This window comes from Lacerta agilis, chromosome 7 (assembly GCF_009819535.1).
Source record: "Lacerta agilis isolate rLacAgi1 chromosome 7, rLacAgi1.pri, whole genome shotgun sequence".
Classification (NCBI taxonomy): domain Eukaryota; kingdom Metazoa; phylum Chordata; class Lepidosauria; order Squamata; family Lacertidae; genus Lacerta; species Lacerta agilis.
In genome coordinates this window covers 85,093,847-85,164,984 of record NC_046318.1, presented here as the reverse complement: position 1 = coordinate 85,164,984, position 71,138 = coordinate 85,093,847, and the positions used below count along the sequence as shown (strand labels likewise).

Sequence of the window (71,138 nt, the reverse complement as noted above, 5' to 3'; positions counted from 1 at the left end):
GTTTTCCCCTCTGATATCGGAGTACCATGGTCAGCATTTGTAATATACCTCTTAATTCCCATTTTTTATGTTTATTTTGTTTTGACTATGGCAGACCAACACGGCTACCTACCTGTAATCCAACTGGAGTTTAATTCGTCCCTCAAAGGCTGCAGAACAGGCTGCCTTAACACAACTCTTTCCAAGTCATTCAGGATGGCGGGATTTATTTGAGATTCTGGCATCCCCTGGACCACAAAGGCTTGGGCAGAGATGGGCTCCCTTGCCTTGCAACCGTCCCTGCTTTCCTGGGTCTCTGGCAGGACACTAAAAGAAAGGCAGATTTTTTGTACATTGTATGTGTTACGGGGAGTGCCTGGCCCTCGTCCAGGGCTTCTCATTCTGGTCCAAGTAATCAGGATTGCTCTCTATTTGCCCATCAGAGATTGCCTTACCCCCATATGCACCCATTCAACCACTTCAATCCAAAATAACAGCCTTCCCACATTTGTAGAAATTCAATCTTTTAGTGTGGTGTACTTTACTGTACTTTGGAACTCCCTGCCTATTGATATCAGGCAGGGGATTTCACTGATGGGAATTTTGTTTAGACCAGCCTAGCTAGATGTTGAGAATTGTAGAGTTGGAAGGAACCCTGGGATCATCTAGTCCAACCCCCTGCAATGAGAGATTTAATCCTGTTTTTAATCTAATGTTTTAACTTTTCAGAAGTTTAAAATTGTTGTCTAATTTCTTTACTGGTGCTTTGAGGGTTGTTGGTTGTTGTTGTGTTTTTGTTGTTGTTGTTGTTGTTGTTGTTGTTTTTACAATCAAGCGGTGTATACATTTTAGGAAATAATATATTCTAGATCATCCTGGGGTCACACTAGGGCTAGGATTTCAAAGACCAGGGCTTCTCTTCCCCTCTTATCTGCCTAAGGACTGCTCCTTCCCAAACCAGTTAGCGAAATGCCTTGCTCCAAGCCTTTATTATCTCTGAAATGGAGGGAATATTTACTTCCAGATACCCATTTCTCCCCCCCAGCTGTGCTAAGCTGCTTCAGCAAGATAAAAAAAAAAGCCCTCTGGGATATCTTAAGAATCTCCTCTCCCCCCCCCCCCTTCCAACACCTCTGCACTGAGAAGCCACCCTCACCCAACCCCCTGGATAGTATTTTTAGGGGGGAGAGAGAGAGAGAGAGAGGTTTGGTTTTTGTGCAATTCAGGTTGGAGGAAACTAAAGAGGGAGAAAAATAATTCAATAAAAAAAATCAATAAATTCACTTTATTCACAATAAATTCAATAAATAAATAAACTTTATTTATTTATTTATACATCACCATCCAAGGATCACAGGGTGCTTTACAGTATATATAAAAAAAACACCTAACATGGTAACAAACAAGAACAATCCCCCCTCCGCCAGTTTAAAAGACCATAGTATAGTTAGCCAGTGTAGTTTTTATTCATCCATTCATGGTAATTCTAATTTAGATTATATGGAGAATTTGGGGGTCGGGGGGGGGGAAGTGTTATATCTATTATTAGTCATCCTCAGGCTAGACCCATTGCAATTAATGACCCTGAGTGATTTAACTTCATTAATTTGAGTGGGTCTACTCTTGAGAAGAATTTCTCCCTCTCCCAGAAGCCTACAATTTGTGGTTCTTCCTGCAGCAGATTTTGGACGAAGGGGTGTGCTTTCCTCACTCAGTGCGGGATTAATTTATGGAACTCCCTGCCACTAGATGTCGATGATGCTGGCTGAGAGTCCTTTGAAGGCGATGAGGGTGTAATTCTGGGGAAACACTAGTTTAGAGGAGTGAAGGCCATCCTTGGGGGTTGGAGGGGGCAGCAAGGGGTTCATTCATGCAGTATAGGACCATAATATATAGTGACTGAAGAACAGGGCAGCATACAAGCTGGAGGCTGAAATTTAGAAATTGGAAAGACAGTGGTTGTGCAATGGTTAGAGTGCTGGACTCAGAAGTGGAAGACCAGGGTCAGTGGCAGAGATTCAAGTTCTGGCAGGTGGGGGGCGGGCGGCAGAGAGCAGGCAAGGGCAGGGCGCCCAGCACAGGGGGGGATGACCCATGATGGCACCCCACCGGGATCATGCCACCAGGGGCAGTACGCTCCCCCCCCGTTCCTCCGCCAGTGACCAGGGTTCGAATTGTGAAGGTCAATGGGTGTGGCCTCAAAGGCCAGTTAATTCTTCTCAGCCGAGCCAACCTCACAGGGCTGTCGTGGGGATTAAACGAGGGGGGAGAACCACGTGGCCACCTTGAGGCCCTTGGAGGAAAGGTGGGCTCAAACACAATCAATAAATACGTTTGAGAGGCACTCTGCACATCCTCAGAGGCCCTCAACCCATAGCTGTCAACTTTTCCCTTTTCTTGCAAGGAATCCTATTCGGAATAAGGAAATTTCCCCTCTAAAAAGGGAAAAGTTGACAGCTATGCCTCAACCCAACCCTCCCATTGCTATTGGGAGTCCAGGATTGCCTCTTGGCAACTCTTTGTGGAAGGTCCTTCTGATAATTTCTCCTGCCTCTTGCTTAGTCTTTAGAGTTCGGAGAAGGGGGGCTGGGGGCTGGGGGGGGGGCTAATTGAGTGGGGAAGCTGAGGTAGGGCCTGGATGGCAGAAAGATAAAGGCAATCCTTGCCACTGACCCAAGAAGCGTTATTATCTCCCCAGGCATCTGTGAGCTGACCAGGCTCATTCCTCCTACTGTATGTAGTGTAAATATCTCCTTCCCCACTCCATCCATGGGTCAGAGATCAGTCAAGCCAGATGGGGATTAGCAGCAGCAGGGTGCAAATTGCCTTTGGTGGAGGCGAGAGGAATGTTGCACCCGGCACAGGAGTGGGGGGGGGAGGAGGTTGGAATACTGCAGCATCACACGGAACTCGAACTCGCCTCCCTCCCTGCTGGTGCCCTCTCCAGCCCCTCTCAATTGCCAGGGAGCCACTCCCAAGGCATTTGCCCAGGAGATCGAAAGGGGCATCAAATCAAGCCGATCTGGGTCAGGCTGCACACTTACCGGAGAGTAAGTCCCACTCCTCAACTTAGTGCAGACATCACAAGAGTAAAATCCAAACTTCTGGAGGAAAGAAACTTAATCAATACAGTGGTACCTTGGTTCCCAAATGCCGAAAACCCGGAAGTAAATGTTCCAGTTTTCAAACTTTTTTTGGAAGCTGAACTTCCGACACGGTTGTCGGCTATTGTTTCCGGGGCGCCTGCACCAATCAGAAACTGCACCTTGGTTTCCGAACATTTCAAAAGTCAAACGGACTCCCGGAACGGATTAAGTTTAGCGCTTTTGTTTTTGCTATTTATTTTGCGTTTTTATTTTTGGGGCTTTTTTCGGTTGATTTGTTTTTGTGACTGTGTGGCTGATCATTTTTATCATCTACAGTTCTGTCTTGTTTATTTTATAGTCCAGTACATTGATTATTGCTTTCGTTTTATGGGTCGGTGGTCTTGTTAGGGAGTAAAAATCATGTTAAATTGCTGTTTTAGGGGTTGTTTTGAAAAGTCTGGAATGGATTAATCTGTTTTGCATTATTTTCATGGGAAAGCGCGCCTTGGTTTTGGAACGCTTTGGTTTTGGAACGGACTTCTGGAACGGATTAATTTTGACAACCAAGGTGCCACTGTAAATAGAATCATGGAGTTGGAATGGAGCCCTGAGACCAGCATCTTCAAGGCACCGGATGATGCCCTGTGCATTATAAACTCTTTCCATTTCATTTTTTTTAAAGAAAAAAACCCACATATTTTTATACCAAAGTCAGAAATCCTGCCAGGTTTTCCATTTGGGGGCAACTGAGGTTGTGGCAGCCCCCAACATCCAGGCCAAGCCTTCCTGAGAGCTGAAACCTTTCAGCTGATCGCCCCCTAGTGAGTTGGGCGAAGTTGGAATGGGATGTGTGAGGATTTGGGTCGCTTCTGGACAAAACCCTTGTCCAGAATTTGACTCCCTGTGGGCAGTCCCACCATAGCTGGAAAAAGGGGTGCCTCTTTTTTCCACAGCCCCTCCAACAGTTTGAGAAGACTGTGAGGTCAGGTGGGCTATTGGCGTTGATGTGCGGTGCCATGGGACACACTCGCATAAGCTTTTAAAACTTAAAACGCATCGCAGTGTCCAGTCTTTCCTACAAAGAACTCGGGGGTGACACACAGGATACAGGTGTGTGTGTGTCCGTCCCCCCCGCCCTCCCTCTCGTATCCTCACAACATTTGGAAATCTGGGTTGTTCCATCTTAGCGTGTTACTCGGTGGAGCAGAAGGAGGAGAAAGAGGATATTGTTCAGTCGTTCAGTCGTGTCCGACTCTTTGTGACCCCATGGACCAGAGTACGCCAGGCACGCCTATCCTCCACTGCCTCCCGCAGTTTGGCCAAACTCATGCCAGTCGCTTCGAGAACCCTGTCCAACCATCTCATCCTCTGTCGTCCCCTTCTCCTTGTGCCCTCCATCTTTCCCAACATCAAGGTCTTTTCTAGGGAGTCTTCTCTTCTCATGAGGTGGCCAAAGTACTGGATCTGCCCTTCCAGTGAGCACTCAGGGATGATTTCTTTAAGGATGGATAAGTTTGATTTTTTTTTTTTTTTGCAGTCCATGGGACCATCAAGAGTCTCCTCCAGCACCAAAATTCAAAAGCATCAATTCTTCAGCGATTAGTCTTCTTTATGGTCCAGCTCTCACTTCCATACATTACTACTGGGAAAACCATAGCTTTAACTATACGGACCTTTGTCGGCAAGGTGATGTCTTTGCTTTTTAAGATGCTGTCTAGGTTTGTTGTTGCTTTCCTCCCAAGAAGCGTCTCTTAATTTCGTGGCTGCTGTCACCATCTGCAGTGATCATGGAGCCCAAGAAAGTGAAATCTCTCACTGCCTCCATTTCTTCCCCTTCTTTTTGCCAGGAGGTGATGGGACCAGTGGCCATGATCTTAGTTTTTTTGATGTTGAGCTTCAGACCATATTTTGCGCTCTCCTCTTTCACCCTCAATAAAAGGTTCTTTAATTCCTCCTCACTCTTTTAAATAGACATTTCCTGCTCGGAGGTTAACACAGGATTTGAATTTCCTGCCTTTCCTTTGTTCAAAGCAACCTTTTGAATACAACAGGTGAGCTCCCACCTGAGGGCAGGATGCTGAAGGCTGGGCAGAGTTGAGTGTGCTTTAGTGCTGTCAGTTTCAAACTCTGGGATAGCTCCGATGCTAGAGCCTGAGACTCTTAATATCATGGCTGTGGGTTCAAGACCCATGCTGGGCAAAAGATTCCTGCATTGCAGGGGGTTGGACTAGATTGAGATAGGCAACCTAAGGCCCGGGGGCCAGATCTGGCCCAATCGGCTTCTCAATCTGGCCTGCGAACAGTCCAAGAATCAGTATGTTTTTACTTGAGTAGAATGTGTGCTTTTATTTAAAAACAAAATCGAAAATTCTTTCTAGTAGCACCTTAGAGACCAACTGAGTTTGTTCCTGGTATGAGCTTTCGTGTGCATGCACACTTCTTCGAAGTGTGCATGCACACGAAAGCTCATACCAGGAACAAACTCAGTTGGTCTCTAAGGTGCTACTAGAAAGAATTTTCGATTTTGTTTTGACTATGGCAGACCAACACGGCTACCCACCTGTAACTGGAACTTTTATTTAAAATGCACCTCTGGGTTATTTGTGGGACATAGGAATTTGTTCATTTTTTTCCCTTTCAAAATATAGTCCGGCTCCTCACAAGGTCTGAGGGACAGTGGACCGGCCCCCTGCTGAAAAAGTTTGCTGACCCCTGGACTAAATTGATCCTTGTGGTCCTTTCTGACTCTGCAATTCTATGATAACCTAAGTCAGAGGTTTTCAAGCAGTGTGCTGTGGCACCCTGGGTGCCTTGAATGATGGTCTGGGGTGTCCTCTGCCCCTCTTTTCTTTCTTCCCCCCCATTTCAAATGTCCCCCAAAGACTTGCACCACTGTTTGTTGCACGGCCCTGATCCTGCCATTGCTGCCACCCAAGGTAAGGTGCTAGCCTCACATTCACCTTTCGTTTCTGTTGGGCTACTAAGGCTGGGGGGCATCCTCTGCCCGTGGGGCAGCGTGAGGAATCACCTCTCTTTTGGGGGGAGGAGCAGCTCAGAGACCAGGGGTAGCAGCAGCGGCTGCCCAAAGGACTCCCAAGGAGGGGGGGGGAGGAGAAAGGCTGAGGGACCACAATCATTATAAATAAGAATAAAAATGTGCACCAAGACCATTCCATTGTAACCATCCAACCTCCCAAAATCTCAATGCCTCTTGCGATGGTTTGACCCCTTTCCATTTTAACAGTACAAATTCTACAGACACCCTCCCTATCTCCTCAAAATCATTTCTCCTGCATATTCCCCTTCTTACCTGAATGGCACATGTTAGCTTATCATTAGCTATATCCTCTATATCATAAAGAAGGCTGATCGCCGAAGAATTGATGCTTTTGAATTCTGGTGCTGGAGGAGACTCTTGAGAGTCCCATGGACTGCAAGAAGATCAAACCTATCCATTCTCAAAGAAATCGGCCCTGAGTGCTCACTAGAAGGACAGATCCTGAAGCTGAGGCCCCAGTACTTTGGCCACCTCATGAGAAGAGAAGACTCCCTAGAAAAGACCCTGATGTTGGGAAAGATGGAGGGCACAAGGAGAAGGGGACGACAGAGGATGAGATGGTTGGACAGGGTTCTCGAAGCGACTGGCATGAGTTTGGCCAAACTGCAGGAGGCAGTGAAGGATAGGCGTGCAACAAAAAGAGCTATCTATGGTGGGGTGGGGGAGAATTCTCCAGGTCATCCCTTTTAGAAAGCCTTTATCGATTCATCTTCCTATTTCCTGATAACTTCTAGGCTGATTCATATTGAAAGTCCTATCTAGAAACCAAATGCAATAAAGTACACTACAAGGATAACGTAAATATGAATAAAATGCAATGTAAGTATATTATAAATACAATCATTGCAGCTGATTAATACTACATTAATTTGAATGAATTATAGCAGTAAATATGTGATACATAGTTTTTTCTTCATGAAGTTGATAAATAAGGTCGTATTGCTTTTCCCAGCCATCCCATAACTGAATGTACTCTGTAACCTTTGACATTTCTGCAATATTCCAACCATGTTTCCACTGTTAATGTCATGCTAACATCCCCCTTTGTGGCAATTGAAACTTCTGTAGATGCTGAGAGCTTCATACTAGCTCATAAATATTGTTTTTTCTCACTTCATCATTCAGATAACTTGATAAAGTCACATGAGAGTGCCGTGGTTTTGTAACCTGACATTAGACAGAATGCATAGTCATAATGCATAGTTAACCTTTTTTCCAAAACAAGTTGAGAAAATCCATGCTGCGTTCTAGATCGCCTGTCTGGAGTGAAATACCACATACTTAATATGTAACATTTAATAATATTTAATAACAGTTTCCTTATCTTTTGATGGTTTTGAGCCAGACGTTTTGCAAATATAAAATGCTGTACCTGATCCAATATATACTTGGGCCAGCCATTCCCCCCAGCAGGAATCTATCTATCTATCTATCTATCTATCTATCTATCTATCTATCTATCTATCTATTTGGTTTATTTCCCACCTTTGCTCCAAGGAGCTCAAAGCAGTCTATCTTACCCTCTTATCACAACAACCCTGCAAGGCAGGTAAGGCTTGGAGATGGTGGCTGTGCACCGTGGCAGAGCTCTGGTCAGTCCACCAGGTGGCGCTGTCTGTCAACTTCTGGCTGCCTCCCCTCCAGAAGGATATTGCAGAATCCTAGAATCCAGAGCCGGCCGTTCTTAATCCGTTCTCCCCAAGAGTCGTATTGCCTGCGTTTCTAGGGGACACACTGTCAGGGATCGGTGCCCGCTGACCCCCAAAAGGTCCTTTCACGTTTGCTTCCTGGTCTTTCAGATCATCCACGAGATCAGCACCCTCTTCCCCTTCTTCAAGGAAGGCTACCAGGGATGGAAGGACTCGATCCGCCACAACCTGTCCTCCAACGACTGCTTCTACAAGGTGAGGCGGGGGCTCAAGGGAGGGAGGGAGGGGGGTTTGGGCCTGAAGGGGAGCCTGCGCTTCAAGAAGAGGGGCCAGCATCTGGCAGCTTAATCACATAGCATAAGCTAATTGTATATTATTATAGAATCATAGAATGGTTGAGTTAGAAGGGGCCCCCCAGGGTCATCTAGTCCAACCCCCTGCAGTGCAGGAATCTATCACACACAACCCCAAGATTAAGAGTCTCCTGCTCTACCGACGGAGCTTCCTTATTATTGCTTTAATCCTATCGGGGTTTCACTACTTTTTAGCAATTATGTTTTTAGCTGTTAGCGCCTGGCTAGCCCACTTGGTTAGAGTGTGGTGCTGATAATGCCAAGGTTGCAGGTTCGATTCCCTGTGTGGGACAGCTGCATATTCATGCGTTGCAGTGGGTTGGACTGGAAGACCTTCAGGGTTCCTGGAAACACTGGGTGGTTGGGTCTTGGTGTGGAGGTCTTTCTGCCACCCAGGCGTTAGGTGGGAGGTCCGTGTTCCTTTGAGATGCACACTCCTTTTAAAAAATATAAATTTACTTATTTGGTTTTTCAGATTAAAATCTTAGTCACATATCCAGCATACAACATAGAAACAAGATTCCAAAGAATCTCTTGGACTTCTCCCCCCCCCCTTTGTGGGCCCTACTGTTCCCATAATGGTTTCTTCTGCATTTTTTTATAATCATCCAAATCTTCTACCTCTCCACTGTGTCCAGAATTCACCATTAAACCACAAGTGTTATTCCGATCCTACTATTTTTTAAAACTGTTTGCAATGGTTTTTAAGATAAATTATAAATTTGCCCCATTCCTTATTAAGATTTCGGTCGTCTTGATTTCTGATTCTTCCGGTTATTATATGCCATTTCGGCATGATCCATCCACTCCGTCTGCCATTCCAGAGACTCACGCCCTCATCCCTCCCTCCCTCCCTCCCTCCCGTCTCCCGCAGGTGCTGAAGGACCCCTCCAAACCCAAGTCCAAGGGGAATTTCTGGACTGTTGATGTGAGCCGCATCCCCCCTGAGGCCCTCAAACTGCAGAATACGGCCATCTCCCGGCAGGAAGAGCGGGCGTTTGTGGCCGACCTGTCCCCCTATGTGTACCACGGCTGGCCGCTCAACGGTGGACCCCAGCCCCCCCAGAACACGCCCGCCCCTGCGGACATGAGGACATTCCTGGCCAGCCAAGGGCCCCCCCAGAACAGCCCCATCAGCATCGACTCCCTGCTCAGCGACTTCCAGGACGTGGGCCTGAGCGGGAAGCCCAGGGCAGCCCCCGAGCTGCCCCACAGCCCCTCCGCCGCCCTTGACGCTCGGGGCTCCGTCCCCATCTACCAGGTCTGTGCAGGGCCCCCGGTCCTGCCCTGGCGGCCCCCGAGCTGCCTGCCGGCCCTCCGCCCCTTCTCCTCCTCCAGCAGCCTATCCTCCCTGGGGTCCCTGTCCCCGGACGGAAGGCAGGCCGGGCGGCCGAGGCTCAAGAAGGGGCACGCCCCACACAGCTTGGCCAAGCGCCCCCGGGTCCTCCAGGACCCCGAGAGCAGCAGCTCCGACTCCGAGGGTGCCCCGCGGGCAGGCGGGCCACACTGGCAGCAGCTGCCCACCTCGTACACCAAGTGCGTGGCCCCCAACGTGGTGGCTCCCCCCAGCCACCCGCCACCCTTCTCCGCCTTTGCCGCTGTCCCAGGCCTGCCGATTTACAGCCCCCTGCCCTTCGCAAGCCCCCCGGGGTACTGGGAGCTGCTCCCCCCGAGGCCCCCCCTGACCCTGGCCCATCCCTCGGGGCTCTCGCTGGACCTGGACCAAGCCATGCCTCCCAACAAGACCGTGTTTGACGCCTGGATGACTCAGCCGGGGGACATCGTGTTCCCAGTTGCGGGCGTGGCGGGGCCTTTCCTGCGGAGCACGGTGGTGGCCCCCTACGGACCCTGCCAGCAGCCGGGAGAAGCACTGCTATCCCCAGGCCACTTGCCTCTCTGAAAAGAAAGCTGGACTTCTTCTTGGCTAATCTCTCCAACACCCGGCATTCGCAACTGCAGATGTTCCAGATCTCACCGGAGAAATCGAAACCAGGGCCAGAAATCCCAGCCTGCGTCCATTAGGAGACATCTTGCCCAGATGTCTTTGGTTCGTCAGCTACGGCCGTTCCTGGACAGCCATAGTCCATGCACTGGCTGCTCGTTTGTCTAAATTTACAAAGCCCCCAACAACTTTGATCCCGGGGGTTGGGCTAGATGACCCTCGGGGGTCCCTTACAATTCTACCTCAGGGATCGCTGGAACCCTTCTGTGGAACTCCCTGCCACTAGAGACTCAGCAGGCTCCTTCTGTTTCAACCTGAACATTTTCTGTGCCGTCAAGCTCACAACAGGCCTTTAAGAAAACATATTTGCATAATACTAAGGTGATGGTCTCTGTTTTAATTTTTGTAAGTTTCAATTTTTTAAAAAATATGTCTATTGTTGTAAACTGCTCTTTTTTAAAAAATGATATAGCAGGATATAAATATTTTTTTATAAATAAATACAGCTTCACTCCACAACAGGCTATGGTGTTTTGGTGGAATCTATAGGGTAGGAGAAGGCGCAGATGAGGCCATAGGGCTGCCGTTATGGGCCTCACCTTGCAATGATGAGCTTCAGGGAAATGGGTGCATTTATGTCCAAAGCTTTGCTACCGGGTTGTGGGAGTGGGAATGGGGAGCTGCAGAGTTTGCTTCACTTTGACAGGAGGGAAAGGGATATTTTGAAAGTTGCGAGAGCCGTGGGCAGGGGAGAGAAAGAGAAGGATGGGCAAATAGAGTGTTGGGCTCACAGCCCTAATCTCTCACTGCATCCTTTAATTGACCTCACCTGCTCAGTTGACACACCCAATTGAGTCAATTTTCTTGTGGTGGCTACTGATTTGATCACCTTGCAAAGCATCTACTTACAACTGGTGGCCCATTCGGAGGGTAAGGGGCTGCCCCCTCCACCTGCCTCTGTGGGTCATATTCCAAATGCAGTCACACCATAGATCTGCATAACAGCAGCATTGTGATATCAGCAATTTTATTTCTGATCCCTTTCCTGTGTTCTTTTTTCACGGCCAACACACCTTGGGGAGACATCTTCATGGAGCTATGACCCAAGGTCTTGTTCCCGGTCCGTCACATTGCTAGTTCAGACTCCATGAGCACATATGTGAAATTAAGATGGTCCCTCGAGACACAGGCATGCCAAGAAATAAAGAAACATTAGAACCAGCTTCTCCCCAAAGGATGCTGCTCCTTGCGGCATAAATATCCCTTTCCCCAGGGTTTTGCTCTTTTGTGGTCCTGTAAAGACCAACCTCCTTATCAGCAATAAACCTGCGCTTAAAGGTCTGTAGGGAGGGGCCTGGTTTTAAGCAGAGGCTGTTCCTCACTTATCAGCTTAAATGAACCACATCTTGCTCTCTCTGATAGCTCAGATATCTGATAACTCAGCTCCTTAACAGAAATCTGCGCTGGGAACACAGGGAGCTGCCCTACGCAGAGCCCAGATCCAGATTTACGTATAAGCTAAACAAGCTCTAGCTTAGGGCCCCACTCTCTTGGGGGGGGGGGCCATAAAATTTAAAGGGGGAAAAAAACCTGGAGGTACATTTTCAAAATATAAGATAAAAAACAAATAAAATTAAACCGTCATACAGCAACCGTGTTTTGTGTTGTGTAGGCTCCTGTGATGTAAGTCATGGGCCCTGCCTGTTCCCTAAAATATCACTGGTTTGCTCCTTTTTATATATAGGGTACCTGTATTCTGCATTTGCAAATGGCTTTAGATATCTATTAAGTCCATCAATTATAGCATATATTCAACACAAAAACAGCGATAATTTGTTGTTGACAAAGGACAGCTGGACATAGAAAGGGCCCCATTTACCTTCCTTTATAATTCTGGTGCTGGGGGAGACTTTTGAGAGTCCCATGGACTGCAAAAAGATCAAACTTATCCATCCTTAAAGAAATCAGCCCTGAGTGCTTACTGGAAGGACAGATCCTGAAGCTGAGGCTCCAGTACTTTGGCCACCTCATGAGAAGAGAAGACTCCCTGGAAAAGACCCTGATGTTGGGAAAGATGGAGGGCACAAGGAGAAGGGGACGGCAGAGGATGAGGTGGTTGGACAGTGTTCTCGAAGCGACTGGCATGAGTTTGGCCAAACTGCGGGAGGCAGTGGGAGACAGGAGTGCCTGGCGTGCTCTGGTTCAGGGGGTCACAAAGAGGCGGACATGACTAAAGGACTAAACAAAAAAAATAAAAAAAAATCCTTCCAGTAGCACCTTAGAGACCAACTAATTTTGTTCTTGGTATGAGCTTTCATATGCATCTGAAGAAGTGTGCATGCACATGAAAGCTCATACCAACAACAAACTTAGTTGGTCTCTAAGGTGCTACTGGAAGGAATTTATTTTATTTTTTATTTTGTTTTGACTATGGCAGACCTACATGGCTACCTACCTGTAACTAAACGACTAAACAACACCTTCCGGAGCTTAGGGCCTCATCAAACCTCAATCCGGCCCTGTCCATGGTCCACAAAGCTCAGCCTCTCCAGGGTTCAGAAAGCGATCTCTGCAGCCCAGCCTGGAGACACTTCTAGGGACTGATCCTGCAACCTTGTGCCACTGTGGCCTTTCCCAAGCAGAATAAAAACATGCAGCACCGGCAAAAATGGAACAGGGTTTCCAACAAAAGCTCTCGCAATCTAATTCACTTCTTTGGAAAGGAGATCTTATTCATCCACTCCTTCCAACAGCCCATCTCTTAGAATCATACAACTGCTGGAAGGCACCCAAGTGGTCATCTAGTCCAACCCCCTGCAATGCACTTATTTTATTTATACCAGCCTTCTCCAACCTGGCGCCCTCCAGCTGTTTTGGACTCCTGTGCCCATCAGCTCCCTGCAGCACACTCCCAGGACCGCGTGGTAGTCCAGAACAGATGGAGGGCGCCAGGTTGGAGGAAGCTGTGTCAGATGATGAGACCCCTCCCCCCCCCCCCAGAGGAAGCCTGTAACCTGTATCGGCTTTTTGCCAGCAACCTGGTGACTCTCCTTGCATCCTTTTCTTCCTGCCCTTTTGGTCCCCGGAGATCTTTCTGCATTCATTTCACACACACACACCCCAGGGGGCGGGGGGGGGGGATCAAGCCCAGGACAAATCTCAAGCACCTGAGGGCATGCCTGCAAATGGAGCAGAGGTTTCCTTTTGAATTTTAATCTCTTGCAAACAACAGAAAGGACCAAATATTCCGTAAAGAAAGAAATAAGGGAGAATGAGGCAGTGTGGGAAGGTTTCCTTAAGGTCACCTTCCACCCTCTTCTCCCACGCGGGTGCCCCAATCTGCAGAATTGTCACTGTCACACTTAGTGCAAGATGCTGCAGCATAATTGCTGACAGGGTCTCCCTCCCACCATAGGTAGGTGATCTTGTGCCCCTGGCAGAACCGTCCAGATTGCGCCCCCCAGACACAAACAAATTAGCTCTTCTTTCCGCTCTCCTTCAACCCCCCACCACCACCCCCATTCAATTCACCCTCTATTAAAAACCTTTTCCTATGAGGCAGTAATCAATATTTTTATTTATTTCAGCCAATTTGGGGGTGGGGTGGGCTTGCCTGCGCCCCTGGCAGGGGCCCACTTCACCACCCCCTACCTACAGCCCTGCTCCTATAACACCTGTACTGCCGCTTCTATTGCTCTTATTATTATCATTAATTATCATTATCATTATCCTCTGTCCCCCTTCTTTTCTTTTTCTTCTCTCTTCTTTTTTTGGCTTCTTCCCGATCTTTCTCTCCTAGTTCCAGTTACAGGTAGGTAGCTATGTTGGTCTGCCATAGTCAAAACAAAATATAAAATCAAAAATTCCTTCCAGTAGCACCTTAGAGACCAACTAAATTTGTTCTTGGTATGAGCTTTCGTGTGCATGCACATTTCTCCTAGATTAGTCTGGCTTTTATTGCCTTTTATGTTGAAAACTTCCAATAGAAAGTGACCACCAGCATAATAACTCTTGTGCCCAGAGACCTACGCTGGCTGCTGGTTTGTCATAGACTCAGAGCTGGAAGGGTCCCTGAGGATCATTTAGTCCAGGGGTCAGCAAACCTTTTCAGCAGGGGGCCGGTCCACCGTCCCTCAGACCATGTGGTGGTCCAGACAATATTTTGGGGGGATTTTGGGGGGGGGGAAATATGAACGAATTCCTATGCCCCACAAATAACCCAGAGATGCATTTTAAATAAAAGGACACATTCTACTCATGTAAAAACATGCTGATTCCCGGACCGTCCATGGGCGGATTTAGAAGGCGATTGGGCTGCATCCGGCCCACGGGCCTTAGGTTGCCTACCCCTGATTTAGTCCAAGTACCTCAATGCAGGAATATGCAGCTGTCCCACACAGGGATGGAACCTGCAAACTTGGCATTTTCAGTGCCACAGTCTAGCCAACCGAGCTATCCAGACAGACAGGCCAAGCCCGAGGTGTTATACGATAATGATGATGATATTTATTTATACCAAGGGTAGGCAACCTAAGGCCCAGGGGCTGGATGCGGCCCATTCGCCTTCTAAATGCGGCCCGCGGACGGTCTGGGAATCAGCGTGTTTTTACATGAGTAGAATGTGTCCTTTTATTTAAAATGCATCTCTGGGTTATTTGTGGGGCATAGGAGATCATTCATTATTATTTTTTTCAAAATATAGTCCGGCCCTCCACATGGTTTGAGGGACGGTGGACCGGCCCACTGCTGAAAAAGGTTGCGGACCCCTGATTTATACCCTGCACATTTCACTGGGTTTCCTTAAAAACTGGGGACCAGTTTACCTGCAATCTCACTTTGCCCCATAGCTGCCCTCTCCACCCCTCTGAGCTGCAGAACTGTTACCACAGCCACCTAACACCCCTTCCTCAATTGCAAGAAATCAGTATTTTAGAAGAAGAGAAGAAGAGTTTGGATTTGATATCCCGCTTTTCACTACCCGAAGGAGTCTCAAAGCGGCTAACATTCTCCTTTCCCTCTGTGAGGTGAGTGGGGCTGAGAGACTTCAGAGAAGTGTGACTAGCCCGAGGTCACCCAGCAGCTGCATGTGGAGGAGCGGAGACAGGAACCCGGTTCACCAGATTATGAGTCTATCACTCTTAACCACTACACCACACTGGCTCTCAGTGTGGAGACTCCAACTCTCTGGAACTCCCTGGCGATTGACACCTGGCAGGCGCCTTCATAGCACTCTTTGAGAGCCTGCTAAAAACATTTTTGTTTAGGTAATCCAATCAGACACGGAGAAATTACATGTCTTTTGACCCTTTTTTAGCCTATTGTTCTTTCTTATCCATTCCCCAGTGTTTTTAAATACCTTTGTTTAATTGTCTCTTAGTGGTAATCTTACTGGCATTCTTTATTTTAAAAAACAACTCTTTGAGGTTCTACTACAATAAAATGGTGAATGAATTTAGTTAAATACATTTTCACTTGGAAAAGTTTGCATTTCTTTCGCGGTGGGTGAGAGGGATGGTTCCACATCGGGCTGCACAAAGGAGGAGGTTTGGAAAGGTCCCTGTTGGGGCTTTTGGTTTTAACTGGAAAAGCCTCAAAACCTGTAACTAGCACTGTGTTTAATTGAGGTTTACCTCCTGGGTAAGTCAATACAGGATTGGAACTGGAAACTTAATCTTGGAAAGAAGTTGTCCCCCCAAAAGAAGACTTGCAAAATGAGTTAATGGAATATGCTGAAATGGCTAAATTAACTGGGAGAATAAGAAACCATGAAGACAATAAATTTCAGAAGGAATGCGAAATGTTCATTGCATATATAAAAAAGCAATGTATTCAAGTTAATACGTTAGCAGGATTTTAAAAATGCTTGTAATATAGATAGACAAGGTAGAAGAATGGGAAAGAAAAAACCATTAAAGTTTTTATGTAAGTTTGTAACATACAACAAAGGAACCAGGGAAGTCAAGGGATTTTGATAATCCCAAATTGTGGATCTAAAATGGAATGTAAATATAGTTGATATATGATTTTTGTTTTTTCCATAAGTGGTGTTTTGTTATTGTAAAAACCAATAAAAATATTATTATTATTATTATTATTAAGGAACTGGAAACTTTAAAAATCCACGCCTATGGGAGATGAATGGTTAGTCCATTTTTGGCCACTTTCACCGGTGTAATATACCATCTATACATCATTTTCATATAATTTCTTGATCTTCAAGTACCACTAGACATGATCAGCGCCAGAATTAGAGCAGTTTGGGTGGTTCCCCTGCACGAGGCGCCAAGCCGAGGGGGCACAAAACTGAGAAAACCCGTAACTGCGAAGATCATAAATTTTGGCCACGCACAGGGCACCATATCACGAAAGATTACCCAGAATGGCTGAGGCAACACAGTCAGATGGGCAGGGTACAAATAATAAAATTTATTTTGCTGTTCTTAAACCCCACTCACCCCTACCTGCTGTTGGTTTAACAAACTGACATAGATTTGAACCTGGGTCTGCGTTGGAGTCGAAACAAAATAAAAATAATTTCCTTCCGGTAGCACCTTAGAGACCAACTGAGTTTGTTCTTGGTATGAGCTTTCGTGTGCATGCACACTTCTTCAGATACGAAGATACGTATGCAATTTTTTAAATTTTTATTTTGTTTTGACTAGGGCAGACCAGCATGGCTAGCTACCTGTAATTCTTTAGAGTGTTGGGCTCACAGCCCTAATCTCTCACTGCATCCTTTAATTCACCTCACCTGCTCAGTTGACACACCCAATTGAGTCAATTTTCTTGTGGCGGCTACTGATTTGATCACCTTGCAAAGTATCTACTTACAACTGATGGCCCATTCTGAGGGTAGGGGGCTGCTCCCTCCGCCTGCCTCTGTGGGTCATTCAAGGAGAGCTGAGGGGGGGGCAGCCAAAATACAGTTATTGTTGTTTAGTCATTTAGTCATGTCCGACTCTTTGTGACCCAATGGACCAGAGCACGCCAAGCACTCCTGTCTTCCACTGCCTCCCGCAGTTTGGCCAAACTCATGCTAGTCCCTTCGAGAACACTGACCAACCATCTCATCCTCTGTCGTCCCCTTCTCCTTGTGCCCTCCATCTTTACCAACATCAGGGACTTTTCCAGGGAATCTTCTCTTCTCACGAGGTGGCCAAAGTATTGGAGCCTCAGTTTCAGGATCTGTCCTTCCAGTGATCACTCAGGGCTGATTTCTTTGAGAATGGATAGGTTTGATCTTCTTGCAGTCCATGGGACTCTCAAGAGTCTCCTCCAGCACCATAATTCAAAAGCATCGCCTTCTAAATCCGGCCCGCGGATGGTCCGGGAATCAGTGTGTTTTTACATGAGTAGAATGTGTCCTTTTATTTAAAATGCATCTCTGGGTTATTTGTGGGGCCTGCCTGGTGTTTTTACCTGAGTCGAATGTGTCCTTTTATTTAAAATGCATCTCTGGGTTATTTGTGGGGCCTGTCTGGTGTTTTTACATGAGTAGAATGTGTGCTTTTATTTAAAATGCATCTCTGGGTTATCTGTGGGGCATAGGAATTCATTCATATTTTTTTCAAAATATAGTCTGGCCCCCCACAAGGTCTGAGGGACAGTGGACCGACCCCCTGCTTTAAAAGTTTGCTGACCCCTGGCTTTAACTATACGGACCTTTGTCAGCAAGGTGATGTCTCTGCTTTTTAAGCTGCTGTCTAGGTTTGTCATTGCTTTTCTCCCAAGAAACAGGTATCTTTTAATTTTGTGACTGCTGTCACCATCTGCAGTGATCATGGAGCCCAAGAAAGTAAAATCTCTCACTGCCTCCATTTCTTCCCCTTCTATTTGCAAGGAGGTGATGGGACCAATACAGTTATAGTTTGGCATAATTTGGTGTGGCCTTGTATAAACCAGCCTTTCCCTCTGGATTTATTTGGCTCAATTGCTGTTGTTCAGTCGTTCTGTTGTGTCCGACTCTTCGTGACCCCATGGACCAGAGCATGCCAGGCACCCCTATCTTTCACTGCCTCCCGCAGTTTGGTCAGACTCATGCCAGTCCCTTCGAGAACACTGTCCCACCATCTCAACCTCTGTCGTCCCCTTCTCCTTGTGCCCTCCATCTTTCCCAACATCAGGGTCTTTTCTAGGGAGTCTTCTCTTCTCATGAGGTGGCCAAAGTACTGGAGCCTCAACTTCAGGATTTGTCCTTCTAGTGAGCACTCAGGGCTGATTTCTTTGAGAATGGCTAGGTTTGATCTTCTTGCAGTCCATGGGACTCTCAAGAGTCTCCTCCAGCACCAGAATTCAAAAGCATTAATTCTTCGGCGATCAGCCTTCTTGATGGTCCAGCTCTCACTTCCGTACATTACTACTGGGAAAACCATAGCTTTAACTATACGGACCTTTGTCGGCTCAATTACCACACTTGAATTTGGTCCAGGTGACCTACTTTTTCCAAAGATAAGAGGCCCAAACCTAATTCAACCTGAAATTTAATCAAACAAACCTTTCCCCCTTATCTTCTCTCTCTTCCTTCCATTGTCTCCATCCCTTTTGGATTTTAAGTTGCTAGTTTAACGAGGCCCTTTATTATTCTATATAATTTGGTTATTCTGGTTGTTGATGCTACACAAGCAAATGCATGACAATAGCCTTTTCTTCAGGGGACCTATAGAGATGATTTCCTTTCCTCTGGTCAAGCACAGAGTATTTCATTAGACCTTCTCTGACAGGGTGAAAGTCCAGATAGCCAAAGGCTGGCAACCTCCTACTGACCTCCCTGTTGGTGCCTGCTTTGCCCCAGCCATCAGCAGTCATTAGCCAGTCATTAGCAGCCCAGTTAGGAAATCCTCTTGCATAATTGCCATGGGGCATTTGCACAACAAAGGGAGCAACCAGGTTAAACCTCCACTGGTCTTCCTTCCTTTTTTGCTAACAGGGAGGTAGCCATGTTGGTCTGCCATTGTTCTTTAGTCGTGTCCGACTCTTCTTGACCCCATGGACCAGAGAACGCCAGACACTCCTGTCTTCTGGTCTGCCATAGTCAAAACAAAATAAAAAAAAATTCCTTCCAGTAGCACCTTAGAGATCAACTAAGTTTGTTCTTGGTATGAGCTTTCTTGTGCATGCACACTTCTTCAGATACACTGAAACAGAAGTCACCAGGCCCTTATACCGAGATAGTGACTTCTGTTTCAGTGTATCTGAAGAAGTGTGCATGCACACCAAAGCTCATACCAAGAACAAACTTACTTGGTCTCTAAGGTGCTACTGGAAGGATTTTTTTTTTTATTTTGTTCCTTTTTTGGGAAGAGGATAGAGCATGGGTAGGCAAACTAAGGCCTGGGGGCCGGATCCGGGCCAATCGCCTCCTCAATCTGGCCTGCGAACAGTCCAAGAATCAGCATGTTTTTACATGAGTAGAATGTGTCCTTTTATTTAAAATCCATCTCTGGGTTGTTTGTGGGGCATAGGAATTCGTTCATTTCCCCCCAAAAAATATAGTCCGCCCCCCCCCACAAGTTCTGAGGGACAGTGCACCAGCCCCCTGCTGAAAAAACATGGGTCTCCAGCTGTTTTTGCACTACAGTTCCAACTAGTCGAGCATTACACTCAGTACAAACATACAGAGGATGATTTTTCATTTTTGTAAAATCAGAACAATAATAGACTTCTCCTGCAGCAGGAATCCAAGTTTATTTGTCTTTTTAAAACGATACATCGGGGGGGGGGGTTAAATAATAATCTGGACTTTACAGCATTCTTAAGATTGGTTCTATATTGTAGTTCATCTTTAAACTATACCTGGGTACTGTATCTTTAAACTGATACTGCATAATTCAGCATCTATAGATGCAGTACTGCTCTTTGAATCACTAAATGGACCACAACTTGCTTTTCCTTTAAATACTACAAACAGTGTAAGTTAGGCATACAGAGAATTGGTCCACCTTGACCATGAAAATCTAGGTAAGCTGTCTTTGTTAGTTATATACTGTGTAAATTATGGATTTAGTTTGGTATAAACTGCATAACTAATGATCTCACGAAAGGGTATAATGTATACAAGCACTTATAAATATTATAAGATTTATTTCTAACGTAGGATTTCTTAACATTCCAGCTGAGGAAGAATTAGGGAAACAGGGCCTTGTCCTGGAGTTTAAAAACATTGCAACTGGAATTTGTTTCATACTTTAAACAACAAAAATAGAGGAAACAATTGTTTTTTGCCGTCCTGGCCTGAGTCCTTGCAACCTTTCTAATGGGTTTTGGGGTCTTCTGGGGAAGCCCTTCTCTCAGTCCTGCCCCCCCCCCACAGGCCTGCTTGGTGGGGTACTCAGGAGAGGGCCTTCTCAGGAACCCCCTCCCTGGAGAAACCAAACTGGCTCCATTCCTTGCTGTCCTCCTCCTGTTTTTGGTTGCAAAAGGCTATGTGAAACAGACTGCTTTTAATAAAAGGGCTGGTGCTGTGCTGCTTTTAAACAGGTTTTATATATGCACACAGTTTGAATTCAATCAATGTGCAATTGTTTTTTCTACTTTTTTAGCGATTCTCGTATTTATCTGTAAGCCGCCTCGAGTCCCATGGGGGGGGGAGGGGTATGAGTAAACATATAGCAACAACGCGGAGCTTTAAGAGTTGTGCAGAAGTAGGAGTTTTCAACAGGTGCTTCTTCTCACACCACTTAAGTTCCTTCAAAGCCCCTCCATTGCACAATCCTTAGAAACCAATATCACCTGTATCTTGTTATCCCTTATCAGCAATCTGCATCCTTATCCCTAGTGCATCATAACACCCTTATCAGCAGCACCCCCCACCCTTCCTGACTGAATTATTTTATCTTTATTGTGCATACATCAAAGGCATGTTGACCATGTCTTGATTATTGATCCCTCCTGATGAACCCATTATTATTTTATTATTTTATTTATATTATTTTATTATTTTAAGTTTATTGACCTCTCCGCCGAGACAAGTGGTCTTTCTGCTTTGCATGCCATTTTAAGTCAAAAATGGCATGCAAAATGGACTGCAAAAAGATCAAACTTATCCATCCTTAAAGAAATCAGCCCTGAGGGCTCAGTGGAAGGGCAGATCCTGAAGCTGAGGCTCCAGTACTTTGGCCACCTCGTGAGAAGAGAAGACTCCCTGGAAAAGACCCTGATGTTGGGGAAGATGGAGGGCACAAGGAGAAGGGGACGACAGAGGATGAGATGGTTGGGCAGTGTTCTCGAAGCGACTAGCATGAGTTTGGCCAAACTGTGGGAGGCAGTGGAGGATAGGGGTGCCTGGCGTGCTCTGGTCCAGGGGGTCACAAAGAGTCGGACACGACTGAATGACTGAACAACAACATGGCTTACCAGGACCATGCAATGTGCTGGCTCTCAGTGAGGAACTTGCAGCGGCTTAAGTGTTCCATGTTTGTTTTTGAAAAAGGCTAGCCTGGTACTGAGTTAAGCTGAGGTTTGACTTGGTACAAAGCAGGCCTAGGGCAGGGAGGGTGGCATGGAGAACTGCTTAGCCAAGGTCACCTTCCTCAATCTGGAGCACTTTTGCCTTCCCTTAACCAAGTGAAGTCTAAACAAAATAAAAAATAAAATAAAAATTCCTTCCAGTAGCACCTTAGAGACCAACTACAGTTTGTTCCTGGTATGAGCTTTCGTGTGCATGCACACTTCTTCAGATACACTGAAACAGAAGTCACAAGACCCTTAAGACAAGTCAAGTCTGCTAAAGATGGAGGCATCTGGGATTCTGAAGAATTTGCTGTGGGAGCACAGCCACCGTGGTTAGTAGCCATTGATGGCTTTATCATAGGAGCACAAGGAGAGCCCGCAGGATCAGGCCCATGGCCCATCTAGTCCAGCATCTCCCAGTGCCTGCTGGAAACAAGCAAGAATCCCTCCATGAATCTGCCCAGTCCTTTTTCAACGCCCTCTTAGTTGGTGGCCCTCACTGCCTCTTGTGGGAGGGAGTTCCGTAGTTTAACTCTACCGCTGAGGGAAGAGGGACTTGCTTCGCTTTGCCCCGAGCTGCGCTTGAGGCTCCATCACCGACTTTGCCAGCCTGCCAAACCGCCAGGTGGATTGGGCTCCGACTCCCAGCACACCTGGCGGGGCGCAGGTGAGCGGGAAAGCAGCACACCTGAGCTACCGCCCGTCCTCAGGCGCCGTCTAGTCCCGGCCAAGCGGCCCCGTTGTTGTTGTTGCTGCTGCTGCTATTACAGCCTAAGCACGCTTCCTCGGGAGTAAGCCCAACTCGGCTCTTCCACCCCAGGGCAGCAATGAGGTGGAAATGGCTCTTCCTGCAGTTGACCTCGAAGTCCGGCGCGCGTCTCGGCTAATCCACAGCGGCTCGCGGCGCCTCTCGACGGGGGTTCTTTGTCCCCCAATGCCCCTTCCCCGTCGGGGGTGTTGCTTGAGCCGGACTGATCCTGTGGATCCGAGGCCCGGGCGCCTCCGAGGGCCGCCTGCTCCCCGCCCCCGCCCCCGCCCCCGCCCGGCTATTATCTCACCTGTGTCAAGTGCCCTCGCCAGCCGTGGCCGAAGGGTCTGCCCCCATTACGTCGGTCAACGCCCCCCCCGGGCCCCCAGCGCATTTAAGGGCCGGGCAGAAACCACACGCTGCACCATCCATGCTGGTCACCCGGACTCTGGGAACCATCTGCGCCGCCCGTCCCCGCCAAGAACCGCTCCTCGTGCCCGACGTCGACATGGAGCCTCTCGACGCCCCGAGCCAACAGCCCCAGACGCCCCCCGAGACGCCGCCGACGCCGCCGACGCCGCCGCCCGCTCCAGCAGCAATCCCGGGTCCCGAGGCGCCCAGGCTCGCTCAAGGCCCGTCCGCCCCGTCGAGGGGGCGCAAGAAGAAAGCTTACAGTCGGCACTCGAAGCCTCCCTACAGCTACTTGGCGATGATTGCCTTGGTCATCCAGCGCTCCCCGGAGAAGCGGCTCCAGCTGCGGCAGGTGAGCGCACCTGCTGGGAAGCGAAACCGCTTGCTTGCTTGTTTGCTCCTTGCGCACGCGAGCACCGGGAGCCGTCGGGCCCGTCCAGCTGCCCAGAAAGAGGGTTGCCGGCTTGGACGCCGTTCCCTGTCGGGGTTCTCCTCCCGGAGCCCAGCGGGGCCCCCTTTATGAGTTTTGCTTTACCGGGAGCCCGCCGGTCCGAGAGGCTTTTCAGCCGTCGGGGGACGCAGCGCGTCGGACTGCCGTGAAAAGCAGTGGGGCGGCGGGGTGCGCGCCAAGTGGGTGGCTCGACAGAGCGGCCCTCGCGGGGCTTGGGGTGCCTCTTCTGCTGTGCGAGGAGGGGGGGCTTCCTTCGACGACGCCCTGCCTCAGGCCGGCAGCTGAAGTTAAAGCCCCTTTTCTCTTTCTCTCTTAGATTATAGCAGAGATCGAGGCCCTGTTCCCGATTTTTAGGGACAGCAGCTGCCAGAGGTGGAAGGAGTCGGTTCGACACAACCTCTCCTCCAACCCGTGTTTTCAACTCGTAAGTGTTAGTAATGCTATTAAAGTGTTGGTGATGATGATGATAATAATAATAATTAATGATAATAATAAATAATAATAAATAATGTAATGTGGCACAAGGCAAATGTTTTTAGGACCCACCTTAACCGTGTGGTTGCAAGTGGTTTTAAATGTGTTTGCAATGCTGTTTTTTGTGTGTGTGTGTGAAAGATTTTCTTGATTCACAAAAGTATGTGCAATGTCTCTCTCTTGTATTTTTTCCAAGTAACATTTTTACAAATCGGTTTCATTTGTTGAGACATTAGGAAGAAGGTGGGGGGGGGGCTCCGGGGACTATGTTTCTATTTTACTTAATGTATGTAGGGTTTGGTGTCAGCGTTGTTTGTGCAGGTTCTCTCTTGTTCACTTGTGTTCCTTGGGTGGTGAGAGGTTGGGGTTGGCGCCCTAGGGTGTGCTTGTTAAATTGTGGTTCAATGCAGTAATTCTGGGACCTGAGGTTGATGGGTGACTTGTAACAAATAGAAGACTGGACCTCGGACTGAGCCGAGCGTCCGGACGATAAATAAAAGTGTGAGAAGGGAGAGTGGGACTGGGAGGGATGTTGGGCAAAGTGGGTAGGGGGAGAGTTCAGAAGGAAGGGAGGATGCTCTGGAGGAAAAAAAGGGGGGAGGGAGGACCAGTTTCCTTAGAATTATTCCTTTTTTGCTCTCTCCGGCCTGCTGCCCCTCTTCTTCCTCCACCTGCATCCCAGGTGTTGGGGGCTGAAGGTGGGGATGGGGCCCTTCTGTTGTGCTCTCGGCTGGCTTGTTGGGGGCTTCCCAGTGGGGCAGCCTTCCAACTGCTGTGAGAACAGGAGGCTGCACCAGATGCTCTGATCCAGGTGCTGAAAAATCTCTCCTGGAGGCTTTGCACCTGTAGCAGACCACACTTCAGTTGCAGGGGGATTTGTAGTCCGAAACCCCTGCCAAGGCAACAAGAGGCTGAGGAAGGCTGTGGGGTGCAGGCATCCTGGGCAGAGAGAGAGATAGAGAGACCAGAGACCCAACTTGGTCATAGAAAGCAGTTTCATATCTTGGTTAAGGGGAGTCCTGCTGGTTCAAATGGTTCCAATTTGAATCCTGCTCTTCCTCCAAAAACAGCTCTGGTCCCCACAAGTTGCCAAAAAGCTGCACCCAGGATGCTGCCCATTTGGGGGGTTGGGAAAAGGTCTAGGGCTGTGAAGGCGGGAGGGGGGGGAGGGCAGGGAATGTGTGGAGAAGGAACAGTAGGATTTAAAGTGTTTCCCAACGGGTTTTTGTTTAGCTGCCTCCCCTCAGATGCTTTTGGACTACAAATCCCATCAGCAGATGGGAGTTTGCAGTTGTCCGAGGCCGTTTTACATTTCATATGGCAAATGTTCCCTCTCTCTCATCCCCTCAAGAGGTTTGAACTGAATGCTTGAGGAAAAGGTGCAGTTAGGTTGCTATTTCTGCAAGGGGGTGTATTTATATAGAGCAGGGGGTCCTCGGTTTTTCTACCTTTCCTCCCCCCCCCCCCCGCAGGTAAAAAGACTAGCACGCCTTGAGACTGCTGGAAATTACTGAGGTCACAAAATGGTGGCACAGGATCAGGGCCAGCCGCAAGATGGGGGCAGAGGTTTTGGCAACCCCTTCTACGATATCTAATTCAGGGTTTCCCAAACTTGGGTCTCCAGCTGTCTTTGGACTATATCTCCCATCATCCCTAGGTAGCAGGATCAGTGATTGAGGTTGATGGGAATTGTCCAAAAAAAAAAAGCTGGAAACCCAAGTTTGGGAAACCCTGAAATCCATCATTGGAAGTTGTTGGGTTGTTTGCCTTTCCTTGTGGCAAGGAGTTCCGCAGCCATGCTCCGCACTTTGAGAAACCCTGTGGTATCCACCCTTCGGGGAGTTGGGGGCAGCAGCGTCTTCTCCAAGCTGGTGCTCCAGGTGTATTGCCAGATCTTGTGAATGGGGCAGGTGGGAGTTGGGAGTTGCAAATGAGTGCCAGGTTAGGGAAGACTGAATTGGAGAACTGTAACCTTTGTTGCGGGGACCCAGGTGGCGCTGTGGGTTAAACCACAGAGCCTAGGGCTTGCCGATCAGAAGGTCTGCGGTTCGAATCCCTGCCACAGGGTGAGCTCCCGTTGCTCCGTCCCAGCTCCTGCCCACCTACCATTTCGAAAGCACATCAAAGTGCAAGTAGATAAATAGGTACTGCTCCATCGAGAAGGTAAACGGCGTTTCCGTGCGCTGCTCTGGTTTGCCAGAAGCGGCTTTGTCATGCTGGCCACATGACCCGGAAGCTGTCTGCGGACAAACGCCAGCTCCCTTGGCCTATAGAGCGAGATGAGCGCCGCAACCCCAGAGTCGGACACAACTGGACCTGATGGTCAGGGGCCCTTTACCTTTAGCTTTAACCTTTATTGCTTGAAATTGAGGTGGAAAAGTGGGGAAGTGGGGGGAGAGAGATATATCTCCTTATTAGGTTTGAGAAGTGTGTGTGTTGTTGTTGTTGTTAATTAACCTCTGAAATATTACAGGGTGTTCATGAGAAAAGCTTTTATTTTTTCTGTCCTGTTTCTCCAGTATTTGGTTTTCTAGGATGTCCATGAGTATCAGGGGAGGGGGAGAAAAACTTACTCTATCCACCTTCTAAATCCCATGTATAATTTTACAGACTTCAATCAATTCGCCTCTTCCTTGCTCTTTCTCTAAACTAAAATGTCCCAAAAGCTGCAACCTTTCTTTGTTAAGGGAAATGCTTCCAGGGGGCTGTATGTACGAGTGGGGCTCATTACTCGCAGAAAGATTATAGAAATTTCTGTGACTATTAAATTTTGTATACCCTCCTATACTCGCAGGTCTCAGGGCAGTTACAACATAAAATCACAATACAGTTTCGAGCTTTGTGATGAAGTCTCTCTGATCCTTCAGCTGCTGTTCCCTCATTGCAGGGGGTTGGGATGGATGACCTCAGGGTTCCCATCCACCTCTACCATTTGATGGTTCTATACCTCAACTCCCACCCCCTTACAGTGCCTCTTCACCCCACCCCGCTTTTGTTGCAGGAATTAAAAGACCCCTCGAAAATAAATGGCAAGAGGAACTACTGGTCTGTGGATGTCACCCTGATCCCCGCGGAAGCCTTGAAACTCCAAAACACGCCGATCTCCCGGCAGGACAAAGCGTGTTTCATCAAGGACTTGACCCCTTACGTGGTCCATGGCTCCCCTTACCCGCCTGCAGGCCTCCCCCGGAACCAGGCCCCCGAGCGCCGCCTGGGAAGCTCATTTCTCATGGACAACATCCTGCGGGCCTCCCCCTCGGACCCCGAAGCGAGAAGTAGAAGCCTTGAGACTTCGCCCTGCTCCCAGGCGTCCCTGGACTGTGGGGGCAACTTCTTCCCCAGCCCGGACCCCTCCTTGCCTTCCCCCCAGGAAGGTAGTTTGCTGGGTCTGGCAGCGCCCCCTGCCTTAGCCAGCCCCCTGCAGACCCCAGACTCCATGTGCGGTTCCCTTTTCACGTACCCCGCCTCGCCCTGGGGTCACCTGCCCAGGTGCTGCTGCAGCGCCATGGCCCCCCCTCTGGCAGGCCATGTCTCCTTCCAGGGACTGTTGACCTATGCGCCCCCCGCAGCCCTCCCCTGCCTCTCGTGCTGCCCCCGACCTCCCCCCCAGGCTACTTCCTGGGGGCCCTTGGCAGCCCCACCCAGCCCTCTGCCCCCACACCCCTTCCCCTACTTTCCCCCCTTCCTTTCCCCCCCTCCTTGCTGTGTTCACCATCAGACACAATCGCCCCCACCCCGCTAAAGGGACAGGCCATGCTCCCCTCGGAAAGGGTCTGGCCAGCTTCTTCCCCTTCGTTTCAACCAGAGTACTTGGAAAACATTGCATTTTATTCTGTATGAATTTTAAGGACCTTAATATGAGAAGGGGTGTATTTAATAAGAGCCGTGGTGGACACGTGCGCACCCCCCCTCAAAACTTTTATTATTTTTTTAGAAAGCCAGGCAGCTCTCTCCAGCAGGTCTCAAACTGCTGGAAGCATTTGGAACGTCCATGCAATGCTCGGGTCGATGGAACCACTGGGCTCAGCTGGCTCCATAAATATGTTTTTAATCTGTAAGCTGCCTGGAGTCCTGATCTGGACTCAAGAAAACTGTTATGTACAGCTTTGTTTGTAAAGAAAAACCTCAGGTATTTTGTAAAATGAATAAAATGGGGAGGGGAAGCCCCCCTCCCCCTGCAATAAAATAAGCGCTGTAACTGGACTTTCTTGGGTTGGTCCGTCGAGGGCCCCCCCCCCCCAAGTGAAGCTGCTTCTCTGGCCTTAAAAAAAAAGAAAAACTCCTTTCATTGATTCGAAATTCCATAAACTTTGGAGTAAATTTATTTGTTATTTAAATGATAATTGCAAAAATTTGAAGACACTAGCACGATTGAAATAAATCCTACAATGTGGATTATAAATAAAGATTAAAAAGTATGTGATTGGATTGAAATAAATTACCTGTTGTGGGGGGGGGAGGGAAGTCAAAAGCTCAGCAGAGCTAACTGTTGTATTGTTCCAGTTACAGGTAGGTAGCCGTGTTGGTCTGCCATAGTCAAAACAACAACAAAAAAATCCTTCCAGTAGCACCTTAGAGACCAACTAAGTTTGTTCTTGGTATGAGCTTTCATGTGCATGCATACTTCTTCAGATACACTGAAATAGAAGTCAAAAGGCCCTTATATATAGTGAGAGGGTGGGGAGGGGTATTACTCAGAAGGGTGGTGGGAATGGGTGATCAGCTGATAGGTGTGGAAAACCTGTTGACGACTTAACGACTGCAATTGGTCTTACAGGAAAAAGCAAGGGGTGAGATGACTTCTGTTTCAGTGTATCTGAAGAAGTGTGCATGCACACGAAAGCTCATACCAAGAACAAACACAGTTGGTCTCTAAGGTGCTACTGAAAAGAATTTTCTATTTTGTTCCTTCATTCTCTGTCCTTTTAAGCAGGGAGGTCAAGCTGCTTTTTAAAAAAAGTTTTAATCAGCACAAAACCACCAGACATTTTATTGTAATTATGACAAAAGTTTAATTGAGCTGCTTTTAATTCCCTGCTCATTCACAAAGTTGACAGCCAGCCTTTGCCAACCTGGAGGGGTGGGAGTGGGGGTGGAATCTGAAAATGTCTGGAAAGCCTCAGGTTGGCCAAGGCTGGCTTCCCAGGTGCCCTTGAGCCCTGTTCCTACCTGGAGGAAGGATGGCCGAAAGCTAAACTCCTTTTTCTCGCCCTCCCTGCCCCACCACGACCGTGGGGAGCTTCTGGGGTGACCAAGCTTCTCTTTGTGACCCCCCCCCCCACCATCCCAAACAGGACACCATGCCTGGTTTTGTGAAAAATCTATCCCTTTTGTTTCCTCTGACCTTTAAGCAGGGAGAGTGAGCCGCTTTTAACTTTTTATTTTACCTATTTTTCTGAGCATTTCCTGTCATTTTGGTGGCCCAGCTGTATTTGTTTGTGTTTAATTGCAAAGGAACGGGGCTCTTTATTTGGAGCTCAAGGTGTCGTGATGGGTACTTTCCCACTTCATCCTCACAACAACCCTGTGAGGTGGGTGAGGTTGAGAGGCAGGGACTGGCCCAAGGCCGCACCCAGCAAGCTTCATGGCCAAGTGGGGATTTGAACTCGGATCTCCCAGGCCCAAGTCCAACACTGACCACAATAACGCTTTGGTGCTCGTCCCTCAAGCTGGTGGCCATGTGATGGGAAGGTCGGCGCTTGTTTTGCTTTCTTCATGGACTGGTTAAACTTTTTGAACATCCCTGTTGCTGTGTTCCTTCACTTCTTCATAATATATTTTTGCAGGCATTTTTTTTTTTACTCGAGCAGGTGGAAGGATCTTAGAGGACATACCCTCGCCTAGGCTCCAGGGGCTGGACAACCTGTGGCCCTCTTGATGCACAACCATAAATATCATCCCCAACAATTTTTTGTTTAGTCGAGTCTGAAATGATGCCTTATGAGGAACGGCTTAGGGAGCTGGGTATGTTTAGCCTGGAGAAGAGAAGGTTAAGGGGGGATATGATAGCCATGTTCAAATATATAAAAGGATGTCCTATAGAGGAGGGAGAAAGGTTGTTTTCTGCTGCTCCAGAGAAGCGGACACGGGGCAATGGATTCAAATTACAAGAAAGAAGATTCCACCTAAACATTAGGAAGAACTTCCTGACAGTGAGAGCTGTTTGACAGTGGAATTTGCTACCAAGGAGTGTGGTGGAGTCTCCTTCTTTGGAGGTCTTTAAGCGGAGGCTTGACAGCCATCTGTCAGGAATGCTTTGGTGGTGTTTCCTGCTTGGCAGAGGGTTGGACTGGATGGCCCTTGGGGTCTCTTCCAACTCTAGGATTCTATGACTCTTCGTGGCCCCATGGACCAGAGCACGCCAGGCACTCCTGTCTTCCACTGCCTCCCGCAGTTTGGTCAGACTCATGTTGGTAGTTTCAAGAACACCGTCCAACCATCTTATCCTTTGTCGTCCCCTTCTCCTTGTGCCCTCCATCTTTCCCAACATCAGGGTCTTTTCCAGGGAGTCTTCTCTTCTCATGAGGTAGCCAAAGTACTGGAGCCTCAGCTTCAGGATCTGTCCTTCCAGTGAGCACTCAGAGCTGATTTCCTTCAGAATGGATAGGTTTGGTCTTCTTGCAGTCCATGGGACTCTCAAGAGTTTCCTCCAGCATGGAGTTGAAAATGTATTTTTCTACAACAAAGCGGTGTTTATTCCTGTATAAATGTGATTACCGTCAGGGTCGCAAAAGCAAACCCCATTTTATTCCTAAATAAGAATATAAGAGCCTGCTAGATCAGGCCAATGGCCCATCTTAGTCCAGCATCCTGTTCTCACAATGGCCAATTGGGTACCCATTATGGGATGCCGGCAAGCAGAATTCGAATACAGAAGCACTCTCCCTGTGGTTTCTAGCAACTGGGATTCAGAAGCATGCCTCCGGGGGTGCAGGCTGAGCAGACCCACGATAGTCCTCTCCTTCGTGAATTTCTCCAGTCCTCTGTTAAAGCCATCCAAGTTGGTGGCCATCATTGCATCCAGTGGCAGGGAGTTCCACAGTTTTAACTCTGCGCCGTGTGAAGAGCTTTCTTTGTGTGTGACCCAAATCTTCCAACACTCAGCATAGAAACATAGAATCATAGAGTTGGAAGAAACCACAAGGGCCATCCAGTCCAACCCCTTGCCATGATGCCATGAGCATCATGGGATGTCCTCAAGTTCTCTAGTATTTAAGAAATTGTGGTGTTCAAACTGCAGCCACTCTGGAGTATTTATTCTGAATATCTTTTATCGGGAATATCGAGGAGATGCCAGTTTCTTTGCTCCAGCACAGGGTTTGTCAAACTGCATATGCAAAGCCTACTTTGAGACAGCTGGCGAGGTCCACCAGCCACAATACAGGGAAGGAAGGCGAAGCCAGCCACAGAAAAGAGATAAAATCACCTGGCAATTAGTACGGATTGGACCGCTATCTAATCCATCTGTGTCTTAGTTAATCACATTGGATGTCTCCCTTCCCCCCCCCCCACGTGCCTCGCAAAACATTTTTAAAATTGTTTTCCTGAAACTGCTGCTCCCATTTCTCATTAACTGTGAACCCTGAAATTTGGGGTCCCCTCCAAACCTGTGCCAATGTTTTGCATCTGTTTTGTAGGGTCTGATAGCGTGAACCCCCTGGTATTCAGACTGGAGTCCTAGGTACCCCCCCAAACCCAACCCAAACCTGTGCCAAAGTCTTACAGTCGTTTTGTGATGTGAACCCCCTGTTTTATAGGTTCCCCCCCCAACCAATTGATACTCAAATGGGGGGTATTTTCATTAGCAAACCCCAGAATTTGGGATCCCCTCCCAGCCTGTGCCAATGTTTCTTAGCCATTTTGTAACTTGCCTGCTATTTAATCTGCTTCAAATGGTAGCTCCCCCCCATCCTCATCATAGAATCAGAATTGTAGAGTTGGCAGGAAACCCAGGTCATCTAGTCTAACACACACACATACACACACACACACCTGGTATAACCTGGTATATATATATCAATCAAAGGGGTTCACAAGATCTACATACTAATGAAAAGGCTTTTCTAAGCCTCCTGCCCCCAAACCAGCCCTGGATACCGGGAGCTCTTCTCTGTCTCAGGCCAGGAGGCATTGTGCTGGTGTTGAAACCTCCAGCGTCACTGAAGGATTAATGCAGCCCCCCCCCCCCCGGTTTTGAGGCAGACACCCACAGAGTCGAGGCACAGGGCAGAAGCAGGGGGGGCATGTTCACTTTATTGTCCTGGCCATCATCCAGGAGGAGCAGGAGGGAGAGGGGTCCCTGTGGGGGGAGGGATGGAGGCAGGAAGAAAGTCCAGCAGCTCCCCTCGGCCCAGGATCCGTCCTGAACCCAAAGGAGAAAGTGAAGGGGGCACGACCCCTTTCTCTCAAGAGGAAGAAGGGCGGCAACAGGCCTCTTCCCAGCTTGCTGTCAGTTTGAACGGGGCCTGCCGACGTGGTGCTGTCGTTTGGACATTGTTGGGCAATGGATCCCAGAATCATAGAACCACAGCGTCGGAAGGGACCTCAGGGGTCATTTAGTCCAGCCCCCTGCAATGCAGGAAACTGAAGCACCAGCTTTTCATGCAGAACGCCACAGGTCCAAACCCTAACGTCACCTCCAGTTAGAACTGAAAGAGAGTCCTGCCTGAAACCCTGGAGAACAGCTACTGCTGCTGCCGGTCAGTGCAGACAATACTGAGCTATGTGGATCGAGGCTCCCCTGACTCATAAGAAGGCAGTGTTCCTAGCGGTCAGAGCCGTAAGCCAACTGCACCTGCAGGGAACCTTACGTGCCACCCCTGTGCCACAGCTCCTTCCAAACTCAAATAAGTAGAAATCGGGGAGTGGCACCCCCAGAATTGTGGGGATGATTGTGAGTGCAGCAGCAGTGGGAGGACGCAAGAGGAGCCCGCCGGATCAGGCCAATGGCCCATCTAGTCCAGCACCCTGTTTTCACAGCAGCTGAAAAAATGCCTGTGGGAAACCTGCAAACGGGATTCGAACACAAAACCGACGCTCTCCCCTCCTGCAGCTTCCAGCAACTGGTTCTCAGAAGCATTGCTGCCTCCGACTGGGAAAGCAGAGCAAAGCCCTCTTGGCTAGTAGCCATCAGTAGACTTTTCCTCCTCCATGAATTTGTCCAATTCTCTATTGACACCATCAGAGCTGGCCGTCACTGGCTCCTGGGGCAGGGAGTTCCACAGTTTAACGATGAGCTGCATGGATTTAGCTCGTGAGTAGCTCAAGACAATGACAGCTCGTGAAATGGGAAGAAGTCCTTGTCAGGTGACCCGAGAGTTGGCTCCCACCGCGATGGATCAGGACCCTTGCTCCCTGCCCAAAGCATGCAGCAAAATCTCCCTTTCAGCCAGCCTGATTTGCAAGAGCGCTTAAACGGAGGCTGAACTGTGCAGCTAATCCGCATTAAATCATTCTGAAGGTCTGCAAACGGGGGGGGGGCGGTTGATTGGGGAGCTGAGATGGGGGGGGGGTGTATGCATTCAGACACGCACATCGAGATCCGTGCTTGCTGGGTCAGGGAGCGGGCTGAGTTGGCTGCACAGCTCAGAGCCGGGTCCACCTCGCTCTACCAAGAGATGGCCGGAGAGGGCCGGGCCCCCCCGCCTCATTTCACCACAGCTGCTCCCCAAAACTGTTGGAAAGAAAGAGGGAGAGACTGGACAACTCCTCTGGGTTGCAACAGAGCAAGGACCCAGCACGGAACCTCAGGAGCGGGAAGAGGAGACCATCAAGGGACGAGGCGCAGGGAGGGCGACACCGCAGGGTCGTCGTGGATATGACAAACATCAAAAGCAGGGAAGAGATCAAAGGACAATGGCATTGCAAAGCAGGGGCAGAACTACAATCCTAAAGAAGCCTTCCTCCACCTGGCGCCCTCCAGCTCTTTTGGGGATGTGGCCCCCATCCCCAAAAGAGCTGGAGGGCGCCAGGTGGAGGAAGGCCGTCCCAGAGTCAATGCCGGGCTGCTCTCTGTCACCCCAACCCCCTGTAAGCTTTGTAGAAACTGGTGCTCAGGGACGCTTTTCTGCTCTCCAGCCCAGCCTGCTTGGGAGAGGGCTCGTCTGTGGAAGAGGGGGCCCGCACCCCCCTGTCATTGCGCTCGCTCCAAGTCCTCCTCTTCCTCGCGGGGTGGAGGGCGGCTCAAACCTCTCACTGGGCAGAGGAGTCGACACGCCGGGAGGCTGGGCCAAGCTCCACTTTGCAGACGCGCTGGGCGAACTTCAGGGAGCAGATGGACTCGCCCACGTTCTTCTCCAGCGGAGAAATCTGCAGGGCAGAGAGGAACGGGGGAACGTAAGAACACAGGAAGAGCCTCCGGTCCGGGTTCCTGTGTTTTCACAGCGGCAAAGCTAAATCTAGTTAGCCCATTAAGGGGAGGAAAACTCTGATCCTAAACCTACGCTGCCTTGCAGCTACATTCACGTGCGAGAAAGCCTTCGGAGTGAACCCGAGGGGAAATCTGTACCCACTGTCTCAAGTGGTATTTTCCCCTTTATTCCCCCCTAAAGGATAAGACACAACACAGTCTTCTATAAAAGTATAAAAGAGTTTACTTACACACATCCTGTTCACAATAGGATCCCAGAAGGCAGACTTAGCTTAGAAAAAGTTACATACACTTGGAGACTATTCCACAGAGATAGCTCCTTTGTCAAGACAAGAGAGCATCTTTGGCTAAGCAGGTGATGCTTCCTCGATGAAATGTAGTCAAAAGAAGAAGAGGGATGTCGGCCAGCCCTATGCTTTTGTTACCTGCACAGGTGAGGCCACATCCATCTCTAGTCACATGTAGAGGAAGTCTGTCCCAGCCCAGGAGAAAACAGGAAGTTCCGACTCACTGGTCCCGACATCCCCTTCTATGTCCACTCTAGGGATGTTGTACTTGACTGCTCCCGTGTTTCACACCCCACAGAAAAGGCTACCGAGTAAACGCTACACAAATCCAGAGTGGAGTCCCCAAGGCCCTTGAACGGCACCTTGTGTGCCTCCTCCTGGCAACTCCTGCAGCCCAGCTGGTGCCAAGTGTATTGCTCTGCTTTCCCTTGGACCCCATCAGCGAGGCCGAGAGCGGGGTCTTGTCGTCTGGGCATCCCAGGACCTCCATGCACACTGCCCAGGCTTGCGCCCCCGGGAGGTCACTTGGGTGCTGCAAACACAGCAAAGACAATGTGGGTGACAGCAGTTTTGGCCACAGCAGGTGCTGCAACAGTCCAAACAGGATTCAAGCACATCATTTCTCCCTCCGGTTTCTGGCACCCGGCAAAGTATAGATTTAGAACAGTGGTTTGCAGAGGGACATAGTTCTGAAGACAAAAGTTGGGATGAACTTGGGGGGGGGGGAGCAGCAAAGTGAAAAAGAACTGGAAGACAGAGAGAGCTAACACTCTCTCTCTCTCTCTCTCTCTCTCTCTCTCTCTCTCTCTCTCTTTCTTTCTCTCTCATGTGTCCAGCCTATCAGTCCAAGGTCACGTAGAGCAGATAAGGTGGCTAGTGTTTGCGAGATCAGGTTGCAAGATGGAAGTGAAGGGGGTGACTGGGGGGAAGTGGGTGGAAACCTTATTTGGGAACACCTTCATTCCCAGAATGGCTGCTGTGATTTAAAGACTCTTTAAATGGTAAGAGACTCTTTTTGCTTTGTCCTGCTCATCTATGGCCAAAGGGGGGGATGGGGAGCCTATGGGATGTGATACATAAGTAGCAGTCAGTCAAGTACAACATTTCTTGTTTTCCTAGAGTGGACATGCAAGGGGTCCAGCCAATCGAAACTTCCTGGAGCATCCTTCCTTTTGCATGTGACTAGAGGTGGGCGTGACCTTACCTGTCCAGGTAACAAAAAGGACAAGGCACGCAGCCATCTTTCTCTCTTTGACTTCCTCCGCCGTTGGAGCAGCTTTTAGCTAGAGATGCTCTGTTGGCTTTCAGCCAACACAGGAGAAAGGGACTATCTCCGTATGGGATAGACCCATATGTATATACCTTGTAACTAAGCCGGCCTTCAGGGGATCCAACTGTGAACTGATGATGTGAGTAAACTGCTTTTATATACTTTACACAAGATTGTGGCGTGTTTATTCTTTTAAGGGGGAAATAAGGGAACTTACCAGGAATCTAATATTAAGAGCCTTAAACAAGCCTGCAACCAGCTACCTGCTGTAGGTTTAAATGGGGGGATGTAAAACTCTGCTAAGTTATAGAACTTGCTGGCACAAGCTAGGAAGGGTATTAATAAACAATATATCCTCTCCTGCCTCCCTGAACATTCCCACAAAGGCGAGTCCGCAGAGCCTGACACTCCCTCTTGGCCACTATGAGAGCAGGATGCTGGCCTAGGTCCAGTTGGCTTTCCTTATGTTCCTGGGACCAGGGAGAGGACTTCTGTGCCCTTCAGGGTTTGCCTGGCATGGCTCTTTGTCTGGATCCCCCCCACCCCCCCTGCCCTCCGCTCTCACCTGCACCATCATGATGGTCTTGCTGCCTTTGCCCAGAGAGTCCTGCAGCAGGTAGGTGAGCTTGGAGTTGCGGAAGGGGACGTGCGCCTGCTTGGTGCGCAGGGCCTGGATCACCTCCCCCAAAGCCAGCAGGGACTTGTTGATGCTCTGAGCCTCCTTCAGACGCTCTCCCTGCGCGCCAGACTTCCACACCCGCTCCGAGCCGGCCAGGTCCACCAGATTCAGCTTCCCTGTGGCAGAGGAGGAGGAGGAGGAGGAGGAGGAGGAGAAGGACTTGTTTGTTTCCTCTTTAACACATTCTTTTATATAAAAGTTCACAGGGTGAAATAAGACGTGAAAAGAGGGACAGATAGCAAAAAGGGGAAAGAAGGAAAAAACAAAATAACGGCCTCCATCTTTCCCCACATCCTTGCATCTCCCACCTTTGACAGGTGCTCCATCCCAAGAGGCTCAGCAGCTGCCGACAGGGCAGGTCGATTGATACCTGTGACTTGTCTTGCCCAGCAATGGGAAGAGGACAAGATGCCAACAAAGGAGGGCTGGCAGATGAAACTACAAGGCTATGCAGAAAGGGCTAGTTACAGGTAGGTAGCCGTGTTGGTCTGCCATAGTCAAAACAAAATAAAAAATTAAAAAAATCCTTCCAGTAGCACCTTAGAGACCAACCCGTATATACTTGAGTATAAGTCGACCCAAATATAAGCCGAGGCACCTAATTTCCCTACAAAAATCTGGGAAAGCTTATTGACTCAAGTATAAGCCGGTTCACCTTTGCCGCTGTGGTAGAGGAGGAGGAACGAGCAGCCTGAAAGCAGCCCTTTAGGCTGCTCCTTCCTCTTCCTCCTTTGCTGCTGTGGAGCTCACCCCATCACAGGGTTTCGAACTGCCATTCTTCTGATCAGCAAGCCCTAGGGCTCTGTGGTTTAACCCACAGTGCAATGTTCCCTTGTGTTATACAGAGAAGGCTGGGATCCTGTCCTGTTTAAGCAGGAGCCAGGGAAAGTGAGCACCTGTGGGGTTTTAATACATCCTTAATTGATAGGCTTTCTGCCTTCTGGAGTCTAAAGTTTGCATTTATGTGAGCAGTTCAGGAATGGAACAAGCTGCCTGGGGAGAGTAAAGAACCGCCGTTCTTGTACACTTCTTAAGGAATGGTTGACTGGGGTGAGCGGGCGGCGGCGGCGTGAGAGGAGAGAAAGGGCTTCTTTCTCGCCACCTCCCACCGCCCGCTTCACTTGAGTATAAGCCGAGGGCAGCTTTTTCAGCACAAAAAATGTGCTGAAAAACTAGGCTTATACTCAAGTATATACGGTATGTTAATTCTGTTGTCTTTGTCCATAGAGTTTTCTTGGCAGGGATACAGGAGTGGCTTGCCAGTTCCTTCTCCAGGTGGATTGCATTTAGTCTAAACTCTCCACTATGACCTTGGGTGGCCCTGCATGGCATAGCTCATAGCTTCCCTGAGTTATTCAAGCCCCTTCGCCACGACAAGGCAGTGATCCATGAAGGAGTGATCCATGTTCTCGAAGCGACTGGGCATGAGTTTGGCCAAACTGCGGGAGGCAGTGGAGAACAGGGGTGCCAGGCATGCTCTGGTCCATGGGGTCACGAAGAGTCGGACACGACTGAACGACTGAACAACAACAAGTTAATTCTGTTGTTTTCTTTTTTGGGTCTGTCTTGTAGCAAGTTCTCTCTGGGTATCAGTCTGGCTCTGTTGATCTGTTGCTTAACTTCATCAGGCAGATACTCTAAGGTGCTACTGGAAGGATTTTTTGTATTTTTTATTTTGTTCAGAAAGGGCTAGATTGACTGGGGAAATCAGAAATCAGGAGGGCCAAAACGTCAGTAGAGAATGGGACGAATATAGATTGTATTTGAAAGAACCCTGCAAACACCTGAAATCTTTGGCAGGCTTTGAAGAACTCTTGGAACGTTATAAAGACTTTGGATACTTTGGAGGACTACAGTAGAGATGAACTATAATATGCAGTTGATTAAAATATTTGAAGGACCCACGGAGGGGAGGAGGGAAGTCCTAAGATTCGGAGGAATCTTGTTTTATTTTAAAAATTTGTGTTAAGTATGTGATTTATTTTGTGAAACCAATAAAAATTATTTCCCCCAAAAAAACCACAAAAAGATACCTGTGACTTGGGTGCCACTGGCTAGCTCAGTGCCAGTGATGTTGACGGTGAGGAGGGCGTGTGAGCGGGAGCTGCGCTCGTTCATGTTGGTGGCGTACGTGGCCCGATTCCGCTTGCCCAGCGAGAGCATCTGGAGAGGAGGCAAAAGGATGGAGGGCCACTTCAAGCAGGGAATTAATGGGGGAATGTTCAAGGTGGAAGGATAGGATATATTGTTTATTAATATCCTTCCTAACTTGCGCTAGCAAGTTCCTTTACTTAGCAGAGTTACATTCCCCCTTTTTACATGCACCGCAGATAGCTGGTTGCAGGCTCGTGTGAGCCTCTCACTATAATTATTATTATTATTATTATTATTATTATTATTATTATTATTATTATTTATACCCCACCCACCTGGCTGGATTTCCCCAGCCACTCTGGGCGGCTCCCAACAAAAATCAAAATACATTAAAATATCACACATTAAAAGCTTCTCCAAACAGGGCTGCCTTCAGATGTCCTCTAAATGTCTGGTAGTTGTCTATCTCTCTGACCCCTGATGGGAGGGCGTTCCACAGGGCGGGTGCCACTACCGAGAAGGCCCTCTGCCTGGTTCCCTGTAGCTTTGCTTCTCGCAGTGAGGGAACCACCAGAAGGCCCTCGGAACTGGATCTCAGTGTCCGGGCTGAATGATGGGGGTGGAGACGCTCCTTCAGGTATACAGGACCGAGGCCGTTTAGGGCTTTAAAGGTCAGCATCAACACTTTGAATTGAGCTCGGAAACGTACTGGGAGCCAATGGAGATCTTTCAGGACCAGTGTTATATGGTCTGAGATTGAATTGTATGTTCCTGGTAAGTTCCGTTGAATCCCTCTTTAAAGAATAAAGACGCCACAATCTTATTCAAAGTCAATAAAAGAAGTTTACTCACATCAGTTCACAGTTGGATTCCTGAAGGCAGACTTAGTTATAAAGATGTACATGTGGGTCTGCCCCATATGGGGGAATAATCCCAGTGCTTCTGCTAGCTGAGAGCTAGCAGAGCAGTCCTTGCTAAAAGCTGGTCAAACGAAGAAGGAAGTCAAAAAGAGGGAAGGGTGCTGTGTGACTCATCCTTTTGTTACCTGGACAGGTAAGGCCACACCCACCTCCTATCACATGCAAAAGGAAGGATGCTCCAGCCAGGAGGAACAGGAAGTTTCGACTGGCTGGACCAAACATTCCCTCACATGTCTTCTCTAGCATTTTAAGGAATGTTACAGGTGGGTAGCCGTGTTGGTCTGCCATAGTCGAAACAAAATAGGAAATTCTTTCCAGTAGCACCTTAGAGACCAACAAACACAGTTGGTCTCTAAGGTGCTACTGGAAAGAATTTCCTATTTTGTTTCCATTTTAAGGAATGTTGTGCTTGACTGCCTCTCATGGATCACATCCCACAATTAAGTCACTGGGGCAAAACCCGCTGGAAAAGTAAGGCTGCCCCCTGGGACACAGAGGCTCCCCCTAGATCAGTCTTTCTCAACCTTGGGTCCCCAGATGTTTGTGGGACTACAACTCCCATCATCCCTGACCACCGGTCCTGCTACCTAGGGATGATGGAAGTTGCATGCCAAAAACATCTGGGGACCCAAGGTTGAGAAAGGCTGCCCTAGATGTTGAAGGCAGGATCGAAGGCAGTCTCCCTCTGGATGAGGCCTTGGTCTCCTCTAGGCAGAGCCCCACCCCTGGGCCCATGCTCAGCTTTGCCCCTTTAGGCATAATTCCAACCCCCCGACAATGATGTCCAGTCCAGCTACCTTTTGGATCTGGCGGAGGCTGTGCACCTCCACACTGGTCAGTCCTGGGACGTGCAACTGGCCACTCCCGTCCGGATTCAGCTTGACATCGAGTTTCTCATGGGGGTCCCCGGCAAGGAGGTCCCTAGAAAGAGGGAGGAAGAAGAGGTGCTAGCAGTCCTCTCGCTACGGTCCTGACAGGCCAGGGGTGCCGCTGTCTGGTGAGAAAAGCCTTCCACCAGGAGAAAACGGAGCGGGATGCATGTCTTCATTTCTTACAGGGACAAATGCAAGGTCCTACACGCAGGCAGGAAGAAGCAGATGCAGGAATATAGGATGGGGGCTACCTGGCTTGGCAGCAAAGGATCGCAAGCGCCACGCGAGCCAATATTTAGATTTAGATTTATTTATTGTCATTGTCCGTATATACACAGTATACACAACAACGAAAATCAAACACCCAAAGACCGGATTTACCATACACATTTGCACATATCTCCAACACTCTCATCCTTATTAAAACATAATCTATTAAAACATAACATAATCCAGAGTATAACATAACCTATTAAAAGCATAGCATAACCTAAAAGCTTGTCTCATTCCTTACTACTCACTGCTTACTATTACTTACTACTGACCCTGAGATCATTATTAAGTGCAATCAAAGCTCTTGGATAGAAACCATTCAGAAGGCGTGTGGTTCGAGTTTTCATTATCCTGTATCTTCTGCCCGAAGGCAACAGCAATAGGGTGATGCTGCAGCAAAAATGGCTAATGCTATTCTTGGCTGCCTCAACAGATCAAGGGAAATAGTAGTCCCACTCTCTTCTGCCTTGGTCAGACCACACATAGAATATTGTGTCCAGTTCTGGGCACCACAATTTAAGAAGGATGTTGACAAGCTGGATCGTTGGCATAGCAGGGTGGGTGCAAAGGATCGTTGGCATAGCAGTGTGAGTCTGGCTGCAAACCAGAAGGTTGGCAGTTCAAGCCCACCCATGGGTGGCTGTGCCCAGAATTCCTGCATTGCAGGGGGTCAGACTAGAAGACCCTTGGTGTCCCTTCCAACTCTACATTCTATGATTCTCCTCTTTGTTTAATCCCCACAACAACCCTGGGAGGTAGGCGAGACTGAGGGAAGACAGTGACTGGCCCTGCCCCCAAGTCCAACCAGTGAGAGCTTCATGGCCGAATGGGGATTTGAACCTGGGTCTCTCCCAGATCCTAGTCCAACGCTCTAACCACTACACCGCACTGCTTCTCTTTCAAGGGCAGGGTCCGCATTCAGGGGCGCCTCTCACCTGATCACCTCGTTGTAGATCTCCACCATGCTGAGGCTGACCAAATACTTCCAGGCGTCACGCTTGGCCTCCATCTCCTGATACAGGGCCTGCAGCGCCCGCTGGTTGATCCCAGGGTTGTCAGAAACGCCCTGGAAGCAGAAAGACCCCGAGGGTCCCACCTGAAGCTCAGAGGGAGGGAGCATCTCCCTTGCGTGCAGAAGGCCCCAGGTTCAAGTCCTGGCATCTCGGGGGGGGGCTGGCAATCTCCCCATCCTGAAACTCCACTGCTGCCAGCCAGTGTGGGAAATACTGGACTAGATTGATCAGTGGTCCTACTCAGTACTGTGGTACCTTGGTACTCAAACGCCTTGGTTCCCAAACCCTGAAAACCCGCTAGTAAGTGTTTCCAGGGCACCTGCACCAATCAGAAGCTGCGCCTTGGTTTTCAAACATTTCAGAAGTCAAACGTCCTTCCGGAACAGATTAAGTTTGGCACTTTCGTTTTTGCTATTTGTTTTGTGTTTTGTGTTTTTGAGGCTTTTTCGGCTAATTTGTTTTTGTGACTGTGTGGAACCCAGTTCAGCTATTGATTGATTGATCGGTTGTGTGACTGCGGAAATGGATAAAAGCCCCCCATCCAAACAATGACTATCATCAGGGCAGGTGAGAAAGAAAAATAATTTCAACTTTTATCATCTACAATACTCTCTTATTTATTTTATATTGCGGCACATTGATTATTGCTTTCATTTTATGGATCAATGGACTTGTTAGATAGTAAAATTCATGTTAAATTGCTGTTTTGGAGGTTGTTGTTAAAAGTCTGGAACAGATTAATCCATTTTGCATTACTTTCTATGGGGAAAGCGTGCCTTGGTTTTGGAACGCTTTGGTTCGGAAACAGATTTCTGGAATGCTTAAAGTTTGAGAACCAAGATACCACTGTATAGGACAGCTTCTAAGTCGCTGTCTCCCAAGGGGAAGCAGCAGCAAAATGAGGTGTGTTTTTGTTGTTTTTTAAGGGAAGCAGTCACCCTTTGACTCCCCATTGGCTTGTCGCCCCCCCTCCCAACTGTCACTCAAGAAAGGAGATTCCAAATAAACATTTGCAAGAACTTTATGGTGGATAGGAGCTCCTTGGCGGTGGAATGGACAACATCAGAAGGTGGTGGACTCTCCTTCATGGGAGTTGGATGGCCACCTGTCAGGGATTCTTTGGCTGTGATCCTTGCACTTTGTGGGGCTGGACTAGATGACCCCCAGGGGTCCCTTCCGACTCCTGGGGTTGTTGTAATGAGAACCTTGGAAACCTGCTAAGGAGCTCCACTTTTGCCCAGCACCTGCCACAGACTGGCAACCCAAAAGGGGCGTGAGAAGATGGCGGCTTCATGAAGGCATGGGGAGGGAGGCTTCTTGGGTGAGATCTGGGCAGCTGTCCCTCTTAGTGCCTCCGCCTAAGCACCAGGGCAAGGGCAAAACTCTCCCTCCAAGGACAACCCTCAACTTATCCTGCTGCCCATTAAACCCAAGGTGAGAGGCGACAGGAGAGCCATCTTCAAACATCTCAAGGGCTGTCACTTGGAAGGTGGAGCGGGCTTGTTTCCTCCTGCTCCGGAGGGTAGGACTCGAACCCATGGCTTCAAGTTACAAGAAAGGAGATTCCGACTAAACACCAGGAAGAACTTTCTGGCGGTGAGAGCTGTTGGACAGTGGAACCCTTGGGAGGTGGTGGACTCTCCTTCCTTGGAGGGTTCAAACAGAGATTGAATGGCCCCCTCTCAGGGATGCTTTAGGTGAGATCCCTGGAATTGCAAGGGGTTGGACTGGATGACCCTCAGAGGTGATAATAATAATAATAATAATAATAATAATAATAATAATAATAATAATAATTTATTTATACCCTGCCCTGTTTTTAATACCTAACGCTGTATTGTTTTAACATTCGTTTGGGAGCTGCCGAGAGTGGCTGGGGAAGCTCAGCCAGATGGGCAGGGTACAAATAAATTATTATTATTATTATTAGGGTTTCCCCAGCCACTCTGGGCAGCTCCCAACAGAATATTAAAAAACATGATAAAACATTCATTAAAACAAATACAAAATCTACTGAAAGCCACCATTCTGATTTAATCAGCAAAACCCTAGTGGTTTGCTTGAAAGGCTGCATTTTACATGGCGGGGAGGTGTCAGAAATGCCTCCTCCCTCACTGGGTCGGTAGAACCTCCCTTGCACACTGAAAACTTGCATTTCAATGAGAAAAATTCAGCCTGCGCCTCTCCCAACCTCCCCCGTACGCATGGATCCAATTTGCTCTTCTTCCACCCTGGAAGCAAGCCTACAGCTACAGTCTGAAGTGCTAATGTCTGGAAGAAGCATCGATCCTTGATTCTGCTGAAGGCATAAGGAGACCCTCAGCTCCGGGAAATTCCTATCCGGGGGCAATTTGGTTTCAGCACTGCTATTTCTGCTATTTTTAAAAAATGCAATATCGCAATAGAGAAGCTATTGTGGGATGTGAAACACGGTAGCAGTCGAGTACAACATCCCTAGAGTGGACATAGAAAGGGGATGTCTGTTTCTCCTGAGCTGGGACAGACTTCCTCTGTGTAACTAGAGATGGGTGTGGCTTCACCTGTGCAGGTAATTCAAAACCACAGGCTAGCCACCATTTCTCTCTCTTTTCGACTCTCTTTCAACGGAGCAACATGTGCTTAGGCAAGATGCTCTCTTGGCCAAGAGAGGAGAAGGAGCTATAGCCCTTATGGAATAGTCTCCTGATGTATATTATATTTTCTAAGCTAAAAGTCTGCCTTCTGGGATCCGATTGTGAACAGATGATACTTGTAAGTAAACTCTTTATACTTTTATAGAAGACTGTGTCGTGTCTTATTTTAGGAGGGATTAAAGGGGGAAATACCAGGACAATATTATTATAGAGACTCTAGCGAGTCTGAGCAAGCTATCCGCTGTGCATGTTTAGAAAGGGGAATGAAAACTCTGCTAAGTTCTGGGACTTGTTAACACAAGTTGGAATAGGATATAATAAACAACATATCCTCTCCTGCGTCCCACAGCTATTGGGGCAAACCATCTCCTTCTGAAGAGATCTCAGAGACAGAACTTCTGTGTGTGTCTATATCTGGAAGGCAGAGCCAGACTCTACGATTCTGTGATCCCAGGAACATGCGAAAGTGCCCAGCAAGTCCACCAAGTGAATTAATTCAGGAGCATTCGGTGCAAGAAACCCGCTGGCTCGGGCGTGCCATGCATGTCGGTTGCATGTGCCCCAATTCCCCCGCGGTGGAGGGGCTTGTGGGTGAGCAAGCTCCTACCTCCATGGTGTAGGTCTTGCCGGAGCCTGTCTGCCCGTAGGCAAAGATGCAGACGTTGTACCCATTCAGGCAGGACAGGACCAGCGGCTCAATCTCCAGGAAGACCTGCAGAGGGGGCAGAGAAGGAAGCCGGCAGAGCTGAGCGAGGGGCGCGCAGGGGCAGTGAGGCCGATGCAAGGAGGTGCAGTGAGGGCCGGTGAGGAAGTGAGCAGCGGGGGGCACGGCTGGCTGTGCGGGGCCAGGTGCGGAGCGAGGGAGTTTTACCTGCTGCTGTGGCAACCAGGAACTCAGGCTGACCAGCGGCTCCCTGGGAGGCACCTAGAGACACCGAGGGGTCACAAAGCAGCGAGGGAGGGTCAAGCTGTGCGCCAAACCAACAGGGCTCCTGGAGCCCAGGAGAAAAAGCAACCCCTCTGACCTGGATGGCGATTCCCACATGCACGAACACGCACAATGTCCTGTCCCAGAAGTCAGCAATATCAAAAGCAACAGGTTGACCAGAAACAATTGCAATATGAAAACTTTATGGGATGATTCAAAACATCAGAACTAACACCAGCTTGTCATTGTTCAGTCATTTCAGTCCGTGTCCGACTCTTCGTGACCCCATGGACCAGAGCACGCCAGGCACCCCTATCCTCCACTGCCTCTCACAGTTTGGCCAAACTCATGCCAGTCGCTTCGAGAACACTGTCCAACCATCTCATCCTCTGTCGTCCCCTTCTCCTTGTGCCCTCCATCTTTCCCAACATCAGGGTCTTTTCCAGGGAGTCTTCTCTTCTCATGAGGTGGCCAAAGTACTGGAGCCTCAACTTCAGGATCTGTCCTTCCAGTAAGCACTCAGGGCTGATTTCTTTAAGGATGGATAGGTTTGATCTTCTTGCAGTCCATGGGACTCTCAAGAGTCTCCTCCAGCACCAGAATTCAAAAGCATCCATTCTTTGGCGATCAGTCTTCTTTATGGTCCAGCTCTCACTTCCATACATTACTACTGGGAAAAACATAGCTTGAACTATACAGACCTTTGTCGGCAAGGTGATGTCTCTGCTTTTTAAGAGCAGTGACTACATAATTGCATAAGCACTGTTCCAGAGTATTTTTCATTTTCATGTATATTATATCTATTTGGGGGGGGGGAGATTGGCTAATGAAGAAATTACATATCCTTCTACTAACGAGTGTTGAACTAATTCGCTGGTGAAGAATTCAACGAAACAGTCGTTGTTATCCGGAAACACCGTTCAGAGTTGGACATCAGAATTGGACATTTGCTGATTATAGAAAACTTCACAGCTTGTTCTCTGCCAGGTAAAGTCTGGCATTGTGATTCATTTAAGGACTTTCAGAGACTTCAGTTTGGTAGTTTTGATGTTTTGAATCATTCCGTAAAGTTTTTCATATTGTATTTGTCGTATCGTGTTGCTTTTGATATTGCTGATTCACATTTTGCAACACAGGGATTTGTTTGTTTACTCATTGCTGTCCCAGAAGTGGCGTCTGGGTGATACAAGGCATGCCTAGGCCAATCTGGTGCCGTACCCCTTAATTCCCATTCCACGTTTGTAAGGAATGAATCTACCCAACCTTTGAAACTCCCTGCCTATTGACAGCAGGCAGGTGCCTTCTCCTGGTGCATTCCCCCGCATTCTGGGGTGTAATGAGAGAGGAAGGGAACCACTCTCTATCCACGTTCTCCATGCTGCACAGAATTTTATAAAATTCTAGCTGAAAAATCCCACATGCTGCACAGGGGAGTTGCTTCTCTCCCCCCCCCCCCCCCACCTCTCATCATTTTTGTTACTCTTTTCTGAACCTTTTCAACATCCGTTTCAAGGCGAGGCAACCAGAACCATGCAGTGTATTCGAAATGCTGTTTGACAGTGGAACGGAAGACCTCAAAAGACAGTGGCCTCCCCTTCGTTGGAGGTCGGATGGCCACTTGCCGGGGATCCTTCAGCTTTGATTCATGCACCACAGGGGGTTGGACTAGATGACCCCCTGAGGTCCCTTCCAACCGGGCACTTCTAGGACTCCAACAGAGCGCCCCTCTTCCGTGGCTGCCACTCAGCACCTGCTCACCATGCTCAACTGTGAAGGCCCAGAATCCTCACCCACCCACCATGCCAAGTGCCCGGTCTCCATGTGCCGCTTTCTGGACCGATGGGATGCTGAGATCCTCCTTGTTTTGAGGAGGGAGAGGCGCACGGCATATCAGACAGAGACACGCTCTGAGGGCAGGGGGTCCTCACTGTTAGGATTTTAAGTATGCTTCAGCAGGACTATTATGTTCAGTGGAAATCACCTGAGTGTCTGAGAGAGATTGTGATGTTAGATGCAGTTTGTTAGATTGTTCTGCCAGGGATTGGAGAACACCGGTGTAGAAATGGACTCCCTGTACATAGACTGTAAATAAATGTAGTTTAGATCTACGGATGTCTCTTTCTTCTTGCTGAGTGATGCTAGAAGACGCGTGTGCTCTTCTCATGAGAGAAGAGTTGCATATTATCTGCACTCTGGACTGAAGGGGGGTGCCAGCCGGAGCGGGCCACCTGGGAGTCGCTCAGGGGGCCTGGATGTCGCCGGTCCAGGCGAGCGCACTTCCAACACTCACCTCCTCCTGGGTGGCCTGGGGCAAGAAGACCTTGTCCAGCTTGAAGGTGCGCTCCTTGCCTTTGTAGGAGGCCGTGACGCAGCCGTCGTCTGCCGGGTCTGCAGCCACCGTGGTTCCCCCTTCCCCTCCCTGCTGCTCATCCTTGCTCAGCGGCTTCAGTCGGCACAGAACCCGGATGTTTCCTGCGGGGAAAGGTGGGGTGTTCAAGGAACAGCACCTTTGACATCACCCATCACCCACCTTCGACATCACCCATGCGCCTTTCCCACCAAAATATGGCGATGGTGATAGCAGTAAAGGTAAAGGGACCCCTGACCACAACTCTGGGGTTGGGGCACTCATCTTTCTTTACTGGCCGAGGGAGCCAGCGTACAGCTTCCGGGTCGTGTGGCCAGCATGACTAAGCCGCTTCTGGCGAACCACAGCAGCGCACGGAAACACCGTTTACCTTCCCACCGGAGTGGTACCTATTTATCTACTCGCACTTGACGTGCTTTCGAACTGCAAGGTTAGCAGGAGCAGGGACCAAGCAACGGGAGCTCACCCTGTCACAGGGATTCGAACCGCCGACCTTCTGATTGGCAAGCCCAAGAGGCTCTGTGGTTTAGAGCAAAGCGCCACCTGCGTCTCATGGTGACAGCAGCAGCTGCAGTTTATAAGTGCTGTCACAGGACAATCCATTCCCGGCCCAATCCATTCGCCATTGACCCACAGCTCAATTGCGGCTGCCTCAGGGGTGAAGCGTGCAGCCAGAGTTGACCGAGTGATTGGAGAGGGCGAGAACAGCTGCCTGGGATCCAATGGATCCATATTCAGAGATCTTGTCTCTCTTTTTTAACGGTTAAATTGCTCAGTAGCCTTGCTCTTTTTCAAAATAATAAATAAGTTTTTCTGTTTAAAGTTTTACAGTCAATTATCCAACAACCAACATAAAAACAAGATTCCCAGAATCTGCTGAACTTCCCTCCTCCCTTTGCGGGTCCTGCAGTGATTATAACATCATCGGAAAAGGCTTTTGTTTTGTGTATATTTTCACCAATTTTAATTCCTTTAATATCGTCATCTTTTCTAGGTAAATCTCCTTTATGGGGTAAACCTGTTGTCTATGTTTGAAACCTTAAGCTTAATCCTGCCTTCAGGGGACCACACTGTGCTCTGCCTGATCTTGAGTAAACTTTCTTTTTATTGCTTATTAATAATAATAATTTAATAATTTATTATTTGTACCCCTCCCATCTGGCTCGGTCTCCCCGGCCACTCTGGGCGGCTTCCAACAAATATTAAAATACATTAGAATATCACAGATTAAAAACTTCCCTAAACAGGGCTGCCCTCAGGTATTTTCTAAATATCAGGTAGTTGTTTATCTCTTTGACCTCTGATGGGATAAGTCTGTGGTGTCTTTATTCTTTCAGGAGGGATCCAAGGGGTCTTACCCGGGAAAATATTGGAACACATTTCAATCGGGACGAGCCAGATTGAATTGCGTATTGTCTTAAGAAACTCACATGAGTTTGCAACTAGTTTCCTGTTGTGTAAAGGAGCTTCTGAACGCCAGTTGTTGAAAACTGCAGGGGGGAGAGGGCTCTGATGCTCGGATCCTGCTTGCAGGTGCCAATAGGTGGCCCATTGGCTTAATCCAGCCAGCTCTTCTTGCGTTCTTTCCTAATGCCTCCCTTGCCTTCCCCCCCAGTGCTGTCAAGTATCCCGTTTCCCCGGGATTCTCCCTTATTTAGGCAGTTTCCCGCTGCTCTCCTTATTTTTTATTTCCCTTAAATTTCCCGTTTTTAATGGAAGCAGCTCCTCCCCTGCTGGCCAGGGACTGGGTGGGAAGACCTCGCCTACTTGGAGAGGAAAAGCCTCAGCCCTCAAAGCAAGTGGGAGCCATTTCCCGTGCTTACAGGGGGGTGTATTCCTCCCCCTGCATCAGCCCCGATCCGTTGCCGCCGAGCCCCTCAGCCGGCCAATAGGGTTAGCTGGCGGGCAGAGCCTGGCTGCCTTTGAGCAGCTGCTGCTTCCTGTCCTGTTTTAATGGGATCAGACAAGAAGACGATGGGGCTCCATTGCGCGGAGCACATGGCTGCCCTCCTCTTTGCTGGCTGCCCTCCTCTTTGCTCCGCTCCGAGCCAGAGCCCGCTTGGAGTTTACATTGCTGCTCCGCCCACTTTTGCTTCTGGCTCCGCCCACCACTGACATGTGACTGTCCCCGGGATAGGTGAGATTGCTGATCCCTTATTTTCGAATCCGAAACTTGACAGCTATGCTTTCCCCCACAGCCGCCCCACGCTGGTTCCTCCCCCTGCGCCCTCCTCCCCACTTGCGGGCACCTTTCAGCTCCAGGAGTTGGTCGTGGTACTTCTTCCGCAGCTGCACCTCCCGCTGGCACCGCTCTTGCAGCAGGCGGTTGGCGTGGGACACTTCGCCGATGGCCGAGCACATCTGGGGGCGAGAGGAGAGAGGGTGGCATTTCGGTACCAGAGAGGCCGACGCCACACGCCTGGCCACAGAACCAGGAAGAACCAGTCGAGAGGGAATCTCACGTCTAAAGTGGAAAACGACTCCAGATAAGGTGCAAGGAGGGCTCAGCGTGTGCAGTAAAAGAAAAGGGTTGAGACTGTAGTTAGATGAGAGATGAGGGGGTGACAGAAGGGGGCTGAGGAGACGATGAAACTGCCAATCTACATTTTGCCTGTATTTTTTGCCTATGCAGTATCATAAACACAAATGGCTCCATATGCTTGTCTGAAAGGAAAGCAACACATTACACACACACACACACACACACACACACATATGGGTTATATATTTTGCTTAATGGAAAGTGCTTTTAGACTCTTCGGACTCTGTAAAGAATATTTGAAACAACGTGAAAAGTTAGATATTTGAAATTGAAATCAGTGGATATTATAGGCGATAGCATTAAAATGTTAGTTTAAAATAGGACATAAGAGGATTAATTATGATTTTTTTCATTTTCTGTATTTTTGTTAAGAATAAGGTGATAGATATAAGATGATAGATAAGGATTAATATTAGTTGTAAAGTAGATTCAAAGTAGTTATAAAGTTACTACAGTATATTTGATATGAACGCAGAAGAGAGGGACGTGAGGAAGTCCCCCTAAGTAAGATTTTAAATAAGATTACGATAGTTAAATTGGTGTTTTGTTGTTTTAGATGTGTTTATGTTTTGTGTAAGTCTTTTTTGTTTTGTATTTTGTATGTATTTTTTCTTTTTCTATTTTTTCTAAATACCAATAAATTCTTATATATATTTTTTATTAAAAAAAAATAGACTCTTCGGACTCTGCCTGGTATTGCCAACTGAGAATTTGGTGAAAGCCTCTGTTCTAGGACTCTCAAGGGGAATTTCTCCCACAGAGGCAGCTCCAAAGCTCTGTCTGGGCAGTGGCATCGCAAGGGGGGTGGTGTGCCCAGGTGCCATGTCTGGAGGGGTGACAAGAAGGCACCCCGCGGGGTGCTCGCCCCACCACCCCTGGGTGCGGCGGCGTGAGCAGCCATCGCGCCTCTGCAGCCACATGTGGAGGATCCTCCGTTTGTGGCTGCAGCCGCAAGCAGAGGATTCCGCCACCATCCGTACGGCGCTCGGGGTGGCGCCAGCAGCAAACTGCTACATACACCTCATGCACGGTGTCGCACACATGCGCCTGTACGTAGCAACGCACACATGCACCATACATAGCAACGCCACGCATGCGTGGGGGCCCCCAAGAGAGTGGGGCCCTAAACTAGAACTTGTTTAGCTTATATGTAAATCAGGCACTGCCTGAGCCTCACCTGCTGCCGAGCCCTCGTTGAGGGCCGCCTCGTAGCAGTCTGCAAAACTGCGCACCTGCCCGCGAAGGCTGCCATAGTCAGATTTCATGCCCCTGAGGAGAGGCTGGAGGGTTGTCCAGGCGCTGGCGGACTCCTGGAAGGGGAAAGGAAGAGAAACATTGGCTTGCGATGTTCATAGCCTGCCCTTCCTTGGAGCAGCGTGTCGTATTGAACTGACAACCAACCCTGCGAGGCAGGGAGAAGGCCACACTGGGCAAGGCATTAAAACTGGATTTCCGGCACCTAAACCCTTATCTTCTCTAGAACCTGGATGTAGTGACAGCATCGTGCAGTGGTTAGAGTATCAGGCAAAGGACCTGCGAGAGAAGAGAGATCAAAGTGGGGTTATTGGTTCATTTCATTTTTTTATTGTGTGCTTTGTGTTTTTAATTTTGTAATTTAATGCTGTGGACTGCCCGAGTTCTACTGAGTACACCAATCAATCAATCAATCAATCAATCAATTAAATTCACTGGGTGACCTCAGACCATCACACTCTCTCAACTTAGCCCTACCTCACAGGGTTGTTGTGAGAATTAAATGAGGAGGGGAGAACAAAATATGCCCTCCCTGAGTTCCTTGGAGGAACAGGTGGGATAGAAATGAAATGAAATGAATGAATGAATGAATGAATGAATGAATGAATATAATCCTTACCCAGTTCCCCATCTCTTGCCCCAGCCCACAGTTTGAAATGATTTTGGGGGACCCCCCCCCAGCCAAGACCTTGCTCCCCATCCCAGCTACCTGCCAGCTGCTCTCGCAGGTGCTGGAGGTGCTTCTCGGAGCACGGAGAGGCTTCCCGGCTGGCCTGCTCCTTCTGCGCCTCCAACTGGTTGATCTCGCCCAGCAGCTCCCGACGCAGACCGGCAATCTCAAAGTCGTAGTCGGAGATCTGCCAGGGAGAGATCCCACTTGAGAATCTGGGGGTTCGGGGGACACAGTGCAATGACCACACAGCTCAGGGATCACAGAATTGTAGCAATGGAACAGATTAATGCCATAGAAGACAAGATGGGAATTCAAGATAGTTAGCATTTCACTCCTCCGTTGCCGATATCACGTCTGTGTTTACTTTTCCAGGCTTGGAAAGTGTGTGAACGGAAGTTACTCTTATCTCTTCCGCTCTGTTGTACTGTTCGTTCTTCTGTCTCTTGGTGAAGAAGAGAGTGGAGGCCATTATGATTTGTCCTGTAAAGGGACCCCTGACCGTTATGTCCAGTCGCGGACGACTCTGGGGTTGTGGCGCTCATCTCGCTTTATTGGCCGAGGGAGCTGGCGTACAGCTTCTGGGTCATGTGGCCAATATGACTAAGCTGCTTCTGGCGAACCAGAGCAGTGCACGGAAACGCCGTTTACCTTCCCGCCAGAGCGGTACCTATTTATCTACTTGCACTTTGACGTGCTTTCGAACTGCTAGGTGGGCAGGAGCTGGGACCAACAATGGGAGCTCACCCTGTCGCGGGGATTCGAACCGCCGACCTTCTGATTGGCAAGCCCTAGGCTCTGTGGTTTAACCCACAGCACCACCCGCGTCCCGACAATTTATCCTGTACATATTGCTTAATAAATCTTTAGAATGCTCACATTCACACTTGCGGTTGTGTCTGCTATCTCCGCTGAATAGAGTGTGAACATATACATCCAACATGTTTCGCTAAGGCGCGCTGGGATGAAGATTTATGGCCATTCCGGAGCTACGCCACACCGGTGGACGCCCGGAGAGGTTCATCTCATCCTGGGGACTGCGGGGGTTCCCCCCCTCCCCGTGTTCCGACAAAGATGACCTTAGAAGATTGGAGAACTGGGCGCAAGCTAAGAAAATGAATTTCAGTAGGGACAAATGTCAGGTTCCGCACTTAGGCAGGAAGAACCAGGTGCACAAATATAGGATGGGGGACACCTGGCCTCCTAGCAGGGCGTGTGTAAAGAATCTAGGGGGTCTCAGTGGACCACAAGCTGAACATGAGTCAACAGCAAAAAAACCTAATGTTATTCTAGGCTACATCAAGAGAAGTCTGGTGTCCAGATCAAGGGAAGTCATAGACCACTCTCTTCTGCCTTGGTCAGAGCACACCATAAATACTGTGTCCAATTCTGGGCACCACAAATTAAGAAGGATGTTGACAAGCTGGAAGGTGTGCAGAGAAGGGTGACCAAGATGAACAAGGATCTGGAAACCAAGCCTTATGAGGAACGGTTGAAGGAGCTGGGTATGTTTAGCTTGGGAAAGAGGAGACTGAGAGGACATAGAATGGTCATATTTGGATATCTTCATCTCGTTACCTTGTGCTTCAACCTTGCTGTATTCTCCTCGGAGCTCTGCAGTTGCTCCGTCAACTGCTGGCACCTCTCCGCCTGGGTGTTCAGCTGCTCCATCAGGGCACGGTTCCGCTCCTCGGCCTCTGCCACGGCCCGGAGGCTACGGGGGGAGTCCACCTCCACCGTCTTGGTGATGTACTGTGGGGGGGGGGAGCTAGTCAGGGTCTGTGATGAGATAAGACCCTTTCCTCTGCAGGGTGGGGGAACGTGGACAACAGACAGGCAACACACAAGTAATTGGGTGTTGTCGATACAGGTAGGTAGCCGTGTTGGTCTGCCGTAGTCAAAACAAAATTTTAAAAAATTCCTTCCAGTAGCACCTTAGAGACCAACTAAGTTTGTTCTTGGTATGAGCTTTTGTGTGCATGCACACTTCAGATGCACATACCAAGCTCATACCAAGAACAAACTTAGTTGGTCTCTAAGGTGCTACTGGAAGGAATTTTTTTTATTTTTTATTTTGTTCCATGAAGAGCAGGCGACCTCCCAGCCATTTTGTTCCTCCTTCCAACCCATTCTGCCTCCCTGCCTGCCACTGAATGCTGAACTGACTCTTTTAGTGAGTTCACCACCAAAGAAAGACCCGGAGCCAATTCTGAGCACCCATTTGGGGGAAGAATTTGGGCTATTTTGCTCCATCTTCATTAAAACTTTGGTCTATCCAGATTTCTGAATCTTCCGGTCATTTTTGCCATTTCAACAAAAATGTTTTATTATCATCAGTGCTTTTCTTCTAGAGAAAAAGGCGCTAATAATAATAATAATAATAATAATAATAATAGTTTATTTATACCCCGGCATCTGGCTGGGGCAACTCTGGGTGGCTTCCAACCAAATATTAAAAACAATACAGCATGAAACATTAAAAAACTTCCCTAAACCGGGCCACCTTCAATTGTCTTTTAAAAGTAAAATAGTTGCTTATTGCCTTGACATCTGCTGGGAGGGTGTTCCACAGTACCATGTACTCTTGAATACCCCCAGAAAAAAAAAACATGATGATGCCCGCTTGACTTGGCACTTTGTGCGGGGCAACAGCCCACACAGCCCTAAATCCGGCGCTGCCTGTTCTATCCTTTGTCCTCCTCCTCTCTTCCCCTCTCTGAAACCTCTCCTCCCTTCCTTCTCCCAGGAAAGTGCCCTCCCAAAAAGGGTGAGAAGAGCAGAGATTCGGCCTCTCTCCTGGAGGAGAACTCTTTCAGAACCACACACACACCCTTCTAGGGCTCGGGGGGGGTGGTCTCCAGAAAAACTGATCGATCGCCAAATGACTTACATTTGTGTAATACAGTTCATTTACATTGCAATATTGCAAACAGTATGCTTAACAACCTAACATTGGGAATTTATCGTGAACAGTAACAATTTAACAACTTGAGAGTTACTGCGTCATTAAACTTCAAACGACAGGCTTGGACAACAGCCCGGATTGGAAGATGGGAATGAAGTCAGGAAAAGCTGCGCTGGCAAATTGACAGTTCATATATATATATATATATATATATATATATATATATATATATATATATATATACCCGATGGATGAAAGGATATATGATCTCTGACATGATTGAGAATCGCACAGCCAGGGACGGGGAACTTTAAAGCGTTAAGATTGGAATGTGGAAAATATGAGAACAAGAAGAAGGCAGAAATGAAAATACTGGAGATATACTTCAGAGGTCCAGAGTATGGGAAGCCCAAAAAATTAATAATTCACACACACACACACACACCACCAGCCCTGGGAGTGGTGCTTGCCCTCTAGCAGCCAGAAAGGGGTCCTTGAGAGATGGGGCGGCACTCACCTGCACTTCAGGGGGGCGGCTTTTCTGCGCCTCCAGAGAGAGCTGGAGCCCTCGCAGGCGTTCGTCCAGGTGGCGCACCTCCTCCTCCTTGCGCCACTGCAGCCGGTCCACCTGCACCTCGAGGGACATCAGCTCTTCCACCTTCTGCTGCAAGGTGGCCTCCAGCTGCTGCACTTTGGTGCGGAGGTCCTCGTTCTCCTGGGAAGAGCAGGGTGGGAATGTTCAGGGAGGCAAGTACAGAACCAACTCAGGAGTCAACCCTGCTCGTTCTTGGACGTCTTCGGAAAACTGCACTATTCAGACAGGCCTTTCAAAGCGCAACGCACCTTGAATGACAAATGTGTGGGATGTGGTACATAAGTAGCAGTCAAGTAGAACATTCCTTGTTTGCCTAGAGTGGGCATGCAAAGGGGATGTTTGGACCAGCCAGTTGAAAACTTCCTGTTTCCTCCTCCTGGGCTGGGACATACTTCCTCTTGCATGTGACTAGAGGGTGGGACCTTACCTGTGCAGGTAACAAAAGCACAAGGCACGCAGCACCCTCTCTCTTTTTGACTTCCTCTTGTCGTTGGAGCAGCTTTTTAGCTAGAGGACCAGCCAACAGAGGACAAAGAGACTATCTCCATATGGGATAGACTCACATGTACATATCTGTAACTAAGTCTGCCTTCTGGGATCCAACTGTGAACAGAACGTGAGTAAACTGCTTTTATATATATTTTAAATAAGATTCTGGTGTGTTTATTTTTTAAGAGGGAAATAAGGGAACTTACCAGGAATCTGTATTGAAAAGCTTAAACAAGCCTGCAACCAGCTACCCGCTCTGCGTTTAAAGGGGAATGTTAAAACTCTGATAAGTTATAGAACTTGCTAGCGCAAGTTAGGAAGGACGTTAATAAACAATACATCTTCTCCTGCCTCCTTGAACATTCCCACAAAATGCAGGTCTGGAAATGACAAAATAAGAGAGCCACCTTCGTGCAGTGGTTAGAGTGTTGGACTACGACCAGGGAGACCCAGGTTCAAATCTCCACTCGGCCACGAAGGTGACCTTGGGGCATAGCCTGTCAACTTTTCCCTTTCTTGCGAGGAATCCTATTTGGAATAAGGGAATTTCCCTTTAAAAAGGGGGGAAATGACAGCTATGCCTTGGGGGCCAATCGCTGCCTCTAGGGCTGCCAAATTTCAAAAAGTAAAAACCAGGACACCCTGAGAATTGTTGTGCTTTTGGGGGGGGGACCCTCGCAGGGTTATTGTGGGGATTAAATGAGGGGGTGGGGAGGAAAGGGGGGGTCTCTCACCTTCACCAGCTGTGCAGGGGGCTGGGCGGAGACGGTGGCCAGCTGCTGCAGGAGCCCCTGGGTGATATTCAGGCTCTGCTTCAGCCCCTCGTTCTCCACCGTCAGATTGTGGATCCGCTTCTCCGAGTCGGTCACTCCCTGCAGGTGACCAAAAAACAAGGGTTTCCTTTACAAAGGGCTCCCCACCACCACCCCCTCTATAATTCCAGAATTACAGAACTGGAAGGTATCCCCGAAGGCCATCTAGTCCAACCCCCTGCAATGCCAGAATCACAATAATCCCTTGCAGAGGGCCATCTCACCTCTGTTTCAAAACCTCCAAGGAAGGAGAGTTTCCCACCCCCACCCCTCTGTGGGTGCTGCCCCAATACACAGGCTCAATTCTCTCCTGCCCCGAGTTCGAGGGCCACGGGGGTGGTCCAGCTTGCCTCACCGTGCCCATGCGAAGCCGTTCCAGCTCCTCCTCACGCTCCTGGATCTGTTGCTTCAGCCCCTGGATCTGATGAGGAAGGAACAACAGGAAAGTCACCCTCTCTCTGCCCTACGCTCCCTCCACCCTCTGCCTCTTTGGGCAGAGGCAGGAAACAGACCAGTCTCCTTCGTACAGGGTCATAGAATCAGAGAATCGCAGGGTTGTAAGGGATCCCTAAGGGTCCTCCATACTAACCCCTTGCAATGCAGGAACTGCAGTTCAAGAATCCCCACCTCTCTGGGGTGCAACCAGATTGGGCAGCTGAGCAAAAAGAAGGCAGAGTGCAACCCTTGTGGCTAGTAGCCACCAATAGTATAGAATCATAGAATAGAATCCTAGAGTTGGAAGAGACCCCAAGGGCCATCCAGTCCAACCCCCTGCCAAGCAGGAAACACCATCAAAGCATTCCTGACAGATGGCTGTCAAGCCTCTGCTTAAAGACCTCCAAAGAAGGAGACTCCACCACACTCCTTGGCAGCAAATTCCACTGTCCAACAGCTCTTACTGTCAGGAAGTTCTTCCTAATGTTTAGGTGGAATCTTCTTTCTTGTAGTTTGAATCCATTGCTCCGTGTCCGCTTCTCTGGAGCAGCAGAAAACAACCTTTCACCCTCCTCTATAGGACATCCTTTTATATATTTGAACATGGCTATCATATCACCCCTTAACCTTCTCTTCTCCAGGCTAAACATACCCAGCTCCCTAAGCCGTTCCTCATAAGGCATCGTTTCCAGGCCTTTGACCATTTTGGTTGCCCTCCTCTGGACACGTTCCAGCTTGTCAGTATCCTTCTTGAACTGTGGTGCCCAGAACTGGACACCATATTCCAGGTGAGGTCTGACCAGAGCAGAATATAGTGGTACTATTACTTCCCTTGATCTAGACGCTATACTCCTATTGATGCAGCCCAGAATTGCATTGGCTTTTTTAGCTGCTGCATCACACTGTTGACTCGTGTCAAGTTTGTGGTCTACCAAGACTCCTAGACAGAGCCGTCTTAAGGGGATCTGCCGCCCTGGCGCGGCTATCCCTCCGGCGCCCCCGCCATGCCGCCTCTCCGCCGCCTCCCTCCCGAGCTTGCCGCCCCTTGGGAGGGGGGTGGGCGAGCGGGGGATGAGGGGCGTGGCGCTGGAGCGGCGCGGGGCTCTGCGCGCCCTTCCAGCGCTTCCGGGATGGGAGGCGAGGGCGGCCGGCTCGCGCTCCCGCGCGCAGCTGGACGGCGCGGCGCGGCTGGGCAGCTCGCGCTGCATCGGGCGGGCGGGCGGCTGCGCGCGGAGCGCTGGAAGGGCGCGCAGAGCTCCTGTGCTCTGCTGGGCAGCCAGAGGGCGTGGCGTGGCCGGCCAGCTCCCTTGCCGGGAGTCAGAGGGCGCTGCCGGCAGGCGCTGCCAGCGGGGCTGGAGGACGGAGGCGCCCTCCAGGCCATTGCGCCGTGGTGCGCCGCGCCACCAGCCCCAATGGATGAGACGGCTCTGCTCCTAGATCCTTTTCACATGTACTGCTCTCAAGCCAGGTGTCTCCCATCCTGTATTTGTGCCTTTCATTTTTTTTGCCCAAGTGTAGTACTTTACATTTTTCCCTGTTAAATTTTATCTTGTTTGCTTTGGCCCAGTTCTCTAATCTGTTAAGGTCATTTTGAAGTGTGATCCTGTCCTCTGGGGTATTAGCCACCCCTCCCAATTTGGTGTCATCTGCAAACTTGATCAGTAGTAGCAGTTGTAGTAGTAGTAGTAGTAGTAGTAGTAGTAGTAATAGTAATAGTAATTTATTGTTTATACCCCATCCATCTGGCTGGATTTCCCCAGCCACTCCAGTAGCCCTCTCCTCCTCCATGAATTTGTCTGATTCTCTTTTAAAGTCACTTCGGTTGGTGGCCACCACTGCCTCCAGTGGCAGGGAGTTCCACGGTTTAACTATGTGCTGTGCAAAGAAGCTCTTTCTGGATGGGCTCCATTTCACAGCTGCCCCAGCAACTAGCTTGGCCAACGTTCAGGGACAATGGGAGCCGCAGGGCGCAACAGCACCCAGTAGGCAGCAAGACCCGTCCCCTGGCTGCTACCCCCCATCGCCACCCCGGCCCTCCGCCTCACCTGATGGTGGAAACTCCCGGCCAGCCGCTGCTTCTCTCTCTCCCGCACTTCCGCCTGCTGCCGGAGGCCTGTCACCTCCTCTGACAGACGGCTCCTCTCGCTCTGGAGGGTGCTGATGGACTCCACCAGCTGGTGCACCCCAGCCGAGGCCACTGGGTAGAGCAGGCAGGCTGAAGGCAGCTTCACACCTACGGCAGAGGAGGAGAAGGGTTCTGCATAGGATGGAGCCCCTGGAGATGCCACCGCAAGAGATCTTAGGATCCCCAAGAGTCATCTAGCCCAACCCCTCGGCAATGCAGGAATCCCAACGGAAGAATCCCGTCCCCTCGGATGGAGGCTAATTTTGTCTAGGCTTATGCATTCTCCAGCTTGTGTTGAGATAAGAACAACCCCAAAACTTGAATTGTGTAATTCAGCCTCAGATATTATTCCCCGAAAATACGTGTGGGAGGCGTTTGCTAATTAACAACACATGCTGGGCCCTGTAAATTGGTTTGTTGAAATTATATCACATCTCTACTTCCACATTTGTTGCTTTTCCTATAAAACGATACAAATCGGCAGGGGGGCAGGGGGGACCTAAAGCAGCCCTGACAGGTGGCCACACAAACCTGTCAATTATGTTATTTAGTTTCCTGTCAACCATGTTGCTTACACACACACACACGAAATACAGAAGCACCTTAGATGAAAACCGGCAGAATATTGCAAACTATATGGGGGACAGAGAGGGAGATCAGCGCCCCACCCCATCCCCACCAACATTTCTCTGATGAAAATAGGAAAAGCAAGATATTTCAGGATCAAATCAGAAACCGTGATGGCTTCTGTAAATCTGGGATTGTCCCTGGAAAATAGGGACACTTGGGGGGGTCTGCCACCCCAGGAAGAAACCTAGGGTGGATCTTCACACAGGGGAAAACACACTATAAATAAGTCACAATAACAAAATAAAAAAACTATGTAAAATCACATATAGAAGTTTTTTGCTCTACAGCACCATCTGGTGTTGCATGTTTATAATGCATTTAAAACGCTGCTTTTTCGACTAATGTGGCTGAGTCCCTACTGCGCTTGGGGAGGGCACCTGAGCTTACTTCGTGCATCTTCTCCAGCAAGCCTTGCTGCTCAGAGATGATGCCTTCTAGGCTCTCAATGAGGCTCAGCTTGTCCTTCACCCGCTGGCGGTAGGCCCTCTTCAGCCCCCTCAGCTGCTTGCGGCGACTCTCTTCCTTGTGCAGGCGGGAGCGATACTCGCCGGCCTGCTCTTGCAGCTGCTGCATCTGGGCATAATGCTCCAGGAAGGAGAGGAGGTGGGAGATCACGGAGAGGAGAGGGGACTCCGGAGGCTGGCGGGGGGGGGGGGAGGGAGCAAGACCCAAGGAAGAGAGCAGGGTGGGCGGGAGACAAGACAAAGGTCATAAAAACAGCAACATATTATAGGGAATCATATATCTGTAACTCTAGAGTTGGAGTGGAGCGCAAGAGTCATTTAGTTCAAACTGCTGCGACGCAAGAATCACAGCTAAAGAACCTTCAGCAGGTGGCCAGCCAACCTTCTGCTAAAAAATTACAACGAAGGAGAGCCCACCACCTTTGGAGGAAACCTGTCCTGCTGTCAAATAGCTCTTACCACCAGAAAGTTCTTCCTGATGTTTAGTCGGAATCTCCCTTCTTGTAACCTGAAGATATTGGCTCGAGTCCTACCCTCCAGAGCAGCAGAAAACAAGCTTGCTCCATCTTCCACAAGACAGCCGTTGAGATATCTGAAGATGGCTATCCTATCCCCTCTTAGTCTCCTCTTTTCCTACGCCCCAACTCCTTCAAGCGCTCCTCATCAGGCTTGGCTTTCAGACCCTTGATTATCTTGGGGTCGCCCTCCTCTGCACACCTTCCAGCTTGGCAACATCCTTCTTAAATTGTGGTGCCCAGAATTGGACACAGTACTCCAGGTGTGCTCTGACCAAGGCAGAAGAGAGTGGTCTATGACTTCCCTTGATCTGGTGATGCAGCCTAGGATAGAATGAGCTAGTTTTCCTGCAGCATCACTTTTCTGCTTAACCGTGCTAAGCTCGTCTTCTACTTAAACCTCCTAGAGCCTTTCCACAAGTCCTGCTGGAAAACCAGGTGTCCCTCATCCTATATTTATTTATCCATCCGATCATTGATTTTAACTCCATATTTAATTTAATGTTTTTCACAAGGCCTCTTCCCCCCGTTCCACCACCGCAGAACAGAAGTGAAATGGACTTGGGGTGGGACCACTCACCTTTCCACTGGCTGGGTCTTTTTCCCCAAGGAGGGCCTTTGCAGCAGCCTCTGCCTTGAGGGACCGGAACTCTGTGAGCGGGGTCGGGGCACCCCCCAACCCAAGGCCTTCCTCCTCTTCTTCCTCCTCCTCCTCCGTATGGTTGCTTCTGTCGCTCTCCGAGTTGCCTGCCAGGGAGAGAAAGCACCAACCGGCAACATCCTCCCCATCAGAAGCCTATTTTTTTTCCTGGGTGGGGAGAGACTGTGGGGAGTGGCTGTGTCCCAACCCAAGACCTGGGGACTGAGTCTCTCCCAAGATGTTTGGACAGTCGAACACCTAAGCTGATTCCAGAATCACTGCACACTGGACGGGACCGTTGTCCTATTCATGATGAAGATGACTCCACCCTTAGGCTGTGGGATGTGATCCACGAGAGGCAGTCAAGTACAACATTCCTTGTAATGCTAGAGAAGACATGCGAGGGAATGTTTGGTCCAGCCAGTTGAAACTTTCTGTTCCTCCTGGCTGGAGCATCCTTCTTTTTGCATGTGACTAGAGGTGGGCATGGCCTTACCTGTCCAGGTAACAAAAGGACGAGTCACGCAGCACCCTTCCCTCTTTTTGACTTCCTTCTTCATTTGACCAGCTTTTAGCTAGGACTGCTCTGCTAGCTCTCAGCTAGCAGAAGCACTGGGATTATTCCCCCATATGGGGCAGACCCACATGTAAATATTTGTAACTAAGTCTGCCTTCAGGGATCCAACTGTGAACTGATGATGTAAGTAAACTTCTTTTATTGACTTTGAATAAGATTGTGGCGCCTTTATTCTTTTAAGAGGGATTCAAAGGGATTTGTATAATAGTGAGAGGCTCACACGAGCCTGCAACCAGCTATCTGCTGTGCATGTAAAAAAGGGGGGTGTAACTTTACTACATAAAGGAACTTGCTAGTGCAAGTTAGGAAGGATATTAATAAACAATATATCCTCTCCTGCCACATATACAAGGCCCCGTTAGGGAGGACAGGAAGACTTTGGGACTAGCCAACCATTCTGGGCTACCCTAACTTCTGCTGCTGGGGGTAGGGGGAGGACAGGGAGGGGTCCGGGTGACTTACTGTCCAGTTCACTCAACTCCTTCCAGGGGTCTTTGCTCAGGGCTTTCTTCGTCCTCCTTGATTGCTCCATGGAAAAAGCTTTGCAGTCCTACATGGGGTGGAAGCAGCAGGGAGACAAAACACAAGAGCATCTTCTAAAATATATGACAACAGGAAATGGAGAGTCTCTCTTGGACCTCTTAGACCAGTGGTTCCCAACCTTTTTTTGCCCATGCCCCACCTAAGCATCTCTAAAATCCTGACCGCCCCACCCCCCAGTGACATATAATTCGCATTATTCAAAAAGTGAACTCCTTTTTAATAATATTTTTTATTGATTTTCAAAGATACAATATACAACATAAAAGAGTACAAAATCCAAATATCGAGATTACGCTCAATATTCCCGACTTCTCCCCATCCCTTCCATGGGTCCTTTTAATTCTCTTTTCGACTGCATATCAAAAAGTGAGCTCCTTTTCATGTGGAGGAAGCCTAAAAGGCCGTTAACTGTTAATAACTCATTCTCGAATTGCCCCCCTGTGGGTCATGTGCCTCACGTTGGGAACCACTGTCTTAGATGGAAAGGAGAAGCAGGCAATCTGCGATGTCTGGACTGAACACTGGGAAACATCAGCAGGGGGAGGAATAAATGGGCATCACTCTAGATCAGGGGTCCTCAGACTTTTTAAACAGGGGGCTGGTTCACTGTCCCTCAGAAACTGTTGGGGAGTGGACTACATTTTTTGGGGGGGGGGAGGAAATAATGAACGAATTCCTATGCGCATTACGTGTTATAGCTACTGACTTGCAGTTCAAACAATGGCAAAAAGATTTCTCTAGGTTTATATAGCGAGAGGAAACCCTATAAAGCTTTACAAGATGCAAAGGAAAGGGGAGGGTTGGGTGTCCCAAATCTAAAAATGTATTCTGCAGCTTGTTGTTTAATGTGGATGAAGGAGTTGTTGACATTAGGGCTGAGTGATATCTGCTTTCCAACATCATAATGTATCTCCAACTACCTAAGGGACCGCCTCTCCTGGTATGTCCCGTGTAGGACCTTAAGGCCCTCAAATAATAATCTCTTGGAGTTCCCGAGCAACAAAGATGCTAGGTTGGCTTCAACAAGGGCCAGAGCCTTCTCAGTACTGGCCCCTGCAGGATTTGGCATCTTTCCGCAGGGCCTGCAAGACGGAGCTGTTCCACCTGGCCTTTGGGTTGGTTTCTGTTTGATAGTTATGCTTCATTCTTTTATTGGTGGGCTATTTGAAAATGAGACTGCAGTTTTAATATTGAATTTTTAAATTTGTATTTTAATCTGTATTTTAAATTGATTGTTTTATGTTTTTGCTGTGGTTTTAATTAGTGTTAGCCGCCCTGAGCCCAGTTTTTGGCTGGGAAGGGCAGGGTAAATAAAAATTTATGATGATGATGATGATGTGATATGATTATTATTATTATTATTATTATTAAACCTTGTGATATATATATATATATATCCCCCGCTCATCTGGCTGGGTTTCCCCAGCCACTCTGAGCGGCTTCCAGCAGAATATTAAAATACAACAATTCATCCAATATTGAAAGCTTCCCTAAACAGGGCTGCCTTCAGATGTCTTCTAAAAGTCCGGTAGTTGTTTATTTCTTTGACATCTGATGGGAAGGCATTCCACAGGGGGGAACATATTATGATGTTGGAAAGGAGGAAAGAAGGCAGGGAGGAAGAGGGCAGTTGCCGGCCACACAGACCATCGGCTTCACCATGCACAGCCCTGTTTAGGGAAGTTTCTAATCTGTGATATTTTAAATGTATTTAATATTTGATGGAAGCCGCCCAGAGTGGCTGGGGAAATCCAGCCAGATGGGTGGGGTACAAATAATAAATATTATATTATTATTATTATTATTATTATTATTATTATTATCTTTCTCTCATCGATGGCTACTAGCCACAGTTGGAGCCAGCAATGCTTCTGAAGGCCAGTTGCTGGAAACCCCAGGAAGGCAGAGTTGCTCTTGTGTTCGAATCCTGCTTGCAGGTTTCCCTTTGGTTGGCCCCCGTGAGAACAGGACGATGGGCCCCTGGCCTGATCCGACAGGTTCTCCTTATGTTCTTAGCAGGGGCCACAGGGGCTTGCAGCCTTAGAGTCGTCTGTGAGGTGTGTGTACATGAGGAAATCATGGCGTTGGAAAATAACTGGCGACGCCTGGCCTCACCCTGCCTCCACCCCCGACGTCAGCTTCTCTAGGATTTGTGCCCATTCCCAAACAATTGCCACCCGCTCCTGGCTCCAGCGCTTCATTTCTCCCCACAATTATGGGCCGTTTCCTGGCAGAGATGCTCTGATGGGCTTCTGCCAAACCAACCGTCACTCCAGGCAGCAAAAGGAGCATTAGAAATGGAAGCTGTCACAAACACAAACACCTCTCCACGTTCCTTGACAGAGTCAATTGCTCTGTCAGTGACAGAGATTGTGGGGGGTGGGGGGTTCCTCGCTCCTTGTATTTAAAGTCAAAGCAGAGGCCGTTGTGAATTTGCATACATTTAAATGACAGGGTGCATGTAACTGAGGAATGGCCCAGAGTTCATTTATTCACACACACACACACACAAACACACACACACTGTGACTCTCTAGCCTCAAATGCCCCCCTTCCAATCAGCTGTAGCTGCCTGGCCACCCTAGTCGGGAAGCAGCTCCGTTTCCACGGCAACAGGCGCCATGGAAACCGCATCACTGAGCGATGGGCCTGTTTGTCAGAGGCCTCTGCCTGTGGATGAGTGGGTCCAGATTTATCGCTCCTCCTCTCCACACATGGCAAGCAGCTGACAGGCATCTTCCCCCAGGGGTGCAACAGAGATGTGGGAATAAATATTTTAAAGGGAAGGGAAATAAAGAGGTCTTGCAGGAAGGGGTCAGTTTGAGCTTGGCTTAGCAGCACTTAGCTCTGAAATCATTTTATGCCAGTAGGAGATCTTTTTCCGTCTGAAGGCCGCATTCCCTTCTGGGATACCTTTCGAGGGCCGTGTGCCAGAGGGAAAATGAGCAGGGGAAGGAATGTTACCATTGTACAGTGGGCTACTTTCTACACACACTCTCACACTTCTGTATTCTCCTTACAGACAAGCACAGGGCATTTGTTGTTGTTGTTCAGTCGTTCAGTCGTGTCCGACTCTTCGTGACCCCATGGACCAGAGTACGCCAGGCACGCCTATCCTTCACTGCCTCTCGCAGTTTGGCCAAACTCATGCAGTCGCTTCGAGAAGACTGTCCAGCCATCTCATCCTCTGTCGTCCCCTTCTCCTTGTGTCCTCCATCTTTCCCAACATCAGGGTCTTTTCCAGGGAGTCTTCTCTTCTCATGAGGTGGCCAAAGTACTGGAGCCTCAACTTCAGGATCTGCCCTTCCAGTGAGCACTCAGGGCTGATTTCTTTGAGAATGGATAGGTTTGATCTTCTTGCAGTCCATGGGACTCTCAAGAGTCTCCTCCAGCACCATAATTCAAAAGCATCAATTCTACGGCGATCAGCCTTCTTTATGGTCCAGCTCTCACTTCCGTACATTACTACTGGGAAAACCATAGCTTTAACTATACGGACCTTTGTCGGCAAGGTGATTATCCAAACAGGCAAAAATATTTGCAGGGCCAGTGAGTACAGTGGTCAAAAGATCAGATAAAGAGGCTTGGGCACCTGGACCTGAAGTTCCCCACCTGTGCAGTAAGGCTTGAGACATCTGAGGCACGGATAAAAAAAATGGTACCTCTGAGCATGCACAGAGTACCGTACATTTCTCCCAACTCTGAGTAGCAACAACAAGCTCCCAAGCATCAGACGCTACTCCACACTTTATTGGACTTCCTAGACGGAAAGCACTTGAATGTAAGAAAGAATAATGAGAAACATACATGCATGGGGTTGTTTTTAAAATACATGTGATAATGATCACATATGTCTGCTTACGTGTGCAAGGGTTCTACTCTGCAGCAGTTGTGTGTCATAAATCCATAGCGAGCACAGAGCATGCCTGAGTGGGTCAAGCATTCGGGTCACAGAAACAAGGCATTTATTGACTGCTGCGTAGATGACACCCAAAGGATTTGCTGAGGCGCAGCAACAACAGTCACTTCAGAAGGTCCCTGAATGTGGCCTTCCAGGCAATTATCATTTATACGATTTATTTACTGTATTTGATTTCTTTGGCAAATTCATGGAGGAGAGAGTCATCTGGCTGTGGGATGTGAAACATGGGAGCAGTCAAATGCAACATCCCTAGAGTGGACTTCCTGTTTCTCCTGGGCTGAAACAGACTTCCTCTGCTTAACTAGAGATGGGTGTGGCCTCACCTGTGCAGGTGAAACAAAACCACAGGCTAGCCACCAGTTCTCTCTTTTCAACTCACTTTCAACGGAGCAACATGTGCTTAGGCAAGATGCTATCGCCCTTATGGAATAGTCTCCTAATGTATATTATATGATTTATATTATTTCTAAGCTAAAAGTCTGCCTTCTGGGATCCGATTGTGAACAGATGATACTTGTAAGTAAACTCTTTATACTTTTATAGAAGACTGTGTCCCGACTTATTTTAGGAGGGATTAAAGGGGAAAATACCAGGACAATATTATTACAGAGGTTCTAGCGAACCTGAGCAAGCTATCCGCTGTGCGTGTTTAAAAGGGGAATGAAAACTCTGCTAAGTTCTGGGACTTGTTGACACAAGTTGGTATAGGATATAATAAACAAGATATCCTCTCCTGCATCCCTAAACATTTCCACACTGGCTGCCCATTGTGAGAAAAGGATGCTCGACTAGATGGTCCAGTGGCCAGATCCAGCAGGCTCTTGTTAGTATCTTACCCTCCGTTCACCCTAAGGACCCTGGGCAGGTTGCAACAGATTAAAACCCAGTATTAAAAGCAGTTTAAAACATATCACAGTCACAGGAAAAGAAACAGAGGTCTCAGGTGTCAAAGAGTTTTGCCATGGACCCCCTTTCCCGCTGTGTGATGAGGTCCCCTAATAGAAACATAGAATTGCAAAGTTGAAAGGGACCCCCAAGGACATCTAGTCTAACCCCTGCAAATGCAGGAATCTTTTGCCCAATGCGGGGCTCGAACCCGTGACCCCGAGAGTCTCTTTTTTCTGCCGACTTAGCTATACTGTGCATGCAGTCATTTCTTCCTGTCGCTGCTCCTCTGCCTCTCTCCAAAACAGCCATTAGCTATTCCCCTTCAAGAGACATAAGTAAGCCGCGATCATCACATTCAACGCCGACCGAAATTCTTTCCCTCTGAAGAATCCCAGCCTTTTCTGTTCTTCCCCCAGAGTGACAGGACTTCAGGGTGGAAAAGAGACAGCTTGCAGCATGTCACATCCTGCAGAACTTTCATATCCTCTGCTGCAGCTCTTCCCAGAAACCGCTCGCCCCCTTCCCTGCCCGCTGGTCGTTGGCACGGCTCCTTGCAGAAGCCTCGCGGAGGAGGGCCCAATTTCCATCACTCAGCCTCCACAACTGACAGACAATGGACCATGAAAAATGTGCAGACCTTTGGATGAACTCACGCATGCGTGGAAGGAGTTGGGGAGATCTGGTTCCCAGGGAGAAAACGACATTCCCAACCCAGGGAGTCAAGAGGCAGAAATGGCACGGATGGGAGATGGAGGATTTGGGTGGGTGGGCAGCCAGTAAGGTAGGAGGAGGCACCAACTACACAAACAGACACACACACCCTGTGCACACACAAGACCCCCCTCCATGCGTCCCATGACACCGAAAATCAGGCTCAGCTTGGGTGGGTTATTTGCATGTTCACCCAGATTATGTCCGCAGAGACTCAAGATTTTGGTTCCACTCCACGCAGGTGAATCTCCTGCATCTAGTCATTTGGTTAGTTTTGTGGAGATTTTCATTTTATAATGTATGTAAAGCCAAAAAGAAACTGTTATAACCTATGAAAATTAAAAGATGAATAATGAGACTGTAAAATAAGAATGAGTCCCATTGCACATGGGTTAAAATATCAAAGTAAAGAATATTAGCATTATCTGTTTATCAAGTCTGGCTCCAGGTCTCCTGCATCTAGCAATCAGCTGTCTATTCCATGCCTCCTAAGATAAACTGGGGGACCAGTTTATCTGCATTTACTCGTCTTCAGAGTATGGGAGGCAGTGTGCTGTAGTGGTTGAAACAGGACCTGGGAGAGAGCTGGGTTCAAATCTCCACTCAGCCATCACAAAGCTCACTGGGTAACCTGGGGGGTGGGGACCAGCCACTGACTGAGTGGGGATTTGAACCCAGGTTCTCATCCAACAACCTCCAACAACCACCTTTGGCCATGAGCCACGGGGAGAGGCTTGCTGATCAGCACGAGACGGTAGCAAACCCATCTGCCAGAGACCCTCGGGGAGCCAGTGGGAATATGGGCAATGGCCAGCGATCAGGCAGGAGCATAGAATCATAGAATCCTAGAATCATAGAGTTGGAAGAGACCACAAGGGCCATCCAGTCCAACCCCCCGCCAAGCAGGAAACACCATCAAAGCATTCCTGACAGATGGCTGTCAAGCCTCTGCTTAAAGACCTCCAAAGAAGGAGACTCCACCACACTCCTTGGCAGCAAATCCCACTGTCCAACAGCTCTTACTGTCAGGAAGTTCTTCCTAATGTTTAGGTGGAATCTTCTTTCTTGTAGTTTGAATCCATTGCCCCGTGTCCGCTTCTCTGGAGCAGCAGAAAACAACCTTTCTCCCTCCTCTATATGACATCCTTTTATATATTGAACATGGCTATCATATCACCCCTTAACCTTCTCTTCTCCAGGCTAAACATACCCAGCTCCCTAAGCCGTTCCTCATAAGGCATCGTTTCCAGGCCTTGGACCATTTTGGTTGCCCTCCTCTGGACACGTTCCAGCTTGTCAGTATCCTTCTTGAACTGTGGTGCCCAGAACTGGACACAGTATTCCAGGTGAGGTCTGACCAGAGCGGAATACAGTGGTACTATTACTTCCCTTGATCTAGATGCTATACTCCTATTGATGCAGCCCAGAATTGCATTGGCTTTTTTAGCTGCTGCATCAGCTAAATGGTCCCCCTCTCTCCCCCCTGGTTCCGCCTTCTCCAACCTGACTCCGGCCAGCTGCTTAGGAATGGGCACAAGGGACAAAATGTCAGGGTCCTCAGCACCCGCCCTCCAGGCCTCCAGCCTGAAGGAGGGCAGCCAGCCCTGCAGGGAAGGAACGCAGCCCATCGAGCAATGCAGCAAAAAGCGGAGGCAGGACATCGCTGCTGAGGCTGCAGCCGCCGGCTTGGAGGCAGGAATGGGCACGGGGCCAGAGCGTCTGCCTTGCAAGAGAAAGGTCCCGGGTTCAAGACAGAGGGGGGAGGGGGGAGACGCCTGCCTGAAAGCCAGGAAAGCCGTCGCTGCCAGTCCGTGCGGGCAATACTAGGGGGACCAAGGTTACTTACTAAGGCAGCTTCCTATCTTGCTATGGGCACGGAAGTGAAAGGGGGCGGAAGGGAGCTGCAAGGGGGGGAAACCCAGGAGCTCTTCCCTAGGGGGTGGGGGGTAAGCCCTGAATTCACACTTCCACCCCCCGTCCTCCAGGGTGGTCTGGGCACAACCCGATTAAGAGAGGCACCGTCCTGACGTTGCCTCCCCCCCCCACCGCTGGCACGTGCTGGTTCTATGGCAGGGGTGCCAACTGAAACAAAATATTGGGGGGGCAGACAAGCCCCGCCCCAACTAATCCATCAGGAGACGCGGCACACGCACGCTATTTAAATGTCAATGCCCGACAATTGGGGGGGGCACGCAAATGGCTCCTATGCTCCGTAGCTAGGAGTGGGGTGCGACACGGAGGGCGACGACACCCCCATCTGGATCCAGCCCCCATAGCAGGCGCCTCTCCGAAGGACGCCCGAGACATCCACAACGCCCCCCGCGATGCCAGGCTGCCACCCGCGCCCCCTTCCCTCCTTCACCCCGCGGAAGTCCCCCGCAGAACCGGCGCCTTGCCGCCTTACCTGGGGAGCGCCGTCCCGCCCGTCGGGGGGCTGCTGCTGCCCCCTTGCTCCCCCTTCCTCCTCCTCCTCCTCCTCGCAGCCATCCTTCTTGAAGAGGGTATAGAAAATGTAGACCAGCAGCGAGTAAAAGGCGTACATGGGGGCTCTGTAGCAACCGAACCCCCAAATCTGCGGCGCCCACCTGGGAAGGGGACCCCCGCAAAACCACCGCACCCCCCCTCAGCTGCGCTCCGCTCAGCAACAGCAGCCGCAGCAACCGCAGCAGCAGCAGCGGAGCAGGAGGAAAAGGAGGCGGCCCCGACGGCTCGAGCTGCCCCGCCCGGCCCGCCGCGCCCCGCCTTCCGGCCCGCCGCAGCCCGAATCGGAGTCGCCGGGAGGGCCGGGCTTGGCGGGAGCGGCGGGCGGGCGAGGGGGGCGCGGCTCCTTCTCCTTCTCCTTCTCCTTCTCCTTCTCCTTCTCCTTCTCTTCTCCTTCTCCTCTCCTTCTCCTTCTCCTTCTCCTTCTCCTTCTCCCTTCCCCCGTCCACCTCTTGCCCAGAAGATGCCACCCTCGTCGGAGGCAGGGCTGAGCCGCCCGCGGGGATGGCACCGGGGCCGGAGGAGCGCATCCCCGGGCCGCCGCTGCCGCGCCCCCCAAGGGTTCCCCTGCTCCCCCCAGGCAGCAGCCGGAAGGTCTCCGTAAGCACCGAGTGCCGCAGTGGCGGGGCAGCTGC

The 71,138-nt window shown here is 49.2% G+C and overlaps 2 protein-coding genes across 2 annotated transcripts in view; one reads left to right on the top strand and one right to left on the bottom strand.

The window, feature by feature from the left end:
- The window catches only part of FOXH1 (forkhead box H1), a 12,037-nt gene extending 2,002 nt beyond the window's left edge, over positions 1–10,035 (top strand). Inside the window, exons 2-3 of the mRNA XM_033156035.1 lie at positions 7,923–8,027; positions 9,000–10,035. Of these exons, the coding sequence (XP_033011926.1) occupies positions 7,923–8,027; positions 9,000–10,025 (1,131 nt within the window). The 3' untranslated portion in view covers positions 10,026–10,035. The remainder of the gene's footprint in view (positions 1–7,922; positions 8,028–8,999) is intronic.
- Positions 10,036–33,674: 23,639 nt separating this feature from the next.
- Positions 33,675–70,652, bottom strand: KIFC2 (kinesin family member C2). Its single transcript, XM_033156166.1, is given in 20 exon segments — positions 33,675–33,907; positions 36,091–36,320; positions 38,238–38,367; positions 40,016–40,139; positions 41,299–41,429; positions 44,617–44,721; positions 47,228–47,409; positions 49,555–49,666; positions 51,011–51,136; positions 51,138–51,157; positions 51,811–51,958; positions 53,350–53,523; positions 55,194–55,391; positions 56,495–56,632; positions 56,928–56,993; positions 59,053–59,242; positions 60,151–60,401; positions 61,322–61,488; positions 62,319–62,508; positions 70,427–70,652. Coding segments are annotated over 20 exon segments (2,937 nt in total). The 5' UTR covers positions 70,565–70,652; the 3' UTR covers positions 33,675–33,790.
- Between the last annotated feature and the right edge of the window lie 486 nt (positions 70,653–71,138).